This window comes from Coregonus lavaretus (assembly GCF_964263955.1).
Source record: "Coregonus lavaretus genome assembly, chromosome: 1".
Lineage (NCBI taxonomy): Eukaryota > Metazoa > Chordata > Actinopteri > Salmoniformes > Salmonidae > Coregonus > Coregonus lavaretus.
In genome coordinates, this window is record NC_139988.1 from 4255183 (window position 1) to 4315464 (window position 60282).

General features: G+C 44.1%; 1 pseudogene across 1 annotated transcript; it reads left to right on the forward strand.

The window, feature by feature from the left end:
* Nucleotides 1-1956: 1956 nt before the first annotated feature.
* Nucleotides 1957-54952, forward strand: LOC311127285 (forkhead box protein N2-like; annotated as a pseudogene). Its single transcript, XR_014615183.1, has 6 exons — nucleotides 1957-2049; nucleotides 2134-2249; nucleotides 38968-39554; nucleotides 46355-46529; nucleotides 49003-49074; nucleotides 51063-54952. The product of XR_014615183.1 is annotated as a forkhead box protein N2-like (transcript).
* The last annotated feature ends 5330 nt before the right edge of the window (nucleotides 54953-60282 follow it).

A 60282-nucleotide genomic window follows, 5' to 3' on the forward strand; every position in this document is an offset into this window, starting at 1 on the left:
CCTCTAATGGCTGGTTTCATTGACTCCAGCTTGACTGTAGCATACCACCACCCATTCACAGAAGATCCTGTTTGTCCAGTTGAACTAACTGAAGGACATGAAGCAGAACAGGGTGTGTTTCTGTTTCCACTGGAAGAAAGATGCAAAAGCATTGTAAATAGGCCCACCACAAATTATACTACTTTGGTAGCTTTTCAGAGTTATATCTCTGAGGGAGGTTCTAAAAAAAACAAGAACGAGGTGGACAGAAGAGGACAGAGAAGGAGGACAGAGGAGGACAGAGGAGGAGGACAGAGGAGCGGGAGGACAGAGGAGGACAGAGGAGAGGAGGACAGAGGAGGACAGAGGAGGGGGACAGAGGAGGACAGAGGAGTGGGAGGAAGAGGACAGAGGAGGACAGAGGAGTGGGAGGAGGAGAACAGAGGAGTGGGAGGAGGAGGACAGAGGAGGAGGACAGAGGAGAAGGAGGAGGAGGACAGAGGAGCGGGAGGAGGAGGACAGAGGAGTGGGAGAAGGAGGACAGAGGAGGACAGAAGAGTGGGAGGAGGAGAACAGAGGAGTGGGAGGAGGAGGACAGAGGAGGAGGACAGAGGAGCGGGAGGAGGAGGACAGAGGAGCGGGAGGAGGAGGACAGAGGAGGACAGAGGAGGACAGAGGAGTGGGAGAAGGAGGACAGAGGAGCGGGAGGAGGAGGACAGAGGAGCGGGAGGAGGAGGACAGAGGAGGAGGACAGAGGAGCGGGAGGAGGATGTCTAAAGTGAGTCAGCTTTCACACTCCGATGTGAGAGTTACAGTTTGGTGTAAACTCAGTGATGCTAAGAGAGCCCATAGAGTTGCACTGTGGCCCATAGGCTATCAAATTAGTAATAGGCGCCACTCCAGAATACACATAATGCTGCCTTGCCATTATACTGTAGGTCTACATGACTGTGTAATACTGTGCATATCAGTCAAGCGTAGGGGCATCATGCACCCCAAAAACCTGAGGGGGCACAAAGTACGTGAGGATGGCTGGTGGGTTGTCCAGAGGGGGGCTAGGTCTCCCGACCATAAATTGGAGAATTTTGCATTTTTCAAACACCTGAAATAGCTTTTTCCTGCAACCTAGAGAAATTATCATTATGCTTAATTCTATGTAAAAAAATATGTATATTTTTCTGCATTTCTAAGCATACCTCTTGAGCTGTATGTATCCTCCTGGTTATTTTTTAAAAAGAAACAAAATATGTTTCTCTGCATCTGCTCAAATTTGGGTAAAAGATTAAAAGGAATGTGTCTTATTCAGTACATTTAGTTATTGCTTGCTTTTCTCAAGTCTAGCAACCTTGCCAGCAGTCATGCCAGCTAAGATAGTTAGACAAGTTAGCTACTCTAACTTGATTGACAGCCTGAAATGGCTTCTAGTTCTGATGTTGGGAGATTGCGAACCTATCTGTGGTAACTTCATAAAATTGCTAGGTGGCTAGTAGTACTACAGGAAAAAAACTCAAATCAATTTTTTTAAAGGACAAATCTGATGGGGGCACGTGCCCCTGTGCCCCGTATGTGCATGATGCCTCTGGCTGGAGTTCCCCGCCAAAGTGAAGAAGATGGCTTTTCTATTTATTTAATCCCCACTTTCACCACCACATGCTGTGCAGTTTATTCTAACAGTTGAAATTAACTGTATTCGTTGGAGACATAAAACAATGGTACTGTGCGCTTGTTCTCACTTATTTAATTGCGTTTACAATGCGCCATATTCAAGTCAGGCTACATAATGAACTTCAGTGAAAAGAAAATAACAAAAATTGCGTAGCGGCGTCGGCGCGCACAAATCAACGCTGTGCTTCTGCGCTGCGGCAGTTGCCAGGGGATATGGAAGGGGAGGGGTTATGATTGGCTGAAGTGGTTTTGTTGCCTTGGCGACGGTGAGGGGTTTGGTTGCGTTACGTGTATGGAGGAAGTAGCTGCCGATGTGATCTCCGACACCGTGTGAGAGACTGAGACAGACACCTGAACACACGATTCCAGCCATACTGCTATTTTACAGGCACCGCGTGCATGAATGTAAGTAGTTGAAAATGAGTCTTTATTTCATTTTATGTTATGAGATATTACAGAATGCTTTGTGTTTTTCTTGGCCGGTGAAAGGCAGCGCGAAGTAAATGGGAGCAGTGACTGATGGCTCGAGCAGCCAGCATGGCAGTTCTATAGCGGACAACATGTACTTCCCCCATTTGTTCTCCGAACTCTAGCTTTGCGTTATGGTATGGTAAGCTTATAAACAATGTTATATTGAAACGTTTCAATTATTTAGTGTTTGTGTTATTTTATTTTTTGCTTAACTGAGTTTCTCAAGTCCACGATATATACTAGACTAGAGCTACCTTGTGCTAAGAAGTTGTCTTTGGCGTCTTGTCTTCCATGTGGCATTAGCTATCGAGCTAACTGTAGCAAACTTCTTTTGTGACCGAGCAGTAGCCAACGAGATACAATTCACCGTCCAATGTTTTTATTATAATTTGAGCATGCATGAAACACTGTTACAGACTTAGATATCAATTGCAACAATGTGTAACGACGGTGGATATTTTGTATCCAGATTGGATGGCTTCGCTACTTTCCCAACAGTTTTAATGGGTCAAATCAAATGACTCGTTTGCGCATGCAGTCATACGATGAAAATGTGTCGTTGTAGATTCTTGACTGTTATGTTTACTCCGTCATGACACGAGTCTGCCTGCGAGTTCGACGATTTCTGTCAGACACCACCTCGATAACTGACTGAACTTATTTCATATTAAGTAATGAGGGCGTGACATTTTTGTCTAATTTGGAGCATGGAACATTTTAAAGTAATCTGAAATAGTATTTTAAACAAGTCGGTGAGTTGTTAATGCAAGGACGCTTTTTCATTTGAGGATAAAATGTAGGGCAACTTTGTTGGGCGACAGTAGCAAGGGGAGGGGGGAATGGTTTCCATGTTTGTGACTTTGTAGCCAGTTTTCCGTGTTGTCGGTCTATCAAACAGCGATAACCTCATTTTATTGTGTGAAAATTGTCAGTGAAATATTTTACTGTTATTGATTCCTCGTTGAGGGAAATTGCCAGTGACACGTGTTCCAGGGGTTATCGAAGAGCTGATCAAGCGAAAGGTAGCTTGCTAACCTTTAATTTATTCCGCTAAACCTCTTCTAATGTCCCATGAGTTGGCCTGCACTCAATGCAATATATATCTGGATGGACATTGAGTCAAATCCTCAATCACTCACATGCACAGATTGTCCCGGAGTTGCAATTTTGTCAGTTGAAATGGAGTGTGGTCTTTGACATAATGCATAATGGGACAGCGACACAGCTCACTGATGATGGAAGAAGTCCCCACAGCAACTCTGAAGACCCTCGTCACATATTGGAGCATATCAGCACGTCACTAGACATGCAATGGGTTTAGTGTCAAATTGCCTTTCGAGTAGCTACAGGTAACTGGCAAAATAAAGGAAACACCAACATAGTGTCTTAAAGGAAATATTTGGACTGTTGCTGTTTTTGTGCATCTCTGAGCAATGTTCTATCGATTCCTGGGGCCATTTCATGTTTTCATGTGTATGTGAGCAATTGCTGTTCAAGCAAGCATAAATTCGTCCGGTATGACTAAGCATTGCGATAAAGCCGCTCTCATTACACTTGAAGTTAATCGGAATGTGACTTCTAAATAGCAAAAACATTAATCATACATGTCAGTAATACTGTAATATCTTATGTTTCACCGAGTCGTGGCTGAACGACGACATGGACAACATACAGCTAGCGGGCTATACGCTACATCGGCAGGATAGAACGGCTGACTCCGGTAAGACAAGGGGTGGCGGTCTGTGTATATTTGTAAACAACAGCTGGTGCACAAAATCAAATACTAAGGAAGTCTCGAGGTTTTGCTCGCCTGAGGTAGAGTATCTCATGATAAGCTGTAGACCACACTATTTACCAAGAGAGTTTTCATCTATATTTAACCCGGACGCTTATAAGAAATCTCGCTATGCCCTCCGACGAACCATCAAACAGGCAAAGAGTCAATACAGGACTAAGATTGAATCGTACTACACCGGCTCTGACGCTCGTCGGATGTGGCAGGGCTTGAAAACTATTACAGACTACATAGGGAAGCACAGCCGCGAGCTGCCCAGTGACACAAGACTTCCAGACGAGCTAAACCACTTCTATGCTCGCTTCGAGGCAAGCAACACTGAAGCATGCATGAGAGCACCAGCTGTTCCGGATGACTATGTGATCACGCTCTCCGTAGCCGATGTGAGTAAGACTTTTAAGCAGGTCACAAGGCCGCAGGGCCAGACGGATTACCAGGACGTGTACTCCGAGCATGTGCTGACCAACTGGCAAGTGTCTTCACTGACATTTTCAACATGTCCCTGACTGAGTCTGTAATACCAACATGTTTCAAGCAGACCACCATAGTGCCCGTGCCCAAGGACAGTAAGATAACCTGCCTAAATGACTACCGACCCGTAGCACTGACGTCTGTAGCCATGAAGTGCTTTGAAAGGCTGGTCATGGCTCACATCAACACCATTATCCCAGAAACCCTAGACCCACTCCAATTTGCATACCGCCCCAACAGATCCACAGATCTTCAATCTCTATTGCACTCCACACTGCCCTTTCCCACCTGGACAAGAGGAACACCTACGTGAGAATGCTATTCATTGACTACAGCTCAGCATTCAACACCATAGTGCCCTCAAAGCTCATCACTAAGCTAAGGATCCTGGGACTAAACACCTCCCTCTGCAACTGGATCCTGGACTTCCTGACGGGCCGCCCCCAGGTGGTAAGGGTAGGTAACAACACATCTTCCACACTGATCCTCAACACGGGGGCCCTCAGGGGTGCGTGCTCAGTCCCCTCCTGTACTCCCTGTTCACCCATGACTGCATGGCCAGGCACGACTCCAACACCATCATTAAGTTTGCCGACGACACAACAGTGGTAGGCCTGATCACAGACAACGATGAGACAGCCTATAGGGAGGAGGTCAGAGACCTGGCCGTGTGGTGCCAGGATAACAACCTCTCCTCAACGTGACCAAGACAAAGGAGATGATTGTGGACTACAGGGAAAAAAAGAGGACTGAGCACGCCCCCATTCTCATCGACGGGGCTGTAGCGGAACAGGTTGAGAGCTTCACATCACCAACGAACTATCATGGTCCAAACACACCAAGACAGTCGTGAAGAGGAGACTGAAAAGATTTGGCATGGGTCCTCAGATCCTCAAAAAATTATACAGCTGCACCATCGAGAGCATTTTTTGGGGGTTTGTATCATTTGATTTACACAACATGCCTACCACTGTGAAGATGCAAAATATTTTCTCTTGTGAAACAAACAAGAAATAATAATATAATAATAATAATAATATGCCATTTAGCAGATGCTTTTATCCAAAGCGACTTAGTCATGTGTGCATACATTTTTACGTATGGGTGGTCCCGGGGATCAAACCCACTAGCCTGGCGTTACAAGCGCCATGCTCTACCAATTGAGCTACAGAGGACCACATAGCTACAGAACTTGAGCGTGCATAATTATTCACCCCCTCCCCCAATGTCAATACTTTGTAGAGCCACCCTTCGTAGCAATTACAGCTGCAAGTCTCTTGGGGTATGTCTCTATAAGCTTGGCACTTCTAGCCACTGGGATTTTTGCCCATTCTTCAAGGCAAAACTGTTCCAGCTCCTTCAAGTTGGATGGGTTCCACTGGTGTACAGCAATCTTTAAGTCATACCACATATTCTCAATTGGATTGAGGTCTGGGCTTTGACTAGGCCATTCCAAGACATTTAAATGTTTCCCCTTAAACCACTCCAGTGTTGCTTTAGCAGTATGCTTAGGGTCATTGTCCTGCTGGAAGGTGCACCTCCATCCCAGTCTCAAATCTCTGGAAGACTGAAACAGGTTTCCCTCAAGAATTTCCATGTATTTAGCGCCATTCATCATTCCTTCAATTCTGACAGTTTCCCAGTCCCTGCCAATGAAAAACATCCCCACAGCATGATGCTGCCACCACCATGCTTCACTGTGGGGATGGTGTTCTTGGGGTGAGAGGTGTTATGGTGTCCATATGTTTGGGGAGTCTCCCACATGCCTTTTGGCGAACACCAAACGTGTTTGCTTATTTTTTTTCTTTAAGCAATGGCTTTTTTCTGCCCACTCTTCTGTAAAGGCTTAAAGTGGTCCTATGGACAGATACTCCAATCTCCGTTGTGGAGCTTTGCAGCTCCTTCAGGGTTATCTTTGGTGTCTTTGTTGCCTCTCTGATTAATGCCCTCCTTGCCTGGTCCGTGAGTTTTGGTGGGCGACCCTCTCTTGGCAGGTTTGTTGTGGTGCCATATTCTTTCCATTTTTTAATAATGGATTCAATGGTGCTCCGTGGGATGTTCAAAGTTTCTGATATTCTTTTATAACCCAACCATGATCTGTACTAATCCACAACTTTGTCCCTGACCTTTTTGGAGAGCTCCTTGGTCTTCATGGTGCTGCTTGCTTGGTGCTGCCCCTTGCTTAGTGGTGTTGCAGACTCTGGGGCCTTTCAGAACAGGTGTATATATACTGAGATCATGTGACCGATCATGTGACACTTAGATTGCACACTGGTGGACTTTATTTAACTAATTATGTGACTTCTGAAGGTAATTGGTTGCACCAGATCTTATTTAGGGGCTTCATAGCAAAGGGGTGAATACATATGCACGCACCACTTTTCCGTTATTTATTTTTTATAATTGTTTGAAACAAGTTAATTTTTCCAATTTTTTTTATTTTTTTTATTTTTTATTTTTTTGTCATTTAGCAGACGCTCTTATCCAGAGCGACTTACAGGAGCAATTCGGGTTAAGTGCCTTGCTCAAGGGCACATCGACAGATTTTTCACCTAGTCGGCTCGGGGATTAGAACCAGCGACCTTTCGGTTACTGGCACAACGCTCTTACCCACTAAGCTACCTGCCGCCCAATTTCACTTCATAAATTTGGACTATATTGTGTATGTCCATTACATGGAATCCAAATAAAAATCCATTTAAATTATAGGTTGTAATGCAACAAAATAGGAAAAACTCCAAGAGGGATGAATACTTTTGCAAGGCACTGTATGCTTCAGAATGAGGTTCTATTCTCATAACACCCCCTTTACCCTACTTGGCCTTCTCATTATCGAAACAGCTTAAGACATTTAAAAAAAAAAAAATTAATAATGATTTCATTTGAAATATATATTTTTTATTTTCAGTTATGTTTAACTCAGGCCTTTTCATTACGGGAGCAATGATACAAAATATTATAAATATTAAATAGTTAATTTTAAAAAAATAAGTTCAGTCAATTTTGGGACTTCGAAAACTGTTACGGCAATGAACATTTTGTGAAAATGTTTGTAAAATGCATACCATCTGTTCACAAAACATAGTAATAGATAAGTACATATCCTAATCTCAGAGATTCAAGAGGACATTTTGTGATTTTTTTGGGGGGGGACAGTTCCGTGAGAATGACTGCTACACTAATAAGTCCATGACGTAATGGATTATCACAAGATTGTCTGACTGTTGGCGGCCAATTCATAATTTTTCTCCAGAGGTATGGCGGTTGGTGTGATAACATACAGTAATATGATCACACAGACACGAGAGGGGATACTGTGTCCCTTTTTTCCTCTTACAGAAGTTACAAATTCAGGATTTCAGTGTAAAAAAATATCCTATGTAAATGATTTGGATTGAAACGTGTTGCCTACTGTAGTTGTCTTGTTATGCAGGCGTGTGTGTGTGACATGAGGGTGGAGAGGGGCAGTGTTCCTGTTTTGCCAAACAGATGCTGTTTGCTGACAATTGTACCACAGATAAACAGTTAAACAAAGCAGGCCTGAGACAAAAGTAGAGGAACAGAAGTGATCAACCTGTCGTTAGATTACTGCCAGGAATTCAGGCCCATAGTGTGTTTGTGTGTGAGCACACTGTACATGATTGGTTTTCTTGGAACCATCTGCTGTTATTATTTTTTCTACCCTGTGTGTTTGCAAGCATGTTTTTTTCTATACCATAGTGTGCACAAGTATAAATGCTTGTAGAGGAGGGCTGCAGTCAGAAGGGTAAGTGTTTTAGCTGCCTGAAATTCTCTCTTTCATGGCATTCATGACTATAAATATGCCCTGCCTATAACCCTAGTAATGCTGCTGCTAACCCTGCTATGGAATGGCTATCTCTCAGTGCAGCGCAGGCACGTGGTGAAAAGATTGTCACAAGTGTGTGTGCGCGCGTGTAGGGGTGTGTGTGGTCGGTCATCTTGGCTGCTCCACATAATAAGGTTATTTAAATTGCCATCATTAGATTCTAGAATCTAAATTCTGTGTGTTGACACACACACACACACACTAACCATATTCAACAGAGTGAAATGAGCCATGCCATTTAATCAAGAAGTGCAATAGAAAGAGCCAGCTTCTTCAATCTTGGTGAATATTCTGTCCTTGTCCTCTGGGACATGTTAAAGTGTACCAGACTGACTGACATTATCCATCTCACTCTGGAGACAAGGGTATGGAACACTAATGGTTCTGAAACATGTAGGAGGCAATAGGTGCTTTGTAACACTTAATACATTCGTCATGCCTTGCCTATAGGCGATAGTTCTATCATAAACATGTATGTTTCACAAGGTAATATGCTAGTTATTCCACTTTCCAAGAAGTAAATGCTGTTAGATTGCATGTTCTTCACATGTATTAGTGTTATGAAGGACTTATAAGGCCTGTATGTGTGTTATTTTAAGGCCCTACCAGTCTGTGAATACAAAGCATTCCCTATTACGTTAACAACAATGCCATGTTATCACAGTGTGATGGACTTTGACCCAGAATGATGAAAGGTTAGCCTATACCTCTTCAGAACTATAGTAGTGGTGTGCTAGGGGATTCTCTCTTAACTGGGGCTGTCTAATGGAGGCCATTGGGATTAGCAGCAGTCCTTAAGAAAGAAGTTGACATGTCTGGAAGTCTTATGGAGAGGAGACGGGAATGGTCAACTAACCTCTCTCACTCCTATTCTTCTATTGACTCCAGTGTGCTAAGGTGCTGCACTCAACACCCTTTATACCCAATTAACACTCAAGGTGCAAAGACAACTGGTGCTCCAACGATAACGATGTGTGTAGCGACTAGGCCTATCTGGAGTAGCGTGTGGGGTTTGAGATGGCATTACAATTAGAAAACACTACTTGCCTGCAGGAACAAAAAAAGTTTGGTGCAGTTCATGTAGCTAACCAGTCTGATCATGAGCCAGTCTAGAAAAGGTCAGAGTGATTTAACAACGACCTTCAAACATTGGGTCCTCTATGGTGTATTATTTGATTTAACCTTGTAGCCAGGGAGTCATGCTGAGACCATCAATAAACAATTACTCTATATCTATAAACACATCAATTACACAATAAATGAAAAGCAAACACAAAAGCAAAACAATAATATGAAACAAACACATTCTTCAGTATAAATAACAGTGGAAGAAAGATCACTAAGACACACAATCACATTAAGTCATAGATGACTGGTTTTGATGGACAGACACGGTAGCAAGATGTTCACCACTCTTTGAAGTCTGTTTACTGTTTCTCAGGCCGTCTAGACTTGACAGTTCATGCAGCTTTAGTATTCTGATCATAGAGTTCTGATCATGGAATTCCCAACATGTCATGCATCTACACCTACGGATTCCCTTTTCCCGGGCTATATTGAAATGCCAATATGCATTCTACAAACGGTGGAATAGGCCAGTCTGCAAGCTAGCAAGCAATGCTAAAGGGATTGCAAACGGGTTAGCGTAACTCTTGTTTTTCTAAATATTTGCTAGCTGGTTAGCATTTATGAGGCCAGCAAACACGTTCCTCACATGCTAGGAACGTATTTCCTCCAACATTATAATGAAAAGGTGCCTCTCGGAGACTTGTGGGAGGAGTGCTGATGATGTCACCCACTGCGCCTTCGGTAGCCTGATTGCGTCCAGACTGAGGAGAAATCTGCACACAATGCATCCCTGACCACCTCCTGATGTGTTAAGCCAGATCTGAACACAATCAGACCACAAAGCGACTTTTGTGCGTCTAGACCCGTCTTTTCAATGTGATCTTCGTATTATGATAGCAGAAGTCGCATGCAAGTGTCAAGTGTAGACAAGACCTCAGTGTTGCATGAAAAAATGAAACAATTCAGTCCTGTATTCAACTCAGGTTGTATAATTTAAAGGTGCAATATGCAGAATTCGCGCCGCCATTTCCTGGTTGCAAAAATCCAAATAGTTCGCCTAATTTCAGTTTGTGACAAAATAAGTGTAGAGAATCGTTGTTACCATCTAACCCGCTGTGAAGTATATTTTAAATAACCAAAAATATTGTGTTTTCAGCTTTTTGAAGCTGGTGTACAAAACCGAAAGTAAAAGACGCAAAAACAAAACTAAGAACAGGAAGCATAGAAACAGCGCACATGGAACAGATCTAACGCTTCTTAGACTTGCTTTCAATGAATGACAGATCTACTGCGTAACTCACATTTCTATGTGAATTTGGTCGGTTCGCCCAGAAAGTTCCATATTGCAGCTTTAAAGGAAGTGAAAGAGGAGCAGAAAAACTATGTCTGTCTCAGTTCTTTATTTTAGTCTCCCTGATTCATGTCAGGACCATCACACCTTCTTGTCCTCTCTCTGAACAGTCCCTCTTCTCCTGCTCCGTCTCTGGTGGCTTCTGGTTTATCCCACTGAACCAGCCAACTTGGCTGTTGCCACTGCCTCCTATCAACCCATCAAGGCTCTTGTCTGTCTGCTGATATGATCTGGCCTTTGTTTGGAGGTTACTGCTTTTAATGACTGCAGCTGCTCGCATTTTCAATCTCCTGACACACACCCACCGCTCAGAGCAACAGTTGCTATGTACCTTCTGAAAGCTTCGGTCTCTGATCCTGTCTGTTTAAGACTAGTGTGACTTTACTAGTGATGGGGGGAAAAATGGATACGGTTACATACCGGGATATTGTACCGTATCATTTTGACAATATTACAATATTTTTGCGCTAGTTGGCTGTACCTGCACCAAAACTCCAGTATTTTTCCTTCATAGCTTGTTCTCCATCTTCTTTTTAAATAGGAAGCCAATTTGTTTTCAGCACTTATTTCCATGACTGATCAAACCACTCTATTGTCCCTCTGCAGCAGACATATGGTGAGAAATATGTTTGGAACAATAAAATTGCTGTATCGAATTGCAGTACATATAGAATTGTGAGAATCGCAGTACATATCATATCGGTACCTAAGTATCTAGACAATATCATATCGTGAGTTCTCTGGCAATTCCAAGCCCTAGACTTAACTGAGTGTTAAGGCTTTAGGGAACGTGTTAATTGGGCATGTTTTGGGATCTGCATGTGTTTGGCCGTGCAGAGTTCAGTGTACATGGACCGTCATTGTTCTGCGAGTTTAGAACTGCGTCACGTTTTGAGGCTGTAGACATCTCTGAATTTGACACAGCCACTTTGCATTTAGTCCCTCAGAAACCTCCCTCCGATTTCGGAGAGTGAGGCGGTCTGAGACCGTTGTAAGGGTCACTCTTTGTTTAATAAACAGGCTGGGTTTAATAGAGATGCAGGACATAGAGCAGCTTGGCTGACACAGATCAGCATTTTGGGGAGGTGAGGGTGCTCAGCTGTTTCATTGTCAGCTGCAGAGAAACAGCCTATCCACTAGGGTGGTGCTGCTGTGGTTTTAAAGGCTTCTGTGTAGTACAGTAACACAGAATTCATAATGGTGTAGGCCTATGTTTAAAGAATGCACAATGACTCACATTGGTGTCAAATTATTACATTGCAATCAATGTCAAGAAAAAAGCTGAGAGGAGAGCGTTATTAGATTATGAAATAATTATTATGTTACGTCATTGATTTTGAATTGACAAGTATTCACAAGCTTTGCTGGCATTCTCCACACAAATAAATTTCTGGAATGAGCGCAAGCATTTTAATTTGTTTAGAAAGTTGCCTTGTACTGGTCTTTAAGACATGATTCTGCAGCATGTGAGTTCTGCCACGTAGCTCTGTGTTAGCTGGTGCAATGTTTGCACACCGACTGACTGAACTCAAAACCACATGACCCCTACGAGATAGAGTATCAGTGTTCAGCGATGGCTGAGTTGTACTTTGGAAGGCCTTCACATCGTTTACCCAGAGCATACTTGCCAGCTGGTCAGCGCAGCTTCACTGACATTTTCAACCTCTCCCTGACCCAGTCCGTAATACCTACATGTTTCAAGCTGACCACCATAGTCCCTGTGCCCAAGAACACCAAGGTAACCTGTCTAACTGATTATCGCCCCGTAACACTCACATCTGTAGCCATGAAATGCTTTGAAATGCTGGTCATGGCTCACATCATCCCAGACACCCTGGACCCACACCAATTCGCATACTGCCGCAACAGATCCACAGATTACGTAAACTCTATTGCACTCCACACTGCCCTTTCCCACCTGGACAAAAGGAACACCTACGTGAGAATGCTGTTCATTGACTACAGCTCAGCGTTAAACACCATAGTGCCCTCAAAGCTCATTACTAAGTTAAGGACTCTGGGACTGAACACCTCCCTCTGCAACTGGCTCCTGGACTTCCTGACGGGCCGCCCCCAGGTGGTGAGGATAGGCAACAACACATCTGCCACGCTGGATGTGATTTTTACATGTAGAATCACATGAAAAAGTCAGCAGTCAGACATCAGCAGCGCGCTGAACGATCGGTAGACAAACGGAGATCCACATTCCAGTGCAACCCTTTAGTTTAGCCTACTTCTTTATATATATATATATATATATATATATATATATATATATATATATATATATATATATATATATATATATATATATATATATATATATATATATATATATACACACATACATAGCTACCAGTCAAAAGTTTGGACACACCTACTCATTCAAGGGTTTTTCTTTAATTTTTTACTATTTTTTACATTGTAGAATAATAGTGAAGACATCAAAACTATTAAATAACACATATGGAATCATGTAGTAAACAAATCAAAATATATTTTATATTTGAGATTCTTCAAATAGCCACCCTTTGCCTTGATGACAGCTTTGCACACTCTTGGCATTCTCTCAACCAGCTTCATGAGGTAGTCACCTGGAATGCATTTCAATTAACAGGTGTGGCTTTCTTACATTTACATTTGAGTCATTTAGCAGACACTCTTATCCAGAGCGACTTAAAATTAGTGAGTGCATACATTTGTGGAATTTATTTCCTTCTTAATGCGTTTGAGCCAATCAGTTGAGTTGTGACAAGGTAGGGGGGTACACAGAAGATAGCCCTATTTGATAAAATACCAAGTCCATATTATGGCAAGAACAGCTCAAATAAGCAAAGAGAAATGACAGTCCATCATTACTTTAAAACATGAAGGTCAGTCAATATGGAACATTTCAAGAACTTTGAAAGTTTCTTCAAGTGCAGTCACAAAAACCATCAAGTGCTATGATGAAACTGGCTCTCATGAGGACCACCACAGGAATGGAAGACCCGGAGTCAACTCTGCTGCAGAGGATAAGTTAATTAGTTACCAGCCTCAGAAATTGCAGCCCAAATAAATGCTTCACAGAGTTCAAGTAACAGACACATCTCAACATCAACTGTTTGCTGCAAAGAAACCACTACTAAAGGACACCAATAATAATAAGAGACCTGCTTGGGCCAAGAAACACGACCAATGGACATTAGACCGGTGGAAATCTGTCCTTTGGTCTGGAGTCCAAATTTGAGATTTTTGGTTCCAACCGCCGTGTCTTTGTGAGACGCAGTGTGGGTGAACGGATGATCTCCGCATGTGTAGTTCCCACCGTAAAGCATGGAGGCAAAGGTGTTATGGTGTGGGGGTACAGCATTGAAGGTCCCCAAGAACACAGTGGCCTCCATCATTCTTAAATGGGAGAAGTTTGTAACCACCAAGACTCTTCCTAGAGCTGGTGGCCTGGCTAAACTGGGCAATCGGGGGAGAAGGGCCTTGGTCAGGGAGGTGACCAAGAACCCGATGGTCACTCTGACAGAGCTCCAGAATTCCTCTGTAGGGATGGGAGAACCCTCCAGAAGGACAGCCATCTCTGCAGCACTCCACCAATCAGGCCTTTATGGTAGAGTGGCCAGACGGAAGCCACTCCTCAGTAAAAGGCACATGACAGCCCACTTGGAGTTTGCCAGAAGGCACCTAAAGGACTCAGACCATGAGAAACAAGATTCTCTGGTCTGATGAAACCAAGATTGAACTCTTGGCCTGAATGCCAAGCGTCACGTCTGGAGGAATCCTGGCACCATCCCTATGGTGAAGCACGGTGGTGGCATTCTGCAGTGATACGCCATCCCATCTGGTTACGCCATCCTGTGTGTGTGTGTGTGTGTGTGTATACATATACACACACTCACACACCGTCAGGTCCATAAGTATTTGGACATTGACACAATTTGCATCATTTTGGCTCTGTATGCCACCACAATAGATTTGAAAGGAAACAATATATTTTAGAATACTTAGTGTTTGTCTGGGCTTGCTAGCAGTAGCCACTAGCCAGCCAGCAGGGTCCAGCCACTGAGGTATAATAAGAGCTGGAGACTGCGTCCAAGATGTCCGCCTGTTGTGTTCAAGGTAATCTACTCACATTCGCATACGCCGATTCATGGCTAATCTACTGTATATCCGGGTTGCAACCGGTTGATACGGACCAACATCACATACACTAGCACTCAGTGCGCACAGGGAGCAGTGCAAGCAGCGACGACATCATCACTGTATTATCCAAAAACATGGGAGACAGATGAATATAAAATGTTATTATCTTCGGCTGTGAGTGATGGAAAAGAAACCGGCCTCAGCAACAATTATTTGAATAATTCAATGGATGTTTTGTGCACAAAGCTGATGACTAAAGGGTCTTATTAGGAATTTTCAAATCTGACATCTCTATGTGGCCGTCTATGGAAATTGTCCTTCAGGGCCGGGCGTCAGTTAAACTGCAGTACCGACGCAAAACTGTAGGAGCAGTCAGAACCGTGCTTCTAGACCGGAACCAGAGACAGTACAGCATGAAGATGGGCAGAAGCTGTTTCTCCAATAGAAATCCCAGATCACGCTTGTAGGCGATGTGTTAGCGTCGTTGGCTAGCTAAGCTCATGTGCAGAAAGACGTTATCGGGTCTAACGGTCGTCTCGCACCGAACTGCACATGTGCAGGCCGTCAAATCAAAGTCACGCCTTCAATATGCAGTTGTTTTTGACTAATGAAAATGTCTGTCACTTTCTCGAGGTAGGAGTAATAACATGTTCAACTACTTAAGACATTGTCTCTAATCTAGATTATACCTTTAGATTTCGAGAAAAGTTAACAACTAAGGAAGAAGGTTTCACTTCTCTCATTGACTTCTTAAACCCCAAACCCCGGCCTTGTCTGCTTGGTCTGCTTCACACGTGTTCCCGGAAGTCTCGCCATGTTGCGCCTCTGGGTTTAGAAACTCTATGCCTGAACTCTGGGCCCTTGGGTCCAGCAGCCCTGGGCAGAGCATTACACCCTGGGAGATTAAATGCACTCTGGAAATTGTAGTATGCTGTGTAAAATCCATTGTATTTCTATGGTGTGTAGACTATTGCAATATACAGTGGGGAAAAAAGTATTTAGTCAGCCACCAATTGTGCAAGTTCTCCCACTTAAAAAGATGAGAGAGGCCTGTAATTTTCATCATAGGTACACGTCAACTATGACAGACAAATTGAGAGAGAAAAATTTATGAATTTATTTGCAAATTATGGTGGAAAATAAGTATTTGGTCACCTACAAACAAGCAAGATTTCTGGCTCTCACAGACCTGTAACTTCTTCTTTAAGAGGCTCCTCTGTCCTCATTTACATTTACATTTACATTTTAGTCATTTAGCAGACGCTCTTATCCAGAGCGACTTACAGGAGCAATTAGGGTTAAGTGCCTTGCTCAAGGGCACATTAACGTCATTTAGCAGACGCTCTTAGCCAGAGCGACTCACAAATTGGTGCGTTCACCCTATAGCCAGTGGGATAACCACTTTACAATTTGGGGCGGGGGGGGGGGTTAGAAGGAATACTTTATCCTATCCCAGGTATTCCTTAAAGAGGTGGGGTTTCAAATGTCTCCGGAAGGTGGTGAGTGACTCCGCTGTCCTGGCGTCGTGAGGGAGCTTGTTCCACCATTGGGGTGCCAGAGCAGCGAACAGTTTTGACTGGGCTGAGCGGGAGCTATGCTTCCGCAGAGGAAGGGGAGCCAGCAGGCCAGAGGTGGATGAACGCAATGCCCTCGTTTGGGTGTAGGGACTGATCAGAGCCTGAAGGTACAGAGGTGCCGTTCCCCTCACTGCTCCATAGGCAAGCACCATGGTCTTGTAGCGGATGCGAGCTTCAACTGGAAGCCAGTGGAGTGTGCGGAGGAGGGGGGTGACGTGAGAGAACTTGGGAAGGTTGAACACCAGACGGGCTGCGGCATTCTGGATGAGTTGTAGGGGTTTAATGGCACAGGCAGGGAGGCCAGCCAACAGCGAGTTGCAGTAGTCCAGACGGGAGATGACAAGTGCCTGGATTAGGACCTGTGCCGCTTCCTGTGTAAGGCAGGGTCGTACTCTCCGAATGTTGTAGAGCATGAACCTGCAGGAGCGGGTCACCGCCTTGATGTTGGCGGAGAACGACAGGGTGTTGTCCAGGGTCACGCCTAGGCTCTTCGCACTCTGGGAGGAGGACACAGCGGAGTTGTCAACCGTGATGGCGAGATCATGGAACGGGCAGTCCTTCCCCGGGAGGAAGAGCAGCTCCGTCTTGCCAGGGTTCAGCTTGAGGTGGTGATCCGTCATCCATACTGATATGTCTGCCAGACATGCAGAGATGCGATTCGCCACCTGGTTATCAGAAGGGGGAAAGTCGTTACCTGTATTAATGGCACCTGTTTGAACTTGTTATCAGTATAAAAGACACCTGTCCACAACCTCAAACAGTCACACTCCAAACTCCACTATGGCCAAGACCAAAGAGCTGTCAAAGGACACCAGAAACAAAATTGTAGACCTGCACCAGGCTGGGAAGACTGAATCTGCAATAGGTAAGCAGCTTGGTTTGAAGAAATCAACTGTGGGAGCAATTATTAGGAAATGGAAGACATCTGGGGCTCCACGCAAGATCTCACCCCGTGGGGTCAAAATGATCACAAGAACGGTGAGCAAAAATCCCAGAACCACACGGGGGGACCTAGTGAATGACCTGCAGAGAGCTGGGACCAAAGTAACAAAGCCTACCATCAGTAACACACTACGCCGCCAGGGACTCAAATCCTGCAGTGCCAGACGTGTCCCCCTGCTTAAGCCAGTACATGTCCAGGCCCGTCTGAAGTTTACTAGAGTGCATTTGGATGATCCAGAAGAGGATTGGGAGAATGTCATATGGTCAGATGAAACCAAAATAGAACTTTTTGGTAAAAACTCAACTCGTCGTGTTTGGAGGACAAAGAATGCTGAGTTGCATTCAAAGAACACCATACCTACTGTGAAGCATGGGGGTGGAAACATCATGCTTTGGGGCTGTTTTTCTGCAAAGGGACCAGGATGACTGATCCGTGTAAAGGAAAGAATGAATGGGGCCATGTATCGTGAGATTTTGAGTGAAAACCTCCTTCCATCAGCAAGGGCATTGAAGATGAAATGTGGCTGGGTCTTTCAGCATGACAATGATCCCAAACACACCGCCCGGGCAACGAAGGAGTGGCTTTGTAAGAAGCATTTCAAGGTCCTGGAGTGGCCTAGCCAGTCTCCAGATCTCAACCCCATAGAAAATCTGTGGAGGGAGTTGAAAGTCCGTGTTGCCCAGCAACAGCCCCAAAACATAACTGCTCTAGAGGAGATCTGCATGGAGGAATGGGCCAAAATACCAGCAACAGTGTGTGAAAACCTTGTGAAGACTTACAGAAAACGTTTGACCTGTGCCATTGCCAACAAAGGGTATATAACAAAGTATTGAGAAACTTTTGTTATTGACCAAATACTTATTTTCCACCATAATTTGCAAATAAATTCATTAAAAATCCTACAATGTGATTTTCTGCATTTTTTCCCCCTCATTTTGTCTGTCATAGTTGACGTGTACGTATGATGAAAATTACAGGCCTCTCATCTTTTTAAGTGGGAGAACTTGCACAATTGGTGGCTGACTAAATACTTTTTTTTCCCTATTTTAAACTATTCATTTAATACATTAAAATATTTAGCTGTAATGATTAATGAATCATTGGTCAAATGAATGTAATTTGACCCAATATTATGGCCATAGATGAGCAAATAACCCTGATGTATGAAGAACATTTTTTTTATGCACTCACTAACTGTAAGTCGCTCTGGATAAGAGAGTTTGCTAAATGACTAAAATGTACAGTGGGGAGAACAAGTATTTAATACACTGCCGATTTTGCAGGTTTTCCTACTTACAAAGCATGTAGAGGTCTGTAATTTTTATCATAGGTACACTTCAACTGTGAGAGACGGAATCTAAAACAAAAATCCAGAAAATCACATTGTATGATTTTTAAGTAATTAATTTGCATTTTATTGTATGACATAAGTATTTATTTGATACATCAGAAAAGCAGAACTTAATATTTGGTACAGAAACCTTTGTTTGCAATTACAGAGATCATACGTTTCTTGTAAGTCTTGACCAGGTTTGCACACACTGCAGCAGGGATTTTGGCCCACTCCTCCATACAGACCTTCTCCAGATCCTTTAGGTTTCGGGGCTGTCGCTGGGCAATACGGACTTTCAGCTCCCTCCAAAGATTTTCTATTGGGTTCAGGTCTGGAGACTGGCTAGGCCACTCCAGGACCTTGAGATGCTTCTTACGGAGCCACTCCTTAGTTGCCCTGGCTGTGTGTTTCGGGTCGTTGTCATGCTGGAAGACCCAGCCACGACCCATCTTCAATGCTCTTACTGAGGGAAGGAGGTTGTTGGCCAAGATCTCGCGATACATGGCCCCATCCATCCTCCCCTCAATACGGTGCAGTCGTCCTGTCCCCATTTGCAGAAAAGCATCCCCAAAGAATGGTGTTTCCACCTCCATGCTTCACGGTTGGGATGGTGTTCTTGGGGTTGTACTCATCCTTCTTCTTCCTCCAAACACGGCGAATGGAGTTTAGACCAAAAAGCTCTATTTTTGTCTCATCAGACCACATGACCTTCTCCCATTCCTCCTCTGGATCATCCAGATGGTCATTGGCAAACTTCAGACGGGCCTGGACATGCGCTGGCTTGAGCAGGGGGACCTTGCGTGCGCTGCAGGATTTTAATCCATGACGGCGTAGTGTGTTACTAATGGTTTTCTTTGAGACTGTGGTCACAGCTCTCTTCAGGTCATTGACCAGGTCCTGCCGTGTAGTTCTGGGCTGATCCCTCACCTTCCTCATGATCATTGATGCCCCACGAGGTGAGATCTTGCATGGAGCCCCAGACCGAGGGTGATTGACCGTCATCTTGAACTTCTTCCATTTTCTAATAATTGCGCCAACAGTTGCCTTCTCACCAAGCTGCTTGCCTATTGTCCTGTAGCCCATCCCAGCCTTGTGCAGGTCTACAATTTTATCCCTGATGTCCTTACACAGCTCTCTGGTCTTGGCCATTGTGGAGAGGTTGGAGTCTGTTTGATTGAGTGTGTGGACAGGTGTCTTTTATACAGGTAACGACTTCAAACAGGTGTAGTTAATACAGGTAATGAGTGGAGAACAGGAGGCCTTCTTAAAGAAAAACTAACAGGTCTGTGAGAGCCGGAATTCTTACTGGTTGGTTGGTGATCAAATACTTATGTCATGCAATAAAATGCAAATTAATTACTTAAAAATCATACAATGTGATTTTCTGGATTTTTGTTTTAGATTCCGTCTCTCACAGTTGAAGTGTACCTATGATAGAAATTACAGACCTCTACATGCTTTGTAAGTAGGAAAACCTGCAAAATCGGCAGTGTATCAAATACTTGTTCTCCCCACTGTAAATGTATCAAATTACATTTTAAAACAGTTTATTGTAAAATTATTTTGTATGCTCTCAGATATGGTTTTGCATAAGAACAAATTAAGATATTCTGTTATTTAATAATGTTTTATAGAATTTTATGAATTGAAGATATTCTAATTGTTTTTTTAGTTCTACCAGTTATCAACATATTGTTCAGTGTTTAAAAAAATAAAGCCCTGTGGTTATTCTGTTGTGGTTATTCTGTGACTTTAGCTAACACGCTTTTCTTTTTCTTTGCCGTGGTTTCGGTATCGGTACAACACTAAGTTATTGTGGTGCTCGTCCCTGTTGTTGGTCATTTTGTTTTCATCCTCAACTTTGTGTTTGGTTAAAACTGTTTATTATTTCCCTCTGTTTGTCTGACAGTGCATGCTGTGGCAATGGGTACATTCTGCAGACGCACATGCACACACCTTTTGAAAGGGCTATTCTCCCTCTCTGTGAGTTTCTCTCTCTGTGAGTTGGGCCGTCTTTGTAAATGAACTTCCTCACCAGGCCCGAGGCGTTTCCCCCTTGCTCAGTCCTCTGTTTAGAATACTTTTGGGCTTGTGAAATGTCGCCAGAGCAAAAACAACTGCTCCTTTGTATGAGGAGAAAGCGAGGCTGAATCTAATGTCTTTGTGTCAACTCAACTCTGTTTGCTTTCACCTCTAGCACAGAGTAGACCCACATCCATTTCTCAGTGTCAGAAAATATTCAACCTCATTGAGGAATGCCCCCATTAGACTACTGTAGTATCTCTAACCTGTCATCAGTGGAGCTGCCTGTCTGCTGCACTCAGACGGACTAGACACACACACACACACACAAACCAGTTTGACCAACAGAGTAAGACACAAACTACTCTGTCTTACTACTTGTTTGAATAACAGACAGACCAGGTTGTAAAGTAACCCCCACTGTAACAAGTATCAGTTGAAATCTAACCAACCTTTTGTCATAATGTGTGCGTAAGTATTGTGACACACTATCTATTACAGAGGTGTTAGAGGTTTGAGTCAATAGTTTTGGTGTGGTGTGTGTCTGCCTGCTTTTATCCACCTCTATCAACCTCAAAGTGGCATGTTGTGGTCCTCTGTAGCTCAGCTGGTAGAGCACGGCGCTTGTAACGCCAAGGTAGTGGGTTCGATTCCCGGGACCACCCATACACAAAAATGTATGCACGCATGACTGTAAGTCGCTTTGGATAAAAGCGTCTGCTAAATGGCTTATTATTATTATTATTATGTTTAGATATCAATGCAACGTTTGAATTGTAGTGTGGTGCCATTGAAATTTGTTTTAGTTTGTAAGGTAGGCTTTTACTGCACTCTCAAGGAATGACAGTGTTTTTCTGACATCTGGGCTGCTGTCTCTCTCCTCCTCTCTCTTCTCTGTCTCTCTGTCAGTGTAGCCTCGTCTTTGTGAGGGAGGTTTGAGGAGAATGGGGGTAGACTGCTGGCCTCAGCACTTTGAGCGGAGCGTGTATTGATTTCTCCTCATGCCTCGCTCTGCCACAGAGTATAGTACAATCACTTCCCTTTACAGCTAGGCCCTGCTGCCACGGCAACCACTCTGCAGATCAGGAGATAGGCTTCTCTTCTTCTGTTTTTCTGACTTATTTTCTGTCTCTACTGTACCCACTAAGGCCATCACATTTTTCTGTACACATCTACAGAGAACTGGCTGGGGAGACGTCATTAAGTCACCACAAACCTAATGCCTCTGCATGTTATTTTGTGTCTTTAAATCAGTGCATTAGAAGGATAAAGTTTCCAAGGGAAAAACCCTAATATGCCTCTGCACCTGTCGTCTTGTCTGTCTGTTACCACATTCATAATGGAGGGCCGGGGCTGGCCGGATGGAGAGGCGGGTTGTTTTAAATTGCAGATGAGCCGATAGGCCACCATCTGGGCCGGTGCTGCTCCAGTAACAATTTGCTTAGCATTGAGATAAGTCAACAAGCTAATATCTCTCATTAGCGCGCTCTCTCTCTCTCCACCCCTCAACTCTCACACACAAGTGGCCCATTAACCAGCTAGCGCACCCCTCGCTCACCTTGCTGCGTCCCACTTTGATGCCTTTTTATAAGATCAAGGATAATGATGGTAATCATAACAGCGATGATAATTCACTACGCAGCAGGAACGCGCTAATCACCTAAAAGCTCTTCCTGTGTGATCTTTGGATGGATGGATGGATGCCCTTCAGCTAGTGTTTTTGGTCTGTCCTCTAACACACACATATATATATACAGTGGGGGAAAAAAGTATTTAGTCAGCCACCAATTGTGCAAGTTCTCCCACTTAAAAAGATGAGAGAGGCCTGTAATTTTCATCATAGGTACACGTCAACTATGACAGACAAAATGAGAAGAAAAAAATCCAGAAAATCACATTGTAGGATTTTTTATGAATTTATTTGCAAATTATGGTGGAAAATAAGTATTTGGTCACCTACAAACAAGCAATATTTCTGGCTCTCACAGACCTGTATCTTCTTCTTTAAGAGGCTCCTCTGTCCTCCACTCGTTACCTGTATTAATGGCACCTGTTTGAACTTGTTATCAGTATAAAAGACACCTGTCCACAACCTCAAACAGTCACACTCCAAACTCCACTATGGCCAAGACCAAAGAGCTGTCAAAGGACACCAGAAACAAAATTGTAGACCTGCACCAGGCTGGGAAGACTGAATCTGCAATAGGTAAGCAGCTTGGTTTGAAGAAATCAACTGTGGGAGCAATTATTAGGAAATGGAAGACATACAAGACCACTGATAATCTCCCTCGATCTGCAAGATCTCACCCCGGGGGCTCAAAATGATCACAAGAACGGTGAGCAAAAATCCCAGAACCACACGGGGGGACCTAGTGAATGACCTGCAGAGAGCTGGGACCAAAGTAACAAAGCCTACCATCAGTAACACACTACGCCGCCAGGAATTCAAATCCTGCAGTACCAGATGTGTCCCCCTGCTTAAGCCAGTACATGTCCAGGCCCGTCTGAAGTTTGCTAGAGTGCATTTGGATCATCCAGAAGAGGATTGGGAGAATGTCATATGGTCAGATGAAACCAAAATATAATTTTTTGGTAAAAACTAAACTCGTCGTGTTTGGAGGACAAAGAATGCTGAGTTGCATCCAAAGAACACCATACCTACTGTGAAGCATGGGGGTGGAAACATCATGCTTTGGGGCTGTTTTTCTGCAAAGGGACCAGGACGACTGATCCGTGTAAAGGAAAGAATGAATGGGGCCATGTATCGTGAGATTTTGAGTGAAAACCTCCTTCCATCAGCAAGGGCATTGAAGATGAAACGTGGCTGGGTCTTTCAGCATGACAATGATCCCAAACACACTGCCCGGGCAACGAAGGAGTGGCTTCGTAAGAAGCATTTCAAGGTCCTGGAGTGGCCTAGCCAGTCTCCAGATCTCAACCCCATAGAAATCTTTGGAGGGAGTTGAAAGTCCGTGTTGCCCAGCGACAGCCCCAAAACATCACTGCTCTAGAGGAGATCTGCATGGAGGAATGGGCCAAAATACCAGCAACAGTGTGTGAAAACCTTGTGAAGACTTACAGAAAACGTTTGACCTGTGTCATTGCCAACAAAGGTTATATAACAAAGTATTGAAAAACTTTTGTTATTGACCAAATACTTATTTTCCACCATAATTTGCAAATAAATTCATTAAAAATCCTACAATGTGACTTTCTGGAAAAAATATTCTCATTTTGTCTGTCATAGTCGACGTGTACCTATGATGAAAATTACAGGCCCCTCTCATCTTTTTAAGTGGGAGAACTTGCACAATTGGTGGCTGACTAAATACTTTTTTCCCCCACTGTATATATATATATATATATATATATATATATATATATATATATATATATATATATATATATATATATATATATATATACATACACACACAGTGGGGAGAACAAGTATTTGATACACTGCCAATTTTGCAGGTTTTCCTACTTACAAAGCATGTAGAGGTCTGTCATTTTTATCATAGGTACACTTCAACTGTGAGAGACGGAATCTAAAACAAAAATCCAGAAAATCACATTGTATGATTTTTAAGTAATTAATTTGCATTTTATTGCATGACATAAGTATTTGATCACCAACCAACCAGTAAGAATTCCGGCTCTCACAGACTTGTTAGTTTTTCTTTGAAGCCCTCCTGTTCTCCACTCATTACCTGTATTAACTGCACCTGTTTGAACTTGTTCCCTGTATAAAAGACACCTGTCCACACACTCAATCAAACAGACTCCAACCTCTCCACAATGGCTAAGACCAGAGAGCTGTGTAAGGACATCAGGGATACAATTGTAGACCTGCACAAGGCTGGGATGGGCTACAGGACAATGGGCAAGCAGCTTGGTGAGAAGGCAACAACTGTTGGCGCAATTATTAGAAAATGGAAGAAGTTCAAGATGACGGTCAATCAACCTCGGTCTGGGGCTCCAAGCAAGATCTCACCTCGTGGGGCATCAATGATCATGAGGAAGGTGAGCGATCAGCCCAGAACTACACGGCAGGACCTGGTCAATGACCTGAAGAGAGCTGGGACCACAGTCTCAAAGAAAACCATTAGTAACACACTACGCCGTCATGGATTAAAATCCTGCAGTGCACGCAAGGTCCCCCTGCTCAAGCCAGCGCATGTCCAGGCCCGTCTGAAGTTTGCCAATGACCATCTGGATGATCCAGAGGAGGAATGGGAGAAGGTCATGTGGTCTGATGAGACAAAAATAGAGCTTGTTGGTCTAAACTCCACTCGCCGTGTTTGGAGGAAGAAGAAGGATGAGTACAACCCCAAGAACACCATCCCAACCGTGAAGCATGGAGGTGGAAACATCATTCTTTGGGGATGCTTTTCTGCAAAGGGGACAGGATGACTGCACCGTATTGAGGGGAGGATGGATGGGGCCATGTATCCCGAGATCTTGGCCAACAACCTCCTTCCCTCAGTAAGAGCATTGAAGATGGGTCGTGGCTGGGTCTTCCAGCATGACAACGACCCGAAACACACAGCCAGGGCAACTAAGGAGTGGCTCCGTAAGAAGCATCTCAAGGTCCTGGAGTGGCCTAGCCAGTCTCCAGACCTGAACCCAATAGAAAATCTTTGGAGGGAGCTGAAAGTCTGTATTGCCCAGCGACAGCCCCAAAACCTGAAGGATCTGGAGAAGGTCTGTATGGAGGAGTGGGCCAAAATACCTGCTGTTGTTTTAGGTTCCGTCTCTCACAGTTGAAGTGTACCTATGATAAAAATTACAGACCTCTACATGCTTTGTAAGTAGGAAAACCTGCAAAATCGGCAGTGTATCAAATACTTGTTCTCCCTACTGTATGTATATATATATATATATATATTAGTTGAAGTCGGAAGTTTACATACACTTTGGTTGGAGTCATTAAAACTAGTTTTTCAACCACTCCACAAATTTATTTTTAACAAACTATAGTTTTGGCAAGTCGGTTAGGACTTCTACTTTGTGCATGACACAAGTAATCTTTCCAACAATTGTTTACAGACAGATTATTTCACTTAAACTTCACTGTATCACAATTCCAGTGGGTTAGAAGTTTACATACACTAAGTTTACTGTGCCTTTAAACAGCTTGGAAAATCCCAGAAAATGATGTCATGGCTTTAGAAGCTTCTGATAGGCTAATTGACAACATTTGAGTCAATTGGAGGTGTACCTGTGGATTTATTTCAAGGCCTACCTTCAAACCAAGATGGCGTAGCAGTGCAGTCGTGTTTTTTTTCTTCTGTGTCCTTGTGTAAATAGCCAGTTTCTTGTTGTTTGTCTATTTTGTATATATTTCTAAATTGTACGTTTCATTCTTTAACTAAATATACTTTCCTGCAACCCGCCTCACCCAATGTGGAAAGGATTCTATTATTTCTTTATAACTTTTATCAAGAACCTTAAGCTGAAATTAGTCTAGCTGCAACCGAATGGCTACTTGCTATTAGCCACCGTTAGCGTCTTCACCATTGTCCCTGGCCTGCACTACCCACCAGCCAGCTCTAGCTCTAGCCTAGACAATTCGTCGGCCAGTCTGCACAGCGTGCTATCGACCCAGAGCATATCGGATTTTCTGCCGGAATCACTGGACCCTAGTGCCGGATCATCGCAACCAGCTAGCTGCAACCTGTTGTTGGCTAATTACCATTGCCCCTTAGCAAGCACCAGTTAGCCTTGAGCTAGCCTTGAGCCAGGCCCATCTCCCGGCTATCTACCTCTCTGTCAACCGGACGGGACCTCCTAGTGTTGACACTGAGCCCCGCCGATCCAACACGACTGGTTTGCCGACGAAATCGTCTGTGGTTTCAACAGGCTTCCCATTACGACGTCGACCACGAAGATCCATCTGCTAGCCCCGGCCCGCTAGCACACGCAAACTACAGCCGTGCTTCCTGCTCGCTGTGCTGAAGCACCAATTTGAACTGCTCTCGGACTCACATATTGCTGTTCACTGGACCTTATGATCACTCAGCTGCACAGCTGATGCCTGCTGGACTGTTCCTTTACACGGTACCCTGTCCTGTTTAGCCTCAGCCCAAACTTTATCGCCATTACCAGTTGTTGTCTTAGCTCTCTCTAATAACACCTGTGATTGCTTTATGCCTCTCTCCCATGTCAATATGCCTATTGCTGTTCCAGTTAGTTCTTATTATACAATTTCACTGTAGAACCCCAAGTCCCTCTCAAACTGCCTCAAATAGTTCCTTTGTTCCACCCCCCCATACACGCGGAGACCGGCTCAATCGGTGCCTCCAGTGATGCTCTCTCTTTCATGGTTACCCAACACTTAGGTTTACCTCAACTGTACTCATATCCTTCCATATCCTTTTCTGTACATAATGGCCTGAATCTTTTCTACAACGCCCGGAAATCTGCCCCCTTTATTCTCTGTACCCAACGCACTAGAAGACCAGTTCTTAAAGCCTTTAGCCGTATCCTTATTCTAGTCCTCCTCTGTTCCTCTGGTGATGTAGAGGCTAACCCAGGCCCTGCAGCCCCCAGTATCACTCCTACTCCCCAGGAGCTATCATTTGTTGACTTCTGTAACCTTAAAAGCCTTGGTTTCTTGCATGTTAATATCAGAAGCCTCCTTCCTAAGTTTGAGTTATTCACTGCGTTAGCACACACTGCCAACCCTGATGTTCTAGCAGTGTCTGAATCTTGGCTTAGGAAGGCCACCAAAAATTCAGAAATGTCCATCCCGAACTACAACATTTTCCGTCTAGATAGAACTAACAAAGGGGGTGGAGTTACAATCTACTGTAGAGAGAGCCTGCAGAGCTCTATCATACTATCCAGGTCTGTGCCCAAACAGTTTGAGCTTCTACTTCTAAAAATCCACCTTTCCAGAAATAAGTCTCTCACTGTTGCCGCTTGCTACAGACCCCCCTCAGCCCCCAGCTGTGCCCTGGACACCATATGTGAATTGATTGCCCCCCATTTATCCTCAGAGTTCGTACTGCTTGGTGACCTAAATTAACACCCCGGCCATCCTACAAAAACCAAACTAGATGCCCTCAATCTCACACAAATTATCAACGAACCTACCAGGTACAACCCTAAATCCATAAACATGGGTACCCTCATAGATATCATCCTGACTAACTTACCCTCTAAATACACCTCCGCTGTCTTCAACCAGGATCTCAGCGATCACTGCCTTATTGCCTGCGTCCGTAACGGGTCCGCGGTCAAACGACCACCCCTCATCACTGTCAAACGCTCCCTAAAACAGGTTTATTTGAACAGTGAGAGACAGAATAACAACAAAAAAATCCAGAAAAACGCATGTCAAAAATGTTATGAATTGATTTTCTTTTTAATGAGGGAAATAAGTATTTGACCCCTCTGCAAAACATGACTTAGTACTTGGTGGCAAAACCCTTGTGGTCAGACGTTTCTTGTAGTTGGCCACCAGGTTTGCACACATCTCAGGAGGGATTTTGTCCCACTCCTCTTTGTAGATCTTCTCCAAGTCATTAAGGTTTCGAGGCTGACGTTTGGCAACTCGAACCTTCAGCTCCCTCCACAGATTTTCTGGCTGAGGGAAGGAGGTTCTCACCCAAGATTTGACGGTACAGGGCCCCGTCCATCGTCCCTTTGATGCAGTGAAGTTGTCCTGTCCCCTTAGCAGAAAAACACCCCCAAAGCATAATGTTTCCACCTCCATGTTTGACGGTGGGGATGGTGTTCTTGGGGTCATAGGCAGCATTCCTCCTCCTCCAAACACGGCAAGTTGAGTTGATGCCAAAGAGCTCGATTTTGGTCTCATCTGACCACAACACTTTCACCCAGTTCTCCTCTGAATCATTCAGATGTTCATTGGCAATCTTCAGACGGCCCTGTATATGTGCTTTCCTTAGCAGGGGGACCTTGCGGGCGCTGCAGGATTTCAGTCCTTCACGGCGTAGTGTGTTACCAATTGTTTTCTTGGTGACTATGGTTCCAGCTGCCTTGAGATCATTGTCAAGATCCTCCCGTGTAGTTCTGGGCTGATTCCTCACTGTTTTCATGATCATTGCAACTCCACAAGGTGAGATCTTGCATGGAGCCCCAGACCGATGGAGATTGACAGTTCTTTTGTGTTTCTTTCATTTGCGAATAATCGCACCAACTGTTGTCACCTTCTCACCAAGCTGCTTGGCGATGGTGTTGTAGCCCATTCCAGCCTTGTGTAGGTCTACAATCTTGTCCCTGCCATCCTTGGAGAGCTCTTTGGTCTTGGCCATGGTGGAGAGTTTGGAATCTGATTGATTGATTGCTTCTGTGGACAGGTGTCTTTTATACAGGTAACAAGCTGAGATTAGGAGCACTCCCTTTAAGAGTGTACTCCTAATCTCAGCTCGTTACCAGTATAGAAGACACCTGGGAGCCAGAAATCTTTCTGATTGAGATGGGGTCAAATACGTATTTCCCTTATTCTGGATTTTGTTGTTGTTATTCTGTCTCTCACTGTTCAAATAAACCTACCATTAAAATTATACTATGATCATTTCTTTGTCAGTGGGCAAACCTACATAATCAGAAGGGGAATATTTTCTGAATGCACTGTACAAACACACTAAAACACACAGACACGCACACTGTTGATATTTAAATGTACATGGCTGATGGAGTGTGACCTAAAGGGTGTTGGGTTCACCCCTGGTGGTGCAGCTGATAGGTGGAGGGAGGGTCTTTGTGGTGCTAATTGAGGTTAATCACCAAGCGGCCTGTTTGTTGCCCCAGCTCTCCACATCATACAAAAGAGTGGTTCTAATGGTTGAGTAGCAGCAGCAGATATGCCTCATCAGCCAGCTAGAAGAAGTGCATTAAAGTGAAACATGGGATCAACACTTTACATGTTGTGGTTAGATTTTAGTTCAGTGTATTTAGTTGATTGTTAGTTTTCAAATAACTTAATTAAAGATAGAGCTATATATCTTTTCTAGATACTTTTTCTGATTTTAGTCGTTTAAATTTACACTGAATGTTTTACCATCCCCAAAATAATAAATAAAAAAAATATACACTCATATTGTTTTTGGAGTGGCGGCAATGAATATAGAGGAAACACTGCTCTCTTCTCTCTCTCCTCTCTTCTCTCTCCTCTATTCTCTCTTCTCTCTCTCTTCTCATCCTCTCTCTTCTGTCTCTCTCCTCTCTTCTGTCTCTCTCCTCTCTCTTCTCTCTCTCTCTTCTCTCTCTCCTCTCTTCTGTCTCTCTCCTCTCTTCTGTCTCTCTCCTCTCTCGTCTCTTCTGTCTCTCTTCTCCTGTCTCTTCTCTCCTCTCTCTTCTGTCTCTCTTCTCTTCTGTCTCTCTCCTCGTGTCTCTCTTCTCTCTCCTCTATCCTCTCTTCTCTCTCTTCTGTCTCTCTTCTCTCTCTCCTCTCTTCTCTCTCTCTTCTCTCTCTCCTCTCTCTTCTGTCACTCCTCTCTGTCTCTCCTTTCTTTCTTCTCCCCTCTCTCTGTCTTGACTTGCTGTTAGACTATATAGACTCTTTATCTTTCTTCTCTCTTTATCTTCCTCTCTACCCGGGCCTGCGGGCCGCCTGTTGCTGACCCCTCTAAACCCAACCCCAGACCTAGACTGATCCTCTCTCTCTGAGAGGTGAGACTACCCAACCCCGGACCTAGACTGATCCTCTCTCTCTGAGAGGTGAGACTACCCAACCCCGGACCTAGACTGATCCTCTCTCTCTGAGAGGTGAGACTACCCAACCCCGGACCTAGACTGATCCTCTCTCTCTGAGACTACCCAACCCCGGACGTAGACTGATCCTCTCTCTCTGAGAGGTGAGACTACCCAACCCCGGACCTAGACTGATCCTCTCTCTCTGAGAGGTGAGACTACCCAACCCCGGACCTAGACTGATCCTCTCTCTCTGAGAGGTGAGACTACCCAACCCCGGACCTAGACTGATCCTCTCTCTCTGAGAGGTGAGACTACCCAACCCCGGACCTAGACTGATCCTCTCTCTCTGAGAGGTGAGACTACCCAACCCCAGACCTAGACTGATCCTCTCTCTCTGAGAGGTGAGATGAATGTCTAGGGCTGAGGGTATACTGGTGCACAATGCACATCACATCCCTGCCCTCTTTTCTGCTCCCAGCATCCCTCCATCCCCATTACTAGGTTCCCAGAGGAACCTCTCTCTCTCTCTCTTCCACTCTATACCCTCCATCCCTCCCCCCTTTCTCCTGCTTTCTCTGTCCAGAGCAGAGCTTGGCCCAATTCCTCTTTTAACAACAACAACGGTGAAAGGATGGGTCCCAGTGTCCGTCCACCCCTCTGTGTCCCTCCACCCCAAGCATCAGCCTCAGCCCAGACATAACCCAGACCACCCTAGCCCAGCACCAGTCTAGTCACAACCCACCCCAGCCTCAGCCCCACCTCAAGCCCCATCAGCATCACTCCAGCAACAACCCGGACCACCCCAGCCACAACCTGGACCGCCACAACCTGGACCACCCCAGCCACAACCCGGACTACCCCAGCCTATACCGGGACGTTTGGTGGTACCCCACAGACACTACCCTGTCACTGTAGGGTTGCCACAAGCTGAATGCTGATTGGTTGTTGGCTACAGTCGACAGACACAGCCCAGCTTAGATGGATTACTTAGTTAACCATTCCCTCTCTTTCTCTCGTTGGGAGGATTTGTGCTCTTAATTGAAGTGACCGCAGCAGGGTTGTCATGGTGACACTGGGGGCATAGATTAAAGCTTGTTGTGAGCGGGGAGGAGGTGGAGAGGGGGGATGTCTCTTGCTGGCTGCCTGCTGTGCTCTTGGTTGGCATCATTGATTAATTGGACTATATTTTCCGCTGGTCTTATGAAGTAGCTACTGAATGTGTACAAACATTCCAGAGGAGGAAGTCAGTTACACGTACTGTGAGAATACTTCCTGTGTGTTTAGTTCTCCTTTAGGCTACTGTTTGAGGGAATGAGGAGGAAATGTATTGTGTTGCAAAACAAAATGCTGTTTCGTGGTTAATTCGTTGTAAACACTTAAGATAACCAAGTATATAGGCTACATTTCTGATTGGGAGATAAGTCCCCTCCAAAATTCAGAACGGGTCGATTCATCCCCACCCAATAATTCAAAAATATACAGTGAGTGGAAAAAAGTATTTGATCCCCTGCTGATTTTGTACGTTTGCCCACTGACAAAGAAATGATCAGTCTATAATTGTAATGGTAGGTTTATTTGAACAGTGAGAGACAGAATAACAACAACAACAAATCCAGAAAAACGCATGTCAAAAATGTTATACATTGATTTGCATTTTAATGAGGGAAATAAGTATTTGACCCCCTCTCAATCAGAAAGATTTCTGGCTCCCAGGTGTCTTATACAGGTAACGAGCTGAGATTAGGAGCATACTCTTAAAGGGAGTGCTCCTAATCTCAGTTTGTTACCTGTATAAAAGACACCTGTCCACAGAAGCAATCAATCAATCAGATTCCAAACTCTCCACCATGGCCAAGACCAAAGAGCTCTCCAAGGATGTCAGGGACAAGATTGTAGACCTACACAAGGCTGGAATGGGCTACAAGACCATCGCCAAGCAGCTTGGTGAGAAGGTGACAACAGTTGATGCGATTATTCGCAAATGGAAGAAACACAAAATAACTGTCAATCTCCCTCGGCCTGGGGCTCCATGCAAGATCTCACCTCGTGGAGTTGCAATGATCATGAGAACGGTGAGGAATCAGGCCAGAACTACACAGGAGGATCTTGTCAATGATCTCAAGGGAGCTGGGACCATAGTCACCAAGAAAACAATTGGTAACACACTACGCTGTGAAGGACTGAAATCCTGCAGCGCCCGCAAGGTCCCTCTGCTCAAGAAAGCACATATACATGCCCGTCTGAAGTTTGCTAATGAACATCTGAATGATTCAGAGGAGAACTGTGTGAAAGTGTTGTGGTCAGATGAGACAAATCGAGCTCTTTGGCATCAACTCAACTTGCCGTGTTTGGAGGAGGAGGAATGCTGCCTATGACCCCAAGAACACCATCCCCACCGTCAAACATGGAGGTGGAAACATGCTTTGGGGGTGTTTTTCTGCTAAGGGGACAGGACAACTTCACCGCATCAAAGGGACGATGGACGGGGCCATGTACCGTCAAATCTTGGGTGAGAACCTCCTTCCCTCAGCCACGGCATTGAAAATGGGTCGTGGATGGGTATTCCAGCATGACAATGACCCAAAACACACAGCCAAGGCAACAAAGGAGTGGCTCAAGAAGAAACACATTAAGGTCCTGGAGTGGCCTAGCCAGTCTCCAGACCTTAATCCCATAGAAAATATGTGGAGGGAGCTGAAGGTTTGAGTTGCCAAACGTCAGCCTCGAAACCTTAATGACTTGGAGAAGATCTGCAAAGAGGAGTGGGACAAAATCCCTCCCGAGATGTGTGCAAACCTGGTGGCCAACCTCAAACGTCTGACCTCTGTGATTGCCAACAAGGGTTTTGCCACCAAGTACTAAGTCATGTTTTGCAGAGGGATCAAATACTTATTTCCCTCATTAAAATGCAAATCAATTAATAACATTTTTGACATGCGTTTTTCTGGATTTTTTTGTTGTTATTCTGTCTCCCACTGTTCAAATAAACCTACCATTAAAATTATAGACTGATCATTTCTTTGTCAGTGGGCAAACGTACAAAATCAGCAGGGGATCAAATACTTTTTTCCCTCACTGTATACAGTACCAGTACAATGTTTGGACACACCCACTCATTCAAGGGTTTTTCTTTATTTTGACTATTTTCTACATTGTAGAATAATAGTGAAGACATCAAAACTATGAAGTAACACGAATGGAATCATGTAGTAACCAGAAAAGTGTTAAACACATCCAAATATATTTTATATTTTGAGATTCTTCAAAGTAGCCTCCCTTTGCCTTGATGACAGCTTTGCACACTCTTGGCATTCTCTCAACCAGCTTCACCTGGAATGCTTTTCCAACAGTCTTGCAGGAGTTCCCACAAATGCTGAGCACTTGTTGGCTGCTTTTCCTTCACTCTGCGGTCCAACGCATTATAAACCATCTTAATAGGGTTGAGGTCGGGTGATTGTGGAGGCCAGGTCATCTGATGCAGCACTCCATCGCTCTCCTTCTTGGTAAAATAGCCCTTACACAGCCTGGAGGTGTGTTGGGTCATTGTCCTGTTGAAAAACAAGTGATAGTCCCACTAAGCGCATACCAGATGGGATGGCGTATCTCTGCAGAATGCTGTGGTAGCCATGCTGGTTAAGTGTGCCTTAAATTCTAAATACTTCACTGACAGTGTCACCAGCAAAGCACCATCACACCACCTCCTCCATGCTTCATGGTGGGAACCACACATGCAGAGATCATCCGTTCACCTACTCTGCGTCTCACAAAGACACGGTGGTTGGAACCAAAAATCTCAAATTTGGACATCAGACTAAAGGACAGATTTCCACCGGTTTAATGTCCCAAGCAAGTCAATTCTTATTATTATTGGTGTCCTTTAGTAGTGGTTTCTTTGCAGCAATTCGACCATGAAGGCCTGATTTCATACAGTCTCCTCTGAACAGTTGATGTTGAGATGTGTCTGTTACTTGAACTGTGAAGCATGTATTTGGGCTGCAATTTCTGAGGCTGGTAACTTGAATGAACTTATCCTCTGCAGCAGAGGTAACTCTGGGTCTTCCATTCCTGTGGTGGTCCTCATGAGAGCCAGTTTCATCATAGCGCTTGATGGTTTTTGCGACTGCACTTGAAGAAACTTTCAAAGTTCTTGAAATGTTCCATATTGACTGACCTTCATGTCATAAAGTAATGGTGGACTGTCATTTCTCTTTACTTATTTGAGCTGTTCTTGCCATAATATGGACTTGGTCTTTTACCAAATAGGGCTATCTTCTGTGTACCCCCCTACCTTGTCACAACTCAACTGATTGGCTCAAACGCATTAAGAGGGAAAGAAATTCCACAAATGAACTTTTAAGAAGGCACACCTGTTAATTCAAATGCATTCCAGGACACCTGTTAATTGAAATGCATTCCAGGTGACTACCTCATGAAGCTGGTTGAGAGAATGCCAAGAGTGTGCAAAGCTGTCATCAAGGCAAAGGGTAGCTATCTAAAATATAAAATATATTTGTTTAACACTTTCTTGGTTACTACATTATTCCATATGTGTTATTTAATAGTTTCGATGTCTTCACTATTATTCTACAATGTAGAAAATAGTCAAAATAAAGAAAAAGCCTTGAATGAGTAGGTGTGTCCAAACTTTTGACTGGTACTGTGTGTATATATACATGCATGCATACATACATACATACATACATACATACATACATACATACATACATACATACATACATACATACATACATACATACATACATATATATATATATACACACACACACACACAGTGCATTCGGAAAGTATTCAGACCCCTTGACTATTTCCACATTTTGTTACGTTACAGCCTTATTCTAAAATTGATTAAATAAATGTTTCCCTCATCATTCTACGCACAATACCCCATAATGACAAAGAAAACAGGTTTTTACAAATTGTTGATAATTTATTAAAATAAAAAAACAAATACTTTATTGTTAATGTTTTCAAATGTATTTAAAATAAAACACAGAAACACCTTATTTACATAAGTATTCAGACCCTTTGCTATGAGACTTGAAATTGAGCTCAGGTGCATCCTGTTTCCATTGATCATCATTGAGATGTTTCTATAACTTAATTGGAGTCCACCTGTGGTAAAACCAATTGATAGGACATGATTTGGGAAGGCACACACCTGTCTATATAAGGTCCCACAGTTGACAGTGCATGTCAGAGCAAAAACCAAGCCGTGAGGTCGAAGGAATTGTCTGTTGTGCTCCGATACAGGAATGTGTCGAGGCACAGATCTGGGGAAGGGTACCAAAACATTTCTGCAGCATTGAAGGTCCCCAAGAACACAGTGGCCTCCATCGTTCTTAAATGGAAGAAGTTTGGAACCACCAAGACTCTTCCTAGAGCTGGCCGCCCGGCCAAACTGGGCAATCGGGGGAGAAGGGCCTTGGTCAGGGAGGTGACAAAGAACCCGATGGTCACTCTGACAGAGCTCCAGAATTCCTCTGTAGAGATGGGAGAACCTTCCAGAAGGACAGCCATCTCTGCAGCACTCCACCAATCAGGCCTTTTATGGTAGAGTGGCCAGACGGAAGCCACTCCTCAGTAAAAGGCACATGACAGCCCACTTGGAGTTTGCCAAAAGGCAACTAAAGGATTCTCAGACCATGAGAAACAAGATTCTCTGGTCTGATGAAACCAAGATTGAACTCTTTGGCCTGAATGCCAAGCGTCACGTCTGGAGGAATCCTGGCACCATCCCTATGGTGAAGCATGGTGGTGGCAGCATCATGCTGTGGGGATGTTTTTCAGTGGAAGGGACTGAGAGACTAGTCAGGATCGAGGGAAAGATTAACAGAGCAAATTACAGTGAGATCCTTGATGAAAACCTGACAACGCATGAGTGGCTTCGGGATAAGTCTCTGAATGTCCTTCAGTGGCCCAGCCAGAGCCTGGACTTGATCCCGATCGAACATCTCTGGAGAGACCTGAAAATAGCTGTGCAGCGACGCTCCCCATCCATCCTGACAGAGCTTGAGAGGATCTGCAGGGAAGAATGGAAGTAACTCCCCAAATGCAGATGTGCCAAGCTTGTAGGGTCATACCCAAGAAGACTCTAGGCTGTAATTGCTGCCAAAGGTGCTTCAACAAAGTACTGAGCATATATATATATATATATATATATATATATATATATATATATATATATATATATATATATATATATATATATATATATATATATATATATATATATACACATACACACTACCGTTCAAAAGTTTGGGGTCACTTAGAAATGTCCTTGTTTTCGAAAGAAAAGCAATTTTTTTTGTCCATTAAAATAACATCAAATTGGACAAGATGGGTCCCATTATGCCTGGCGAAAGCCAAACACTGCATTCCACAGTAAGAACATCATACCAAAGGTCAAGCAAGGTGGTGGTGTGATGGTTTGAGGATGCTTTGCTGCCTCAGGACCTGGACGACTTGCCTTAATAGAAGGAACCATGAATTCTGCTCTGTATCAGAGAATTCTACAGGAGAATGTCAGACCATCCGTCTGTGAGCTGAAGCTGAAGCGCAGCTGGGTCTTGCAGCAAGACAATGATCCAAAACACACAATCAAGTCTACATGAAAATTGCTAAAAAGCAACCAATTGGAAGTTTTGGAATGGCCTAGTCAAAGTCCAGACCTAATCCCAATTGAGATGTTGTGGCAGGATTTGAAACGAGCAGTTCATGCTTAAAAACACACACGTCACTGAGTTAAAGCAGTTCTGCATGGAAGAGTGGGCCAAAATTCCTCCACAGCGACGTGAGAGACTGATCAACAACTACAGGAAGAATTTGGTTGGAGTCATTGCAGCTAAAGGTGGCACAACCAGTTATTGAGTGTAAGGGGGCAATTACTTTTTCACACATGGGAATTGGGTGTTGCATAACTTTGTTTATGAAATAAATATGTAATTGTTGTGTTATTTGTTCACTTATGTTCCCTTTATCTAATATTAGGTTTTGGTTGAAGATCTGATAACATTCAGTATCACAAATATGCAAAAGTAGAGAAAATTAGAAAGGGGGCAAATACTTTTTCAAAGCACTACATTAGTGTCTAGATTGAGAAACAGACGCCTCACAGGTCCTCAACTGGCAGCTTCATTAAATAATACCAGCAAAACAGCAGTCTCAACATCAACATTGAAGAGGCGACTCCGGGATGCTGACCTTCTAGGCAGAGTTGCAAAGAAAAAGTCATGTCTGTGTTCTTTTGCCCATCTTAATCTTTTCTTTTTATTGGCCATTCTGAGATATGACTTTTTCTTTGCAACTCTGCCTAGATCAGCATCCCGGAGTCGCCTCTTCACTGTTGACGTTGAGACTGGTGTTTTGCGGTTACTATTTAATGAAGCTGCCAGTTGAGGACCTGTGAGGCGTCTGTTTCTCAAACTAGACACTCTAATGTATTTGTCCTTTCACTCTAATGAAATAACTTCCTCCAGCTGAACAGCTGCAAGACTCCAGCCAAAATCACTTAAGAGGCTACAACTTCTCCAGAATAGTGCTGCCAGAGTCCTGACCAGGAAGTCAGCCCACACCACCCCCATCCCTGCTGAACTCCACTGGCTACCGGTTAACCAGAGGATTGATTTTAAAATCCTCCTCTTAGTGTTTAAAACCTTGAATGGATTGCGTCCCACCTACATCAGATACGTTATTTCTATCACTCTCCGCACCAGCAACTCCCTACTGCGTCAAGTCCCCAAGACACGTCTCCATGGGGGACCGAGCCTTCTGCTCCCTTGCCCCTCGCATATGGAATGCTCTCCCTGATCATCTGAGAGCCGCTCCATCAATCAGAACTTTTAAAACGGGATTTAAAACCCCTTTCTACAGAATGTCTTGTCTTCTAGTCCTAATCTGTAAAGGCCCTTTAGGATTTTCTATTGCTATTTCCTGCCTTGATTCTAACTGATGTTAATTGTATTTCTAATCTCAAGGCAAGTGGTATCAGGTGAGTTGAGCTAAGATAAGTGGTGGTCCTGACTCCTAGATGATTTGCAGGGCAGGTAGCTCTGTATTTGAGAGCTGTCCACTCAAGGCAGTGTAAGATGGAAGGATCCTTTCTCTCTGTCAGCTCTCTCTCGCCGTGACAGGGATGGTTTCATGCTCATTGGCATCTAACAAGCAGGTGCGTCTGGTCTGAGACGAGGTGGGCGGAGAGGAGAGCAGGCTGGAGAGACTGGAGTCGTCTCAGCCACTTCAGAGGTACTCCTCAAAGGCTCTTGGCTGGAGAGTGAGAGAGGAGGGGAGGATATTCTCTACACCGTCAGCCTGCCTGTGAAAGAGAGGGGGCAGAGGGAAGAAGGAGGGGAGGATAGCCCTGCCTGCCCTCGGGGCAAACTTAGACAAACGCATTGAGCACTTGGTAGAGCACATAATTTCAATGTGTCATATGCATTTATTTCACGTTTCCAGTCGTGTTGAGAAAGCAGCTCTCTGCTGTGACTGTGCCGCTGTGTGAAGGAAAGTTCTATGCTACCAACCCTGTTTTTATCTAGCTACTAGTAGCCCCTGGTTATGGAGCCCCTTTCTCTATGTTGCAGTTATTTTGGAACCAACTCTAAACCTTTCTTCTCTTCTTTCTCCAGACCTCCCTGGTTTAATGGGTGCAATCATCGGGATGTCGCCGGATAAGAAAGCGGAAACGCCGGGGATGCAGGGGGAGAGGGCGGGGCTTAGGGGCTTGTGCCGGGGGGTGGGGACTCTCCCAGAGGCAGAGTGCGGTGCAGCCAGCCCATTGGCCACCAGTCTGGACCGGGGTTCCGGGGGCTCTGAGGACGAGGAGCTCACCAACCTCAACTGGCTCCATGAGAACCTGCTCCAGAACTTTACCCTAGGGGGGCCCGGTGAGGCCGGGGGGGCCCAACCCAGCGCCAGCCCCCTCTTTGACATTGAGGGCAACACCGGAGCCCCGCAGAACCCCCCCTCTTCATCCTCTTCCACCTCGTCACAGAGGGACTCGTTGAAGTCCAAGCCTCCATTCTCATTCTCTCTGTTGATCTACATGGCCATAGAGCAGAGCCCCAGTAAGAGCCTGCCGGTGAAGGACATCTATGGTTGGATCGTACAGCACTTCCCCTACTTCTCCTCGGCCCCCACCGGCTGGAAGAACAGCGTCAGACACAATCTGTCACTCAACAAGTGTTTCCGCAAGGTGGAGAGGAGCCTGGGAATGGTGAGGGAACTTTGAGATGCGCGCACACACTTTGTTTGTTGGCAGTGCCTAGGTTGTGGGTTCGATTCCCGCAAGGATCACACACATTTTATACAAGTTCTCATCTGACTAGGGATGGGCTTAAGTTCTCATCTGACTAGGGATGGGTTTAAGTTCTCATCTGACTAGGGATGGGCGTTAGTAAACCAGCACTCGAACGGACGTCAATGCTCGATCTTTAACCAGAGATCTAATTTTCTTCAAATGCTGTAAAACCATTTGGTGAAATGTGCTTTGTGGCAGCCCAAATGGGAAAATGAAATGTTATCCCTCCCCAAAAAATGAAATTTTGTCAACGTTAATTTGCTTTGACTAGTGTTCCATTTGTACACTGCATTTGGAAAGTATTCAGACCCCTTGACTTTTTCCAAATTTTGTTATGTTACGGCCATATTCTAAAATTGATTTAAAAAAATGATAATAATATCATCAATCTACACACAATACCCCATAATGACAAGGCAAAAGCTGTTTTTTTATACATGTATAAAAAATAAACAAACAAATATTTATTTATTTATTTAACCTTTATTTAACCAGGTAAGCCAGTTGAGAACAAGTTCTCATTTACAACTGCGACCTGGCCAAGATAAAGCAAAGCAGTGCGATTAAAAACAGCAACACAAGAGTTACATATGGAATAAACAAAACGTACAGTCAATAACACAATAGAAAATCTATATACAGTGTGTACAAATGTAGTAAGTTATGGAGGTAAGGCAATAAATAGGCCATAGTGCAAAATAATTACAATTTAGTATTAACACTGGAGTGATAGATGTGCAGAAGATGATGTGCAAATAGAGATACTGGGGTGCAAATGAGCAAAATAAATAACAATGTATGAAAAATGTATGCACTCACTTAACTGTAAGTCGCTCTGGATAAGAGCATCTGCTAAATGACGTAAATGTAACGTAAATGTAATGTAAATAACAATATGGGGATGAGGTAGTTGGGTGGGCTAATTGCAGATGGGCTGTGTACAGGTGCAGTGATCGGTAAGCTGCTCTGACAACTGACGCTTAAAGTTAGTGAGGGAGATAAGAGTCTCCAGCTTCAGAGATTTTTGCAGTTTGTTCCAGTCATTGGCAGCAGAGAACTGGAAGGAATGGCGGCCAAAGGAGGTGTTGGCTTTGGGGATGACCAGTGAGATATACCTGCTGGAGCGCAGACTACGGGTGGGTGCTGCTATGGTGACCAATGTTCTAGAAGTGATTTATAGATGACCTGGAGCCAGTGGGATTGGCGACGAATATGTAGTGAGGGCCAGCCAACGAGAGCGTACAGGTCACAGTGGTGGGTAGTGTATGGGGCTTTGGAGACAAAACGGATGGCACTGTGATAGACTACATCCAATTTGCTGAGTAGAGTGTTGGAGGCTATTTTGTAAATGACATCACCGAAGTCAAGGATCAGTAGGATAGTCAGTTTTACGAGGGCATGTTTGGCAGCATGAGTGAAGGAGGCTTTGTTGCAAAATAGGAAGCCGATTCTAGATTTAACTTTGGATTGGAGATTCTTAATGTGAGTCTGGAAGGAGAGTTTACAGTCTAACCAGACACCTAGGTATTTGTAGTTGTCCACATACTCTAGGTCAGACCCGTCGAGAGTAGTGATTCTAGTCGGGTGGGCGGGTGCCAGCAGCATTCGATTGAAGAGCATGCATTTAGTTTTACTAGTGTTTAAGAGCAGTTGGAGGCTACTGAAGGAGTGTTGTATGGCATTGAAGCTCGTTTGGAGGTTTGTTAACACAGTGTCCAATGAAGGGCCAGATGTATACAAAATGGTGTCGTCTGCGTAGAGGTGGATCTGAGAGTCACCAGCAGCAAGAGCGACATCATTGATATACACGGAGAAAAGAGTCGGCCCAAGAATTGAACCCTGTGGCACCCCCATAGAGACTGCCATACAGTGAGGAAAAAAAGTATTTAGTCAGCCACCAATTGTGCAAGTTCTCCCACTTAAAAAGAAGAGAGAGGCCTGTAATTTTCATCATAGGTACACGTCAACTATGACAGACAAAATGAGAAAAAAAATCCAGAAAATCACATTGTAGGATTTTTTATGAATTTATTTGCAAATTATGGTGGAAAATAAGTATTTGGTCAATAACAAAAGTTTCTCAATACTTTGTTATATACCCTTTGTTGGCAATGACACAGGTCAAACGTTTTCTGTAAGTCTTCACAAGGTTTTCACACACTGTTGCTGGTATTTTGGCCCATTCCTCCATGCAGATCTCCTCTAGAGCAGTGATGTTTTGGGGCTGTCGCTGGGCAACACAGACATTCAACTCCCTCCAAAGATTTTCTATGGGGTTGAGATCTGGAGACTGGCTAGGCCACTCCAGGACCTTGAAATGCTTCTTACGAAGCCACTCCTTCGTTGCCCAGGCGGTGTGTTTGGGATCATTGTCATGCTGAAAGACCCAGCCACGTTTCGTCTTCAATGCCCTTGCTGATGGAAGGAGGTTTTCACTCAAAATCTCACGATACATGGCCCCATTCATTCTTTCCTTTACACGGATCAGTCGTCCTGGTCCCTTTGCAGAAAAACAGCCCCAAAGCATGATGTTTCCACCCCCATGCTTCACAGTAGGTATGGTGTTCTTTGGATGCAACTCAGCATTCTTTGTCCTCCAAACACGACGAGTTGAGTTTTTACCAAAAAGTTCTATTTTGGTTTCATCTGACCATATGACATTCTCCCAATCCTCTTCTGGATCATCCAAATGCACTCTGGCAAAATTCAGACGGGCCTGGACATGTACTGGCTTAAGCAGGGGGACACGTCTGGCACTGCAGGATTTGAGTCCCTGGCGGTGTAGTGTGTTACTGATGGTAGGCTTTGTTACTTTGGTCCCAGCTCTCTGCAGGTCATTCGTGTGGTTCTGGGATTTTTGCTCACCGTTCTTGTGATCATTTTGACCCCACGGGGTGAGATCTTGCATGGAGCCCCAGATCGAGGGAGATTATCAGTGGTCTTGTATGTCTTCCATTTCCTAATAATTGCTCCCACAGTTGATTTCTTCAAACCAAGCTGCTTACCTATTGCAGATTCAGTCTTCCCAGCCTGGTGCAGGTCTACAATTTTGTTTCTGGTGTCCTTTGACAGCTCTTTGGTCTTGGCCATAGTGGAGTTTGGAGTGTGACTGTTTGAGGTTGTGGACAGGTGTCTTTTATACTGATAACAAGTTCAAACAGGTGCCATTAATACAGGTAACGAGTGGAGGACAGAGGAGCCTCTTAAAGAAGAAGTTACAGGTGTGTGAGAGCCAGAAATCTTGCTTGTTTGTAGGTGACCAAATACTTATTTTCCACCATCATTTGCAAATAAATTCATTAAAAATCCTACTATGTGATTTTCTGGAGAAAAAAAATCTCAATTTGTCTGTCATGGTTGACGTGTACCTATGATGAAAATTACAGGCCTCTTTCATCTTTTTAAGTGGGAGAACTTGCACAATTGGTGGCTGACTAAATACTTTTTTTCCCCACTGTACTTGCGTACTTTTGTTTGTACAAATGAACGTGCTCCCAAGGATGAACCAGACTTGTGGAGGTCTACCATTTTTTTTCTGAGGTCTTGGCTGATTTCTTTTGATTTTCCCATGATGTCAAGCAAAGAGGCACTGAGTTTGAAGGTAGGCCTTGAAATACATCCACAGGTACACCTCCAATTGACTCAAATTATGTCAATTAGCCTATCAGAAGCTTCTAAAGCCATGACATCATTTTCTGGAATTTTCCAAGCTGTTTAAAGGCACCGTCAACTTAGTGTATATAAACTTCTGACCCACTGGAATTGTGATACAGTGAATTATAAGTGAAATAATCTGTCTGTAAATAATTGTTGGAAAAATTACTTGTCTTGCACAAAGTAGATGTCCTAACCGACTTGCCAAAACTATAGTTTGTTAACAAGAAATTTGTGGAGTGGTTGAAAAACGAGTTTTAATGACTCCAACCTACGTGTATGTAAACTTCCGACTTAAATCACCAAGGAAATGTAGTTGAGCATGTCACCCATGGTGACAGGTTTCCAGGACATCTTCCTTCCCCCCTGCTGCTTCTTGTCCCCATACTTGTTGGTATTACTAATTAGTGTTCCCAGTACAGAGGTGGTAAAGTAGAGCTGAACCAGCTGTAAGCGGGTGTATGTTTCATCACTAACCAACTGTGGGCCTTCAGGTCATTTGGGTTTAAACCTACATTTTTCTGGTCCTCAGGACTGTATGCCACCTGTCCTCAGTTTCATCTCCCTCTTGTGCTGCTTCCCCTGCCTCTCCCTCTTCTCTGTTGAGGCCTAGATCTCCTCCCTGCCCCCGCACCTCCAGATGAACTTGCAGAGAGGGGAGTGGTGCCAAGGCCTACAGTGGGGGTGGTTGTGGATGAAGAACCATCAGACAGGGTGATTGAAACTGCAGTGTGGGTGGTTGAAGAGGAGTGGGGCCTTTGTCGAGTTGTGGATGTAGAACCATCAGATGGGATGATTGACATAGCGGTGGGGGCACTTGCTGGGGAGGGATGGTTCCCAAATGTAATCATCCAAATCCTCTGCATCCTCCACTCTATGGTGAATAAAATAAAGGGATATATTGTTGTAAGACACACAGAATTACAGTTGACTAAATTTACAAAACGATATTACTGTAAAGGAAAAACACCAAGCCTAAACTTTATCTGTACAGTGACTCACATAGAAGGTGTGAAGTACACACGAAAAGCAAACATAAACACTTTGGAGACAAAGGCAGAGGTGAGAACCACAAATAAACAATGGCCATGTGAGTTTAGTGGCCTCTCCAAAGTTACAAGGATGAAACTTACAACAGCAAACAGTGAACTAATATGAAACATAGACAATAACTACTTTGAATTATATACAGTACCAGTCAAAAGTTTGGACACACCTACTCATTCAAGGGTTTTTCTTTATTTTTACTATTTTCTACATTGTAGAATATTAATGAAGACATCAAAACTATGAAATAACACATATGGAATCATGTAGTAACCCAAAAAGTGTTAAACAAATTAAAATATATTTTATATTTGAGATTCTTCAAAGTAGCCACCCTTTGCCTTGATGACAGCTTTGCACGGGGCTGGTAATCAATAACGGTAGGTCACAGACAGACAAATAAGATATCTTCATGATCTGTGGAGTCACGGCTTTCGGTGTGTATCAACGTATTCCGTGTTTATTTAGTATATGCTTCACAACGCTAACTGGAATGTAGGTAGCAGCCATCTTGAAATGAGATCATTGGCTCGGCCTGCCCTTATATGGGCATACGAATTTATATGGTAGTAAGTCACACCAAAGATTTGAAGGCACCGATCAATAGCCAAGATACTCAGCTTTCCGCAGACACCCTGCTTTTGCAGATATGGGCTACCGTTCTCATACTAGACTGAAATGAATTGAAAAAATCTAATAGGGTCCCCAAATATGAGGACTTTACATTTAAGAGCGATCAGCACTGGTTTCAGATGACACACTGCCTGGTGGTTTGCGTTGCCATGGTGACATTTCCTCCTTCCTGCCTGTGTGCCGGCTGGTAATCTGAGTCAAGGTTATATTCCTCCCTCCCTCCTCTCGCTTTCCCCTCCTCCTCCTCCTCCTCCTCTGGGCTGAAAAAGAACACCAGATATAGATAATGAGAGAACCGTTTTACACACTTTCTCACACACACGCACACTAATGGAATGGCATCAAACACATGGAAACCATGTGTTTGGTGAATTTGATGCCATGCCACTCCAGCCATTACCACGAGCCCGTCCTCCTCAATTAAGGTGCCACCAACCTCCTGTGACACACACACAGACTTACACATTTTGACATATTTTTTTACATCATGGAGTTGTGTGTTGTTCATGAACCTGCAAATGGGATATATAACAATGTCTTCATGTCTTAAGCTTGGGCTACAGTAGTGAGGTTCTACAAAGGCAAGTCACATGGAAAGGACTTCCCCAGTGCGTACAAAAGCTCAACTCAGTCCAACCCTATAATAAGCCTTTAAGGACGGCATGGAATGTTTATCGACAGTTTTCCTCCCATCATGCAGTTCACCCAGCAAGGTCTGGATTGGTAATCACATGCTCAGGTGACTGCATTATGAGTCATTATGTCAGCTAGTGCAACCTAAAGCCCTGGTAAGGCTACAGTGAGAGTCAGTCATGCAGGCAAAACAGCTGTTAAAGGTGCTGCTGCCTTAGTGTGTATAGCATTGCACTAGCAACGTCAGGATAGTTTGTAGAGCATTGCACTAGCAACGTCAGGATAGTTTGTAGAGCATTGCACTGGCAACGTCAGGATAGTTTGTAGAGCATTGCACTGGCAACGTCAGGATAGTTTGTAGAGCATTGCACTGGCAACGTCAGGATAGTTTGTAGAGCATTGCACTGGCAACGTCAGGATAGTTTGTAGAGCATTGCACTGGCAACGTCAAGATTGTGGGTTTAATTCCCGGGCCACCCATACATAAAATGTATGCAGCATGACTGTAAATCGCTTTGGATAAAAGCCTCTGCTAAATGGTATTATTATTATTATTATTATTATTATTATTATTAAGCCTAGTCATGAGAACTTTACCAGAGTATTGTGATACAACAATAAGATACTATATGAATGTATCCATTTAAGAAATGCTCTATTTAAACATTTAGCTACGGTGTGCCCCAAATGAACACCACCCAGGTCAGTCTTGCTGTATTTTCAAATGTAGTGTGTGATGTTTATTTCAGGTGAATGGTAAGGGTTCTCTGTGGTGTGTGGACCCAGAGTACAGGCCCAACCTGATCCAGGCGCTGAAAAAGCAGCACTTCCCTGCAGCACATGCCTTCTGCACACCACCTGCCTCCCCACCGCCTGCCTCCTCACCCCCTAGACATCTCTTCCTGCAGGGCTGCTCTCTCAAAGGTGAGTCATAACCCCCCAACACAACTTACAAGAGCACTTTTAGACTGTTTTTTATTGTTTTCTCTCATCTGTCGTTCTTGTGAGGCTCCAAGAGAGGCTCCAGTGGGACAGAAAACAAGGTGTAGGCGACATCACAGCGAAGACCAACCTTTAGACAACACACAACAACTCTCTGCTGGTGATCACACCTCAGATTCTCTAGAAATATGATTAATATTACATTTGATCCAGTTTCAGCTCTCGCTGCATGTGATTTCAAATTCACATGGTTGTTGCCTCTGCACATTTTCGTCATGCAACTTTGGCCGACAAGACATTCAGCATAACCATCATCTTTAATAATTAGAACCCATAGCGGCCATCAATGGCCTTTCTTTAAATTACTATAGCGGCCGTGAACGGTCTTGTTTTTCTAACAATAATGTGTCAATATCGCAAAATGTACTTGCTTACAACCTGTTGTCGTATTTGCGTGGCTGTCATCAACCAGATGTCGAGGTGAGTGAAAAAAGTAAAAATCTGATATATGTTTGGTGTTGTCGATGTTTGTTTGACGCTGTGCAACTTGGGGAATAGCTCACAGATTAGCAAATCCTGTCATGTCATGATAACTTGGTTGGTACAGGCGAGCACATCAGCGGTGGAGCTTGAATGATTGCTCTCTGTCTCATGGATAGTTGCAGTGTTTAGCTGTATATAGTCAGCTAGCTAGTTGTTGGTTTGTTTCAATGTAATTGATATGAAAACGTCCCAAGCTGCTTGCTATAGCTAGCTAGCTAACTAGTTAGTCTATCAGGTAAGACAAGTTGTGTGTAGTGGTACATTTGGGAAGTTGTGTGTAGTGGTACATTTGGGAAGTTGTGTGTAGTGGTATATCTGGGCAGCGCTCACAAGCGTCAACCTCAGCTGTCATTTTCACTAGCTAGCAAAACAGCCAACCAGCTAACTAGCCACCGAAATGAAGGCTAGAGTAATTAGTGTTTATCTGTTGGGCTTAGGTTATGGTTTGTCATGTTTGCTAGGTGCAGATATTCATAGCCTCATGTTCCTATTATTTGACAGTTTAGCTGTCGTGTTAGGGTAGTAGATGCCCACGCAGTGGAGCTCATATGATGAGTTGGATATAAGTTTACATAGCCAGCTAACAAGTTGCTTGTTTTGTCCAGTTTCTAGCGATGCAATTACTTTGGAAACTGTCCCAGCTTCGTACCTAATCAGCTAACATTGGCGTACTCTCTCTCTCTCTCTCTGTGTGTGAGTGAGTGAGTGAGTGAGTGAGTGAGTGAGTGAGTGAGTGAGTGAGTGAGTGAGTGAGTGAGTGAGTGAGTGAGTGAGTGAGTGAGTGAGTGAGTGAGTGAGTGAGTGAGTGAGTGAGTGAGTGAGTGAGTGAGTGAGTGAGTGAGTGAGTGAGTGAACTATTGTATCCTATTTGTTGCTCCTCCCTCTGTTCCTCTAGGTCAGTTAAAGTGAAGGAAGTGATGTGGAGATTCAGGGCTTAGCAGCAGAAGGCAGGGAGGAAGAGGAGTTAGAGATGATTGGAGGGATAGAAATGTGGAGGAAGAGGAGAGTGAAGAGGGAGAAAAGAGTGGAGGGAGAGGAACATGAAGAGGACAAAGCAGAGGGAGAGGTCTGTACTAAATCGTATTGAGACAAGTTACCTACATTTTGAAATAGTCTCTGAATAGTTGTTTGCATTTTTACATTGTTACAGAAGTAAGAATCGTTGTCAATCAAATAGCCTACTTTGTGTGGGTTTTGAAATACTTTCTGAATATTGTCCTCTGGTCACATTTTGGACCATTTATTTATTTGTATGTAAATAACATTTACAAGTATAATATATTATACTTGGGATATTTTTAAGTGAGTAATTTAGTCCAATTTACTACAATTTAAATACGCTAGGGTTTTCTTGTTGTGATGAGTGTTAATCGCCTTTTGATAGTGTCTTTACACAATGGGAGACAAAATGACTGTTATTCCTATGGACATGAATGTGGTGTCATATTAAAGAAGAGGTAGTGTTCTTTAAAACTAAGGTAACTTGTAATTGTCATTTGTTCTTTGTTTTTGAGCTATGTCTATTTTTGTTTGAAATGTGTGAGAAAATGAGCTTCATCTTAAACTCAGTAATCTACAGCAGCATTCTAGAATGCTATTGGGGTCTAAGGGGTTAACTGTCATTTTAGTCATTGTTTAATTTCAAACCATAGAGGCCTCAGTGTAGATTATTCTGATCTGAATCCTCTCGCTCTCTCTCTCCTACCCTCTTGTTTGGTAACCTTGACTACAGAGACCCTGCGGATAATTCTTCAATCCTCTAGGTGATTAGAAATCATTTAGAGAACCTGAAGTGTGGGATGGAGAGAGCTGGGAAAGCTCCCTTCCTCTTGCCCCTCCTTAACTGGCCACACACACACACACACACACTGGCTATTCCACTGACCACCATGCATGTTCTCTCCTCTTCTAGAGTCTGACATAGATGCTGCTACTGCCATGATGCTCTTAAACGCCGCCCCTGGCCATCACCATGCCGACCCATGTAAGAGACTCCACCCCACACCATGCCTCTTCCACTTCTCTCTCTCTCTCTCTCTCTCTTCCTCTATCTTACTCTCTCTCTCTCTCTCTCTCTCTCTCTCTCTCTCTCTCTCTCTCTCTCTCTCTCTCTCTCTCACTTTTTAACTTCTACTCTCCCCCCTTCTCTCTCTCTCTCACTTTTTAACTACTACTCTCCCCATTCTTTCTCTCCTGCTCTCTTTTTCTCTGCCACCTACCCGTTTCACGCTTTCATCTTTATTTTATTGCTTTTGCGTCCCTCTCCCAGCATCTATCCACCCTCACCTTGCTTTAGCACCCCTGTAACACATCTCCCTGTCTCTCCATTGATTCATATATACACTCGACAGCACAGTTCAAGTCCCACTCACATATTGTCATTCTAAGCCAGACAAGGTTGCATATAGAATTCTCTTCCTGTGAATAACCAGTGTTGTATTTTCTCCCATGTCTTCTCAGTGTTCATTCGACTAGACACTTCTGCCTCTGCTGTTGTCATCAATTGTTATGAATGTTAATTACTGGGATCTGCTGAACAGACACTCCCTAGCCCGCCGCTTATTTCTCTTTATCACATAACCTACTCCCACTGCCCTGTTGCATTCTGAAACGCTGTTTCTTTAGTGTTAAGATGTTCTCCTCCTCCCTCTAAATCTCCCTCTCCTCACTCCCCCTCGCCTCACTCCCTCTCTCTCCCTCTCCTCACTCCCCCTCTCTCACTCCCCCTCTCCTCACTCCTTCTCCCTCCCCTCTCTCCCTCTCCTCACTCCCCCCTCTCTCTCCCTCTCTCTCTCCTCACTCCTTCTCCCTCCCCTCTCCCTCTCCTCACTCCCCCCTCTCTCTCCCTCCTCTCTCTCCCTCTCTCTCTCCTCACTCCTTCTCCCTCCCCTCTCCCTCTCTCACTCCCCCTCTCTCCCTCTCCTCACTCCCCCTCTCTCTCCCTCTCCTCACTCCCCCCTCTCTCTCCCTCTCCTCACTCCCCCTCTCTCTCTCCTCACTCCCCTCTCTCTCCTCACCCCCCTCTCCTCTTCCCCCCACTCCTCCTCATCCCCCCCTCTCTCCTCATCCCCCTCTCTCTCTCCTCATTCCCCCCTCTCTCCTCACCCCCTCTCTCCCATCCCCCCTCACACCTCCCCCTCTCTCATCCCCTCTCTCTCCTCACTCCCCCTCTCTCTCTCCTCACTCCCCCTCTCTCTCTCTCCCCCTCTCTCTCTCTCCCCCCCTCTCTCTCTCCTCACTCCCCCCCTCTCTCTCTCCTCACTCCCCCCTCTCTCTCTCCTCACTCCCCCCTCTCTCTCTCTCCCCCCCTCTCTCTCTCCTCACTCCCCCCCTCTCTCTCTCCTCACTCCCCCCCTCTCTCTCTCCTCACTCCCCCCTCTCTCTCTCTCCCCCCCCCTCTCTCTCCTCACTCCCCCCCTCTCTCTCTCCTCACTCCCCCCCTCTCTCTCTCCTCACTCCCCCCTCTCTCTCTCTCCCCCCCTCTCTCTCTCCTCACTCCCCCCCTCTCTCTCTCCTCACTCCCCCCTCTCTCTCTCCTCACTCCCCCCTCTCTCTCTCTCCCCCCCTCTCTCTCTCCTCACTCCCCCCCTCTCTCTCTCCTCACTCCCCCCTCTCTCTCTCTCCTCACTCCCTCTCTCTCCTCACTCTCTCTCCTCACTCTCCTCACTCCCCCCTCTCTCTCTCTCCTCACTCTCTCTCTCTCCTCACTCTCCTCACTCCCCCCTCTCTCTCTCTCCTCACTCCCTCTCTCTCCTCACTCTCCTCACTCCCCCCTCTCTCTCTCTCTCCTCACTCTCCTCACTCCCCCCTCTCTCTCTCTCCTCACTCCCTCTCTCTCCTCACTCTCCTCACTCCCCCCTCTCTCTCTCTCTCTCCTCACTCCCCCCTCTCTCTCTCTCTCTCCTCACCCCCCCCCCCCCCTCTCTCTCTCTCTCCTTACTCATCCCTATCTTATTTCCCTCCCTGTCCCAGGTGATCCAGAGAGTCCCCTGGACCTGTCCCGGCCAGACTTGGTGCTGGTGAGCAGCGATCCTAAGCAGGACCACAACTACAGCAGCATGGCCCTACAGCGCTGCTCCTCCCACTCCTCCTCCTCCTCCCTCTCCTCCCTGGACGAAGGAGGCACCTCCCCCGGCCACGCCCGCCACAGGCCCCGTACATGCCGCGCCGGCAGCGAGGGTTTCCATAGCGACGAGGAGGACTCCGACCTCTGGGACCGGGACGAGAGAGACTGCCGCCCCCGGCCTGCTCCTCGCCGCTCCTCCTCCTCTTCGGTGAAGCACCCGGCGGGTAAGAGGGCCCGTAGGGAGGTGACAGCCAAGCCGGAGCTGGATGAGGAGCTGAAGGAGGCGGCTGGGTCTCTGCTCCACCTGGCTGGGATCCGTACCGCCATGGACCTTAACAAACGCAGTGCCAAGAGCAAAAAACTGAACAGGAAATGAGGTTCCTTCCTGCCCTTGCCCTCAGACTCCCGCCCCTTAACCCCTTACCACTGATCGTGTGTCCTGATTGGTCCTGGTTGTGCCTCCTTCTCCTTTTCTGTTTGCTGATTGGCTGATTTTGAGCCCGTTTTTTTGTTTGACACATTATGGGATGGGATATCCCTCACTATCCAACACAACAAATGGCAATAGTATTATTCACACAGGAGAACAAAGCCATATTGAGACTTTTGTAACTCGGGCGTATCAGGTGGGTGGGTCAGGGTTAAGTGGGGTGTTTGTGGACTACTGAGAAGAACCATCACAAAACTGCCTGTTTTTCTGATGGCTTAGCCGCAGATCCTCGCAATTCAAATTATGTTTTGGTGGATCAAAAAAAGTCAAGATGGGAAAAAGCTGAAAGTTTTTATAACTCAAAGCATTGCATGCTTCCTCCTCAACCTGTATCCTCTTCCATGTGAACCTATTTCTAAGAGAATGAGTGCATGTTTGTAACAAACTAACCTCTCCTCTCATGTTGTAGTTAGTTTCTCCGTGCTGAAGATACCACTGTTTTTTATAGGCCACAACCTTGGTCTGGAAATATCTTCCAAAGAGATGCAATAACTTAAACCACTCTTTATATCATTTTATTTTTTTAGTGTTGGTATTTTCCTGGGTTGATGATGTGAGGAGGATGGAATCATCCTTACACGGAGTAGAATACTGGACCGGTTCCATGTCAGGGAGTGGAAACGTAACAAAGGGAATGTTGGAACTCTGACACTGCCATGTTAAGTAGGGAATAAAACAAAGATGGCCGACTGCTAGTTCTACTCTGAGAGGGAAACATCATTACATCTTCATGCCATTAGAACCTACTCCTCTTCATCGCTCTTCCTCTGCTGACCCCTCTAATTCTGTTTATACACTAAACACATTATTTGTGTTTAGTGTGTAAACTGAGAAATTACATTTGATGCAGGCCCTATTCGATCCTGTCCTATTCTATCCTGTCTTATCCTGTCTTATACTATGCAAGGTGTAGTGTAGACTAATCTGGCTGAAACATAGCAAATGTTGTTGTAACCATAGTGATCCCAAGACGATGCGCTTGGCATGAGGGCACTCACTGGCAGATGTGCTGCTCAGTATTCAATTATGTAATACTAGTCACATCTACTCTGACATTAGTATTCAGGCCAAAGGGAAGTTAAAACAAAGATGTTATCATAATGTTGTCGTGAGGTTAGATGGACAATGTTATGAGAGTCCAGACTGTTATTGTACTACTGCCCCTCCTGAATGTTGTGTTGGCTGACCCTGTGGCAGAGTTCAGACTGTGTTGACAGAAAGAGGCATTGCTTCGTCTTGTTCCACATTAAGGAAACACGGAGGGCAAAATTAGGAAGTGCACCACTCTTCTCTCTGCTGTACAGTAATGTGTCTACGGCCAGTTGATTACATTGAGTTCAGTGACGGAAAGTACAGGATGTGGAAACAGAACTTGTGAAGCCAGACTGGTGCTCTTCGTGCTTGCATGTATTAACTTGCATTAGTAAGCAAAACACCAATATGCCCATATGATTAGAATAGCTTTTAGTTGGTGCACTGCAGTACAGTGTACTGTCCTCTGTCATGAGCCAACTTAAGTGCAAGTTAAGTTTGCACTTGTGTTGTATCACAGGGAATAATGTTAAATTAAGTCATGTTGGTAAGTATAGATTGTATGCAGTGCCAAACATTAATTTGTGTCACATAAGTGAAACTACCAAGGCCATTGCGACAATGTTCCTCTTCTCACAGTATTTGTGACTGACCGTAACATTGTTGCCCCAGTTTTCTAGAAGCCTGCCAAGAGGAAATGTAGGAAAACTCTGACCTAGTCTGATATGCAGTTTATTTTGGTTGTTCTGGAATGGGAATCGCTGTGTTCTTAGAAGGGGAATTTTGTTCTTAGAACTAAACTGCAGTTCTCCTAAATAAGATGGACATAGAATACACTGGTCTTACCTGGCTGTGAATAAACAAAGAACAAATTAATGGTGTCCATTAAATCATCCATTTATTTATAATATTTAATTTATAATGGACTATTAAAAGGAACTTCTCCTATCAAATAAAGGTAATTTGAAGTGAGTGGAAATGTTACTTCCTCTCTCCCCTCTGGAAAATCCTTTTGATGAGACTTTTTTAGTTTAGTTTTATTTTCATTATATTTTACTGCCATAGACCACTACTTTCACTATGTGTTATAGTGATGGTGTGTCTGAGAAATAACTGTATATTGCCAATGTATATTATCTTTCGAGCGGGTGTTTTTCAATTTAACTACGACTGCCAAGTTTCCAGATGTTTTTGTTGTTGGAGAAAAGACAATTGATTAACATATTGATTCTGAACAATTTTTTGCCGACAGTGATGTTGTACAGAGAAAGCACAGGTAGACATTTCAGATGACATTCCCTATCTATTTGATAGGGAAAGTTGATGTAATCATCATGAACTTCAAAGCCTTTATCTGAATTTGTATTGTTTATGTTTAGATAATATTCTGACTGCCCTAAGTAGTCACACCATAGATATTAGTTGGCACTCCCTCGCCATGTTAGGATCCTGCCACCATAGAAGTCACCTACACTTACTGACACTAAAAACCCACATTTCCAAGGGTTGCCCTGGTGTTAGTCTTGGTACCCCCATGGACTTCTGTTTAAACTCAGATAGTTGAGAACAAGTTACAGTAACTTGTTCACGCTGTAGCCCTTGTAGCTAGAAGAAAGGTCTTATCAGACTCACAGTGAAGTGAATGTTTTAATACTGAACAAAAATATAAATGCAACATGCATTTTTACTGAGTTAGAGTTTATATAAGGAAATCAGTTAATTAAAAATAAATTAGGCCCTAATCTATGGATTTCACATGACTGGGCAGAGGAGCAGCCATGGGTGAGCCTGGGAGCCAGACCCACCCACTGGGGAGCCAGTTCCAGCCAATCCGAATGAGTTTTTCCCCACAAAAGGGCTTTATTACAGACAGAAATACTCCTCAGCACCTCAAAGACTGCTAAACACGATGGGGCACCATAGCGGTCTATATCGTCACCAATAAGGTTCACTTGACACAGTGACAAATGATGCTAGGCTCAAAGCAGCATACATAGGATGCATCATTGTTTGAAAACGTATTGATTATGCAACAACAACTAAAAATCTCTCAAATTCAGTTGCAATTTATTGATTATGATAAAGCGTTTTGTCGCGTTGAACTGACTAAAGCTGCCACCCCAGTATCCGTCAGTCGTCTGCCATGTCTCGTCGACAGAACTTTTGGTTTTTGTGTGTGCTAAACTCTGTTAATAAAATGTTTATAAAGTTTATTTTCGCCAAAGATATGCATTATATATGGTATTACAAAATAAAACAAATCTTGTTTTATCATTTTTGTGTCTGTTTGTTTTTCATTTGTTAATGTTTACTTCTTTGATGAAATGGTCCATTATAAAGAAAATACTGTCTAACCAAAAGATATACTGTATCAAGATAAATGACTAAATGTAATGTAAATGTAATAAATCTAAATTCTGCATTACCACTGACCACAAATCCTTAATGACATTGACATGGGTGCATTTGGGAAAATTCTTATGCATTCAATAACCTACACATTTGAACAACCAAAAATGTGTGACAAAGTCCTTGGTTATAAACCCTTGAAAGTGAAGAGATCATGCTTTATTAATAAAACGTTGATCAACATCTCCACCTGCTGTTTAGAGGAGGTAATGACTAACCTTTAAAAATGTACAGTGGCTTGAGAAAGTATTCACCCCCTTGGCATTTTTCCTATTTTGTTGCCTTACAACCTGGAATTAAAATGGATTTTTTTGGGGTTTGTATAATTTGATTTACACAACATGCCTACCACTTTGAAGATGCAAAATGTTTTTTCTTGTGAAACAAACAAGAAATAAGACAAAAAAACAGAACTTTAGCGTGCATAACTATTCAACCCCCCAAACTCAATACTTTGTACAGCAATTACAGCTGCAAGTCTCTTGGGGTATGTCTCTATAAGCTTGGCACATCTAGCCATGGGATTTTTGCCCATTCTTCAAGGCAAAACTGCTCCAGCTCCTTCAAGTTGGATGGGTTCTGCTGGTGTACAGCAATCTTTAAGTCCTACCACAGATTCTCAATTGGATTGAGGTCTGGGCTTTGACTAGGCCATTCCAAGACATTTAAATGTTTCCCCTTAAACCACTCGAGTGTTGCTTTAGCAGTATGCTTAGGGTCATTGTCCTGCTGGAAGGTGAACCTCCGTCCCAGTCTCTGAAATCTCTGGAAGACTGAAACAGGTTTCCCTCAAGAATTTCGCTGTATTTAGCGCCATCCATCATTCCTTCAATTCTGACCAGTTTCCCAGTCCCTGCTGATGAAAAATATCCCCACAACATGATGCTGCCACCACCATGCTTTACTGTGGGGATTGTGTTCTCGGGGTGATGAGAGGTGTTGGGTTTGCGCCAGACATAGCGTTTTCCTTGATGGACAAAAAGCTCAATTTTAGTCTCATCTGACCAGAGTACCTTCTTCCATATGTTTGGGGGGTCTCCCACATGCCTTTTGGCGAACACCAAACGTGTTTGCTTATTTTTTCTGGCCACTCTTCCGTAAAGCCCAGCTCTGTGGAGTGTACGGCTTAAAGTGGTCCTATGGACAGATACTCCAATCTCCGCTGTGGAGCTTTGCAGCTCCTTCAGGGTTATCTTTGGTCTCTTTGTTGCCTCTCTGATTAATTCCCTCCTTGCCTGGTCCGTGAGTTTTGGTGGGCGGCCCTCTCTTGGCAGGTTTGTTGTGGTGCCATATTCTTTCAATTTTTTTAATGGTGCTCCATGGGATGTTCAAAGTTTCCGATATTTTTTTATAACCCAACCCTGATCTGTACTTCTCCACAACTTTGTCCCTGACCTGTTTGGAGAGCTCCTTGGTCTTCATGGTGCCGCATGCTTGGTGGTGCCCCTTGCTTAGAATTTTTTTAACAAGTTATTTTTTTCATTTCACTTCACCAATTTTGACTATTTTGTGTATGTCCATTACATGAAATCCAAATAAAAATCAATTTAAATTACAGGTTGTAATGCAACAAAATAGGAAAAACGCCAAGGGGGGTGAATACTTTTGCAAGGCACTGTAAATGGAGGTCAGAAGTGACTTGTAATGCAAATAATTATAGGTCCCATTGTCCCAAGGGACAAACGTTTTAGTCTGTAACACATTTTATTTCATACTTCAAAGTGGTACCCCATTTGACCACTCAGTGCTAACTATGTTAAAATTGTCAAAATAATTCATTTCTACACTAAGGAGCTCAGCCCTTTGTTGTGATGGTTGCACTGCTCATGACTGCCAATTTAAGGCAAAAAAAACTGCTGCATGGAATTCTTTACAATTATAAAATAACAAAACATATCCTCCATCCAAGAGGAATTTCCTTAGCAAGTCTTACCTGATATTCCATTATAGTGCTTGATAATACAGCGTCCTCTATTGGTGAAACACTATTCTTATATCAACGAGTTTACTTCTAAACTTGGTGATGTAAGACATATCAATCTGTTTTATTAGCAACTAGATAACTTAATCAGCATTGGGCCCTGGTGTAAAAATGTATGGCTAAGTTGGTAAAATTGAATTGCAATACTGACACATTGTGTTCTAAGGATGTGTATTGATTGGCATTGTATTGTGTGTGTGAGAGAGATCACACACAACCCCAGGAAACATGCAAGGAATGATGGAATGCCATCTCTTACAGTAGCCATTCATGGTTCTACACTACAGCACAGAGCTAAGCTGATGTAAGAAATACATAACAGCGGCACACACTGACTGGTGGTTGATAGTGTGATGTGCATTTGATGGTAAGGGTGATTGAGCAGAGAGGGAATCTCACTGCTGCTGTAGTTTGTTGATGGTGATGCTGTCAAAGAAGGAGCTGACTGAGACAGTGGAACAGTTAGTATTCTCTTCCCACAGCCGAGCATGACTGAACAATTACAAACAATGAATCAGTAGAAGATTTGCATCCATCTGTGATCTGTCCCTCTTTTCAATAGAGATGACATCTGATCTGACAGAATGACGGAGAGACACCAAGACAGTTTTTTGCTTGCCCCGACTATACTGGTGCATCAGGGTTGGTGTCAATACCATTTCAATTTAAGAAGTAAACTGAAATTCTAATTCTCCTCATTCATAAGCAATTGGAATCAGAGGAATTGTAATTTCAGTTTCTGAATTGAAATGGAATCGACCCCAACCCTGGGCAATCCTTGGTTTGAGGCAAAGATGGTGGATAATGAAGATGTCTCATAAAAGCCATTTACTATTGGCAGTGGCGCAACTTGGTTTTAGAAGTGGGGGGGACATAATTATTAATATTATTTTTATCCAGTCGGATAAACACGCCAAACAGCTCGGAGGCGTCAGCATGGTCCTAAAGCACACCGTTGCCTCGTTTTGTATCACATTCCAATGATAAAACTGGGGGGGACAAACATTTCAGAATGTGTGTGGGGGGGGGGGGGGGGGGGAGACATGTCCCTCCCGTCCCTAGTGAAAGTTGTGCCCCTGACTATTGGACAAAATGGTCAAAGTTCATGTCTGTGTAAGTGTGTGTTCCCTCTCTTGCGTGAGCATGCTTTCCCACGTGAGCTAACGGTTCCTCCATAATCTCTGGCATGCTCACTCGAGAGAGGGAACGCCCACATACACAGACAGGATGTTTTCAGTGGGAAGATAAAGTTTAGCTTGTGAGACGTCTCGCTTTCTCTTCATCTCTGGTTTGAGGTTTACATCACCATTAGGCCAACTCCCAACAGATGGCGTCCTTTCCTACGTGACATTACTAGTCCTTCACAATGATCCTTCCACCAACTGGACTCAAGGAAAGCAGAGCCTGATGCCTCAGAGTAGAGTATAGATCCATCTCTGGGTGAACATTCACCAGATTGGAGTGCATGAATAGATAGACTACCTCCTCTCAGTCAAACGTCTATTACCCATGATGCAACACTTCTTCAATCTATTTCACTGACATGTTGAATCATGAATGAGCTTTGCTCAGCAATTTCACAGATCAATGATCCATAAATAAAGGCATTGAACCTCACTATCTGACTGTCAGTATGTTTGCCTGACTATGACAGGGCTTTAATAAATACACACGTACAAAGAGCATCCAATGTGACCTGAGTATTCTCTCAATGATCTAGACTAGAGGTCAGATTTAGCAGCAGGCCTACTGCTGGATATGTTCAGTCAGAGAGACCCATTAATCCCTATGCATCAAAATGTGGCCCCTCTTGTTGTAGTTCACGAGATGCCCATTACTACGCACCATTACTAGACACCACTTGCCAAGTGTCTGCGTCCCAAATGACCTTTGGGCCCTGTTCAAAAGTAGTACACTAAATAGGGAATAGGGTGTCATTTGGGATGAAGACAGTGTCTCTTGAGCAAAGTCACAATCAGTGAGCCACCAACCACAGATCGCGCTCTTTACAGCTGTCAGTCAGGAACTAAGCATCACCACAGCTGAACACAAAGGAGGAGAACTCTGCTGAGGTTAAGTTCGCACTAGTGAGTGGCGCAGTGGTCTAAGGCACTGCATCGCAGTGCTAGCTGTGCCACTAGAGATCCTGGTTTGAATCCAGGCTCTGTCGTAGCCGGCCGCGACCGGGGGACACATGGGGCAGCGCACAATTGGCCCAGGGTAGGGGAGGGAATGGCCAGCAGGGATGTAGCTCAGTTGGTAGAGCATGGCGTTTGCAACGCCAGGGTTGTGGGTTCGAAAAAAAAATATGTATGCACTAACTATAAGTTGCTCTGGATAAGAGCATCTGCTAAATAAATAAAGAAGTATGTTTTTATTACACCGATTGACATAGACAGCTGAGCTGTGATAAAGGCCATGTACAGGCGTACTGCAGTCTGTCTGTAGGATTATTTGACTGGCATTCGCCGATCAACTCATGGCTCGAATCACATTGACTCTTGGGGTGCCCGACGTGTCTTATGGGTGCCAGATGTCGATATCTTTGAGGGGGGCCCATATTTATATTTCAATTGTCATGGGGACCCTGATTTGATGCCCCCTATAGCCCCCCTGTAATCTGAACCCTGTACACAATCATGTGTGTCAGGGGCAAAGAAAAGGGCCATCCAGTCTATCCTACAGCAGGCAATCGGTTGTCAGATATGTCAGGAAGACTGTAATAATAAACCTATGCCAGCTTCTACTTCAGAAAACATAAGGAAACCACATTGACCAATTATATTTCCCCAATATCAGATGAATTGACAAATAACCTAGATCTACTTTTAAATGGACTAGGCCTATAGCCCATGGCTTGGGCTTCATTAACGATATATAGGCCTGTAGCCCATGGCTTGGAATTCATTAACCATATTGACCTATAGCCTATGGCTTGGGCTTCATTAACCATATATAGGCCTATAGCCTATGGCTTGGAATTCATTAACCATATTGACCTATAGCCTATGGCTTGGGCTTCATTAACCATATATAGGCCTATAGCCTATGGCTTGGAATTCATTAACCATATTGACCTATAGCCTATGGCTTGGGCTTCATTAACCATATATAGGCCTATAGCCTATGGCTTGGGCTTCATTAACCATATAGGCCTTTGTTCTTCAGTCCTATTGTGGGCTACACTCCCTCCCCCCTCTGTTCTGTACAGGAG